A 72,089-nucleotide genomic window follows, 5' to 3' on the forward strand; every position below is an offset into this window, starting at 1 on the left:
TTCGTTTGCTCTGCTGTTTGCGTGCGCATATGAGCAGATATGAGTCGTTGAGAGAAGGACTGTTGCCGAACTCTTCTGTTACCGGAGGGAGAGGCTCCAATAGAGCCCCTCAGTTTACCACACATAATAAGGGCCATAGCTCAGTGCCAGAGCATTGGGGGTGTGGATTTCTAATGAACAAACTTCTCTCTTTAAGGTTCAATGTCCCAGGTTCAATATAACCATTGCATAATGGCAGCGCAAGATATTCGGAATAACTTTTAAACTGATGTTACAGGAATTTATAATACAGTGGTACCTCGGGTTAAATATTCAATTCGTTCTGGAGGTCCGTTCTTAACCTGAAACTGTTCTTAACCTGAAGCACCACTTTAGCTAATGGAGCCTCCCACTGCCACTGCACGATTTCTGTTCTCATCCTGAAGCAAAGTTCTTAACCCACAGTACTATTTCTGGGCTAGCGGAGTCTGTAACCTGAATCGTCTGTAACCTGAAGTGTATTTAACCTGAGTTAACACTGTCTATGTACAGGGGCGGCCCATACTGCTTCACCACCTGAGGCAAAAAGGGAAGGTGGCATCCCGTGCTGTGCGCCCCCACCAAAGCCTAGCTAGCCTGGGTTGTGCAGTTGTGGCTTCCATAAGCCAGTGAGATCTCAAGGGGCTCCTATGAGATCTCTATGGAAACCAGAAGCCTCCTCAGCCATTTGTGCTCGCTTCTCCATTGGCACAGGAGGCAACTGTGGAGGTGCCCACAGAGGAGCCCCTTGAATTAGGCCACCTGAGGCACCTACCTCAGCCTGCCTCATGGAGGGGACCAGGAGTAGTACATGCTTCCAGCCCTATTTTTTTTCTTTTGCCATTTATGTCCAAATGCTTTTAATTTCAGTATATGTTTTACCTGCGGAAAACGTGATCATCCCAGAAAACAGAAGGGCAACCATGAAGAGCCAGCGCAATTGCATTGTTGAAGCTTGACTTGGATCTCAAGTTGAGCAGCAAGAGCAGAATCTTGAGGCAGAATGAAACATGTGATGACAAAATCTATTCACCAAGAGGAACCCCAAAAAGTTAATTACCGTATATGTTGCACATTATTCTTCAGAAAGCCATAATATTCAAAGATCAGAAAGTAAAATTCATGTCGTTAAGCATGATGTGCACTCATAGCTCAGTGGTTCTATAGCACTTATTGTTTTAAAAGTTTCTGTCTATATATTATTTCTTGCTTTGGGTATTGTGGTCCAACCACTCAAGAAGACACATTGTACCAAAGCAAGGAAATACCGAACAGTGCATTAACCTGATGAAATCTTCGGGATTCAGTGGGCTGTCTGGAGGAGGTCAACGGCTTTGGAGGAGCCAGCCACTGAAGTTGAGCCATGCGGTATGGTCATTAAGGTTTGAACTTGAGAAAAGATTTCATTCGGTGCAAAAGATGGTGTGGGGGGAGGGGAGCCTATGGTTTCTTTATAGAAAGTTTTCTTCTCTACATTTATGATTTGCCAACCCTCCCTTTGAATATTACTTCAAAATTATGTTTCTACAGGTGAGGAGGGAAGAATTTGGATTACAGATATGGAATATGACATTAAACAGAACTGTGTGTGTGAAAAACAGAAAAAGGAAGGGAAGCTCTATATTGCCAAAGGTTTACGGTGGAAACTTAGAGCTGACTCTTCCCCATCCTTTATATTATTCATGGAGTGAACTGAATAATGCTGAAAGGACTTTGAATTTCATTTAATTGGAAGTATAATACAGTGGTATCTCGGGACACGAACAGGATCCATTCTGGAGCCCTGTTCGCATCCTGAACATAACGTAAGATGCGACAGTGCGTCTGCGCATGCTCGGGTTGCATTTTGCCGCTTCTGCGCATGCACGTTTTGCTGCTTCTGCACATGCGCATTTAGCCACTTCCGCACGTGCACGGGTGATGTCATTTTGACCATCTGCTCATGCACGAGCGCGAAACCCAGAAGTTTGGGACGCTTTATTCACTTTTGTATGGTTTAAGGCAGTGTTTCCCAACCTTGTGCCTCCAGATGTTTTTGGCCTACAACTCCCATCATCCCTGACCACTGGTCTTGCTAGCTAGGGATGATGGGAGTTGTAGGCCAAAAACATCTGGAGGCACAAGGTTGGGAAACACTGGTTTAAGGTATCCAAATGTTTCTTGTACCTATGTAGAAAATATAATCCACTCAACAGAAGGCGCAGCCATACCTAGTAAAGCCCCTCGCCCCAGTACGGTCAAGTCCAGTGAGAGGCGTCTATGGGGTTTTGGTGCTCAGCTTGCTTTCAGGCTAAGGGAGCCTTTGTTTGTCCACAGGGAGCTTTCTGGGTCATGTGGCCAGCTTGACTAAACGGCTTCTGGCGCAACAGGACACCGTGAAGAGTGCCAGAGTGCACAGAAACGCCATTTACCTTCCCGCCGCAGTGGCACCTATTTATCTATTTGCATTGGTGTGCTTTTAAACTGCAGAAGCTGGGACAGAGCAATGGGAGCTCACCCCGTTGCATGGATTCAAACTGCCGACCTTCCGATTGGCAAGTCCAAGAAACTCAGTGGTTTAGACCACAGCGCTACCCGCTCCATTGCTGAATGGGGGCCTAAGTAGCTGGATTAGATGCAAAGTCCCCCTGCGATTAATCTAATCTTCATTCTCAGGCATGAATGTGGATATGCATAGCTGTATTCTGCCTTTGAAATGGGGGCATCTGCCATTATAAAGTTTGGTTATAAATTGTGTCATGAAGAATAATGCATTCTCCTCCCACCTCCTTTTAACCCAAAGAGAAACGTGATCTATTGTTTAGATGACTGCAATGCTTTTATTGAGCAAAGAGCACTAAAGCAAACAAAGTCCAATTATCTTATCATTCTTTTGTTGACAAGAAGTTCAGCAGGTCAGGAGACGATTCTTTTAGCAGAACTGAGGCATCGATTAGATCCGCTCCAATCAGTTATTTCCTAGTGAGAGAAGGAATATGATAATCTGGGTTAGTGTCCACAAACACAATTTGACAATTCAATTGTCCTGCCATTGTTCCAAAGCTTTGTACACCTGATGATAGACATATCATCCCAGTTCATCTCCACACATCTATTAACAAAATCCTTTACTGCAAACTCCAGGTCTCTGCTATTCCATTGAGTTAAAACCACCTGCTCATCAGTATTCACCAAGTTGCTCAGTTGCCCACATTCAATTCCATCCATGAGTTCATGGACATGTTGAACCTGCACAATCATGTCTGATGTGGTTACATCCAAGGCTACCTAATTTGGCCTTCACATGTCACCCCCCAGGTCCAAACTTTAGAGAAGCAATGCAAAATCTAAAAAGGAAGCATTGTGCTCCAGTGATGTAAACATGGTATCATACAGCCTTGGGGTGGGGGCTTATTTGAGTTACACAGTTCGGAACATAATGCTTCTTCTGTATGGGCACTTGGGACAGAAGCTTTGCAGAGCTAATGGTAACACAGTAGACATTCATTTCCATGAGCATCACATACTTATGGGTGATCAAACAGGTTTTGTGGGGGGCTTCTGGAGCACCACAAAAGCCTGTTGCACCTAAGAGGAGCTCTACTGGATGAGGCCGATGGCCCATCAAGTCCAGCATCCTGTTCTCACAGTGGCCAACCAGATGCCTGGGGAAAGTTCACACACAAGATTTGAGCACAAGAACAATCTCCCCTCCTGTGGTTTTCAGCAACTGCTATTCAGAAGCATTGCTGCCTCAAAGTGTCATGGTGTCATGTTGTGGCGTGTGCACACTGCTTACTCTCCCTCTACCATCACCACTCTTTGGCACCACAGAGGCCTTGGACCGTCCAAGGCTCAACTTCAAGGCTTCCACCAAGGCCCAGCGCAGACACAAGCGTACCCTGGAAGCACGTCTGTGGCCAGAGTGTGCTCCAACATAGGCCCCTTGGCAGAGGCCCAGTCACCACTGTGGTGCTGGAGAGTCAGAAGAAAGGCAGTGGCTGGCAGCAGCGGCTGGCAGCTGGGAACCTACAGGGAAAATTTGGTGGGTGCTAGGGCCCCCAGGGGCCCCTGGAAATGGCTCCAGTGTTCCAACTTATACATTGATTTCTGGGTTCTGTGCTCTCCCCCTTGCTTTTTAACATGTACATGCAGTCGCAGGGAAAGATTATCAGGGGGTTTGGGCTGGGTGTCCATCAATATGCGGATGATACCCAGCTCTACTTCTCTTTCAGATCAGAACAAGTGAAGGCGGTGAAGGTCCTGTGTGAGTGTCTGGAGGTGGTTGGAGGATGGATGGTGGCTAACAGATTGAATCCTGACAAGACAGAAGTATTGTTTTTGAGGGACAGGAGGCAGGTGGGTGGGTGTGGAGGACTCCCTGGTCCTGAATGGGGAAACTGTGCCCCTGAAGAACCAGGTGCGCAGCCTGGGACTCACAGATCAATTCTGTGTCCAGGGCAGCTGCTTACCAGCTCCATCTGGTATCCAGGCTGAGACCCTATCTGCGTGCGGACTGTCTCACCAGACTGGTGCATGCTCTAGTTATCCCTCGCTTGGATTACTACAATGTGTTCTACGTGGGGCTACCTTTGAAGGTGACCTGGAAACTACAACTAATCCAGAATGTGGCAGCTAGACTGGTGACTGGGAGCAGCCGCCGAGACCACATAACACAGGGTCTTGAAAGATTTGCATCGGCTCCCAGTACGTTTCTGAGCACAATTCCAAGTGTTGGTGCTGACCTTTAAAGCCCTAGACGGCCTTGGTCCAGTATACCTGAAGAAGCGTCTCCACCCTCCTCGTTCTGCCTGGACACTGAAGTCCAGTGCCGAGGGCCTTCGCTCACTGCAAGAAGCCAAGTTACAGGGAACCAGGCAGAGGGCCTTCTTGGTAGTGGCACCCGCCCTGTGGAACGCCCTCTCACCAGATGTAAAAGAGAAGAACAACTACCAGACTTTTAGAAGCCATCTGAAGGCAGCCCTCTTTAGGGAAGCTTTTAATGTTTAACAGACCACTGTATTTTAAAACTTTGTTGGAGGCCGCCCAGAGTGGCTGGGGAAACCCAGCCAGATGGGCGGGGTATAAATAAATTATTATTATTATTATTATTATTATTATTATTATTATTATTATTATTATTTAGAAGGAAATGTATACTTGCCATTTAAGTAGTTCACTTTTTGCAACAATGGGTGTTCTTATCACATTTCCCAATGGGTTTGTAAGGTGATAGACATTGTTTAAAACGCATGCAGTTCCCCTTTTTTTTTGAACACTGCCAACCGTTTTCTATTTTTTGAGAGGATGCTGCATACAGACAAAACAAAAGGAAGAAGAACTGGTCAGATAACAGCGTTGTCAACATTGCCATTAACCAACATATCTAATTCCTTTAGAGTTAGCTAAGTGTAATGTACTTCATAAAATTTATATTCCACATGATTGTAAAAACAAACAAACCCTCAAAGTGATTTACAAAACGCACCCAGTAAAACTAAGAAAAAATTATGACCGTACTTTAAGACATACGTACGTTAAAGCGCTAACAGAAATTAAAATTACTTCAACTTTCTAAGCATTTGTGCAGGCTAGTCAAAACAAGAATGTTTTTAGCAGGCGCTGAAAGAGGGACTGCTTGCTTTCAATAGGAAGCGAGTTTCAAAATGCAGGTTCTGCCCCACTAAACAATTGATGTGGAGCAAGGCAATCTCGCAAGTAAGTGGCCCCAAGCTCTTAAGGGCTTTATATGCTAAGCAGAGCAATATTATCCCTCATACCAGGCCTTTGACTCACCTGGAGAAATGAAGAGTAGAAGGAGGGAAAGCAGGAAGAGGCTGCAGAAGGCCTTCATGGTTTCCACAAATGGTCTTGTGTGCCTTAAGATCTTCCCAAAGGAGATGACAGGAGGTGAGACTGGAGAAATCTGCAGTCACTCTGTATTTATTGGAGAGTTTGTCAATAGTAGACGATGTGACGTTTGAGATGCTTGAGAAACCTGTCAGTAAAATATTTCATGAAGCTGATTGTAGCAAGGGACTGCTGTTTTTTTTAAAAAAATAAAAAAAATCTTCATACTTTGCATAGTGTGAGCTATGGCTTCAAGATAGGCCAAGTTCTTATTTTATTTTACAAGAAGAAACTGAGGGTAGGAGAAAAGAAATGTGCTGAAAGAAACCCCCACCAACAATACAATATTTATTAAAACTAGTAGTATTTATGCTATTTACCTCACTTGAGTCTCCTAGGTATTCAAAGGAACTCAGCATGAGACAATCTTTTTCACTCCTCACCATCAATCTAATCTTCCTTGGGGGGGGTATTATGAGGTGAGTGATGTGAAAAATCATAAAGAAATGTGAGCCCTGAAAGTACTGTAAAAATTGTGACAAGTCACATTTCCTAGGCACGCAAAATTCAGATACACTGGTACTCCTAGTTGCGGACACGATCCGTTCCAGGGTGTCATTTGCACCCCAAAAAGTCCGCAACTAGTGTGGCACTTCTGTGTGCAAGTGTGGAATATGATAGAGCGCTTCTGCGCATGTGTGAAGCGTGCAGAACTCCTGCGCACGTGAACGTGGCGAAGCCCGGAAGTAAACACTTCAGGGTTTGCAGCGTTCACAAGCCGAAAAGACACAACATGAGCCTAACGCAACACGAGTTATGACTGTACAGGTTTTCATTCTCTGCCTCCCAAGGGCTTTTCTGTAGCTAGATTGACAGCTCTAAAGATGCTTTGTGGTGCGGTCTTAAATGGAACCATTGTCAAATGCTACTGCACTCTACTTGTTGTTGTTTAGTCGTTTAGTCGTTTCCGACTCTTCATGACCCCATGGACCAGAGCACGCCAGGTACTTCTGTTTTCACCTTCATGGATCACTGCCCCTTCATGGATCATTGCCTTGCCGTGGCAAAGGGGCTTGAATAACTCAGAGAAGCTATGAACTATGCCGAGCAGGGCACCCAAGATGAACAGGTCATAGTGGAGAGTTTTGACCAAACGTGATCCACCTGGAGGAGGAACCGGCAAGCCACTCCAGTATCCCTGCCAAGAAAACTCCATGGACAAAGACAACAGGCACTCTACTTAATTCTACCCAATATAATTTGCCAAAATTAAGTACAGTGGTACCTTGGGTTACATACGCTTCAGGTTACAGACTCTGCTAACCCAGAAATAGTACCTCGGGTTAAGAACTTTGCTTCAGGATGAGAACTGAAATCGTGCTCCGGCGGCGCAGCAGCAGCAAGAGGCCCCATAGCTAAAGTGGTGCTTCAGGTTAAGAACAGGTTCAGGTTAAGAACGGACCTCCAGAACGAATTAAGTACTTAACCCGAGGTACCACTGATCACTGATGAATGCAGCAAGCAATAGAATGGACTCCCACTGGAGGTTGTAGACTCTCCTTCCTTGGAGGTTTTTAAGCAGTCATGGATGCTTTAGCTGAGATTCCTGCTTCGCAGAGGGTTGGACTAGATGACCCTTGGGTCCCTTCCAACTCTTTATGATGGAAATTGAAGACCGTGGTATCATAATGTATAGTGTGAATGTAGCCCAGGCCTGCTGCTACCTGCCTTGAGGTTGCTATGACTTTGTTGAATTGTATTAATCATGTTGATGAATGATTTCTGATCCTTTGAATTACTATGATTTTATTGAATCGCATGAATCATTTTGCTGAATTTATTATTTGCCTCATTTATGTGCCGTTGTGTTTGATAGTGTTGTGATTGCAATGTTTATTGCTTTTTAATGCTACTGTGAATGTTGTGAGCTGCTTTGAGCTTGGCATTTGTTGCTGGAAAAGTGGGACACAAATATTAAACCCCGAGGCCCAAAATTTGAATTAAAATGAAGAAATGCACCCTTCTTCCACTCTGCAGTTGGGGAAATGTTATTTGAAACAGACATGGACTCAGTAGACTTTGCCCACACAAAACGAGTGTTTGGCTCAGAAATAGGAAGCTAGACGAGCCTGCTTTCTCAAAATATAGTGCTGCGCCTCTCTTTCTCAACAAAAACCAATATCGCAGTGCATTTTTCAGTGAAATAAATAAATTGACCCATGACTCTCATCCACCTAAGCAGCATATCTGAAATTCATTGCCCCCTGCTTCTTTGCTCTTCAGATTTGGGTTGTAAATTTAAAGTCACCAGGTCAGCTTTGAGGTCTATAAAACCAATTTCTCATGCAGCATTGGTTTTGAAATAGAGGTGTGCACAGGGCAATGAGAAGATTCCGGTTCTACAGGTTCACCTGTATTTTAGATAAATATTAGTTCTCAGTTGGATGTGGGATGCAGAGTGCATTGTGTATATAGGACATTTTTTAAAAAAAGGTTTATCTTTTTATAATTATATAATAGGCAAAAATAAAGATTGATAAATCTTAATCTCAGGGTTGTGGGTTTGAGGCCCATGTTGGGCAAAATATTCCTGCATTGCTGTCAAGAATGTATAACTTGTTGCTGAAATGGAATACACAAGATGAAACAGTTAAATCAGCTATGATCAAGTGGGCACAAGACATTGGTCATAATATTATGTTTGCTGACTGGGAACAGTTATGGACCACCGGTATAAAGTTTACGGCATGTAATGCCGTAAGAGAGAATATCATGAAAATGATTTACAGGTGGTACATGACCCCAGTCAAGCTTGCAAAAATTTATCACTTGCCCAATAACAAATGTTGGAAATGTAATGAAACTGAAGGTACCTTCTATCACCTCTGGTGGACATGCTCGAGGATTAAGGCCTTCTGGGAAATGATCTATAATGAAATGAAGAAGGTACTTAAATGTACCTTTCATAAGAAACCAGAGGCTTTTCTCCTGGGCATGGTCGGCCAATTGGTGTTAAAGAGAGATAGGACTTTTTTTATGTATGCTACTACAGCAGCAAGGGTACTTATAGCAAAGTACTGGAAGACTCAAGAACTACCCACTTTGGAAGAATGGCAGACGAAGGTGATTGACTATATGGGACTGGCTGAGATGACTGGCAGAATCTGTAACCAAGGAAAAGAGACGGTGGAGGAAGATTGGAAGAAGTTTAAAGTTTATCTTAAGAATGATTATAAAATTAATGAGTGCTAAAATGTCAAAGTTAAGATAAAAAGAGGATTACAGCTGTAAATGATAAATTAAGTGAGGATTTGCTGAAAGAAATTTGGAAATAGGGATGCAGAAAGGAGAGGTACGAGGAAGTCGGAGAAGTAATATTTATGAAAAGAAGGTTGTGAAATTATATCTGTGTGTGTTTATGGGTGTTTATGGAATGTAAGAACCATGAACCTGGGTAAGTTGGATGTGGTCAAAAGTGAGATGGCAAGAATAAATATTGACATCCTGGGCATCAGTGAACTAAAATGGACGGGAATGAGTGAATTCAGTTCGGATGACCATCATATCTACTACTGTGGGCAAGAAACCCGTAAAAGAAATGGAGTGGCCCTCATAGTCAACAAAAGAGTGGTGAAAGCTGTACTGGGATGCAATCTCAAAAATGATAGAATGATCTCGATACGAATCCAAGGCAGACCTTTTAACATTACAGTAATCCAAGTTTATGCACCAACTACTTGTGCTGAAGAAACTGAAATTGACCAATTCTATGAAGACTTACAAGACCTTATAGAAGTGACACCAAAGAAGGATGTTCTTCTCATTATAGGGGATTGGAATGCTAAAGTAGGGAGTCAAGAGATAAAAGGAACAACTGGCAAGTTTGGCCTTGGAGATCAAAACGAAGCAGGGCAAAGGCTAATAGAGTTCTGTCAAGAGAACAAGCTGGTCATCACAAACACGCTTTTCCAACAACACAAGAGACGACTCTACACATGGACATCACCAGATGGGCAGCATCGAAATCAGATTGATTATATTCTCTGCAGCCAAAGATGGAGAAGCTCTATACAGTCAGCAAAAACAAGACCTGGAGCTGACTGTGGCTCAGATCATCAGCTTCTTATAGCAAAATTCAAGCTTAAACTGAAGAAAGTAGGAAAAACCACTGGGCCGGTAAGATACAATCTAAGTCAAATCCCTTATGAATACACAGTGGAAGTGAGGAACAGGTTTAAGGATTTAGATTTGGTGGACAGAATGCCTGAAGAACTATGGATGGAGGCTCGTAACATTATACAGGAGGCAGCAACGAAAACCATCCCAATGAAAAGGAAATGCAAGAAAGCAAAGTGGCTGTCCAATGAGGCCTTACAAATAGCGGGGGAGAGAAGGCAAGCAAAATGCGAGGGAGATGGTGAAAGATACAGGAAATTGAATGCAGATTTCCAAAGAATAGCAAGGAGAGACAAGAAGAGCTTCTTAAACGAGCAATGCAAAGAAATAGAGGAAAGCAATAGAATGGGAAGAACCAGAGATCTGTTCAAGAAAATTGGAGATATGAAAGGAACATTTCGTACAAAGATTTCCATAATAAAGGACAAAAGTGGAAAGGACCTAACAGAAGCAGAAGACATCAAGAAGAGGTGGCAAGAATACACAGAGGAATTATACCAGAAAGAAATGGATGTCTCGTATACCCCAGGTAGTGTGGTTGCTGACCTTGAGCCAGACATCCTGGAGAGTGAAGTCAAATGGGCCTTAGAAAGCACTGCAAATAACAAGGCCAGTGGAAGTGATGGTATTCCAGCTGAACTATTTAAAATTTTAAAAGATGATGCTCTTAAGGTGCTACACTCAATATGCCAGCAAGTTTGGAAAACTCAGCAGTGGCCAGAAGATTGGAGAAGATCAGTCTACATCCCAATCCCAAAGAAGGGCAGTGCCAAAGAATGCTCCAACTACCGCACAATTGCACTCATTTCACACGCCAGTAAGGTTATGCTTAAAATTCTACAAGGAAGGCTCAAGCAGTATGTGGACCGAGAACTCCCAGAAGTGCAAGCTGGATTTAGAAGAGGCAGAGGAACCAGAGACCAAATTGCAAACATGCGCTGGATTATGGAGAAAGCTAGAGAGTTCCAGAAAGACATCTACTTCTGCTTCATTGACTATGCAAAAGCCTTTGACTGTGTCGACCACGGCAAACTATGGCAAGTTCTTAAAGAAATGGGAGTGCCAGATCACCTCATCTGTCTCCTGAGAAATCTCTATGTGGGACAAGAAGCTACAGTTAGAACTGGATATGGAACAACTGATTGGTTCAAAATTGGGAAAGGAGTACGACAAGGCTGTATTTTGTCTCCCTGCTTATTTAACTTATATGCAGAATTCATCATGCGAAAGGCTGGGCTGGATGAATCCCTAGCCGGAATTAAGATTGCCGGAAGAAATATCAAGAACCTCAGATATGCAGATGACACAACCTTGATGGCAGAAAGTGAGGAGGAATTAAAGAACCTTTTAATGAGGGTGAAAGAGGAGAGCGCAAAATATGGTCTGAAGCTCAACATCAAAAAAACGAAGATCATGGCCACTGGTCCCATCACCTCCTGGCAAATAGAAGGGGAAGAAATGGAGGTAGTGAGAGATTTTACTTTCTTGGGCTCAATGATCACTGCAGATGGTGACAGCAGCCACAAAATTAAAAGACGCCTGCTTCTTGGGAGAAGGGCAATGACAGGCCTAGACAGCATCTTGAGAAGTAGAGACATCACCTTGCCAACAAAGGTTCGTATAGTTAAAGCTATGGTTTTCCCACTAGTGATGTATGGAAGTGAGAGCTGGACCATAAAGGAGGCTGATCGCCGAAGAATTGATGCTTTTGAATTATGGTGCTGGAGGAGACTCTTAAGAGTCCCATGGACTGCAAGAAGATCAAACCTCTCCGTACTGAAGGAAATCAACCCTGAGTGCTCACTGGAAGGACAGATTGTGAAGCTGAGGCTCCAGTACTCTGGCCACCTCTTGAGAAGAGAAGACTCCCTGGAGAAGACCCTGATGCTGGGAAAGATGGAGGGCACAAGGAGAAGGGGACGGCAGAGGACGAGATGGTTGGATAGTGTTTTCGAGGTTACCAGCATGAGTTTGACCAAACTGCGGGAGGCAGTGGAGGACAGAGGTGCCTGGCGTTCTCTGGTCCATGGGGTCACGAAGAGTCGGACACGACTAAACGACTAAACAACAACAACAACGTGTTTATGTGTATGTTTGTCTTCGTATAGTGTTTTGTATTATATGTGTTGGAAAATCAATAAAATTTTTTTTTTTTTTAAAAAAAGATTCCTGCATTGCAGGGGGATGGACTAGATCAGTGTTTCCCAACCTTGTGCCTCCAGATGTTTTTGGCCTACAACTCCCATCATCCCTAGCTAGCAAGACCAGTGGTCAGGGATGATGGGAGTTGTAGGCCAAAAACATCTGGAGGCACAAGGTTGGGAAACACTGGACTAGATGACCCTTGTGGTCCTTTTTAACTCTATGATTCTATGATTATTTGGGCTTATTTCTAACTTTACAATTCTGATTATTTGGGTTTCATCTTTGCACACAAATTATTCGGCCAGCAAATGTCAACATAAAACATGTTCAAACTATTGCAATTGTCTGTGCTGCTTATCAATCTGGCATAACTGTTGAATTTGCTGAAAGATAAATATTCTTGGGGCCGTCCAATGCAGGATTCAGAACAGACAAAAGAAAAGCATCTCAGCACATACATAAAAAATGGGAATCGCTCCTATAATATGTGGAGACGGCTGCCAAATTGAAAGGGTTTCAAAGAGTATAAAGAGTATAAAGGGTTTCAAAGAGTGTAAATCCTAGTCTCCAAAAACAGATTTAGAGGCAGAATTGGGTAGGACTACAATGCAAAGTGCTGCTAAGATATCTACAGGAAGAGAATGAATCTACAGAACACTTTGAATTGTGCTCAGAAACGTAATGGGAGCCAATGTAGGTCTTTCAGGACCAGTGTTATATGGTCTTGGTGGCCACTCCCAATCACCAGTCTAGCTGCTGCATTCTGGATTAGTTGCAGTTTCCAGGTCACCTTGAAAGGTAGCCCCACGTAGAGTGCGTTGCAGTAGTCCAAGTTGGAGATAACCAGAGCAGGCACCACTCTGGTGAGACAGTCTGCGAGCAGGTAGGGTCTCGGCCTGTGTACCAGATGGAGCTGGTAGATAGGTGCCCTGGACATCAAATTGACCTGTGCCTCCATGGACACCTGTAAGTCCAAAATGTCTCCCAGGCTGTGCACCTGCTCCTTCAGGGGCACAGTGACCCCATTCAGGACCAGGGAGTCCTCCACACCCACCCTGCACCATTCCCACAAAAACAGTACTTCTGTCTTATCAGGATTCAACCTTAAACTGTTAGCCGCCATCCATCCTCCAACTGCCTCCAGGCACTCACACAGAACCTTCACCGCCTTCACTGGTTCCGATTTTAAAGACAGATAGAGCTGGGTATCATCCGCATACTGATGAACACCCAGCCCAAATCTGCTGATGATCTCTCCCAGTGGCTTCATATAGATGTTAAAAATCATGGGGGAGAGGATGGAACCCTGAGGTACCCCACAAGTGAGAGCACTCCACTATTGGGAGACAATATGGCTCTGAATACTTGTCCGAAATTGCAAATGGAGAGAGTGCTGTCACACTTGTGAACTTCCCTTAGGTCGGCCATTGCAAGAACAGGGTGCTGCAGTAGATGAGCCTTGTCCAACATGACTTTTCTTATGTTCAAATCCCCCCCTCTAATTTAATGTCGCCAAAGACTCTGCATTTTATCTGAGTACTTTATTTACACCTGCCAATGTAGCATTTCAATTAACCCACCATTTACATTGTGTTTTTTATTTCTGCATTGTTACCAGTTGGTTATGAACAATAGCCTCAATTTGTTTGTTTGGGGGGCAAAAAGATGAGGTCACTCACAGAGCAAATCTCTGATCCATCTGCAAAGCAAATGAGCAGGAGGCAATGAATGTAAAACATTCTGCTCACGTGGGGTTTTCCTTGGTGAGTTAATTTTTTCCATATATAAGGAATGCAATGAAATCTTTATCTTCGGCTGAAGATAACAGACCATCGTAAAGGGAGAAAATACTTCTCTTGAGTTAACATTTTAAAAGTTGCAAAACACTGGTTAAAATGTAAATGTTATAAATCGGCCCAGTTCAGCTGGAAGAGCAAACTGGATATGTGTGTTTAGGCCTCATCAGAAGATGCACCACCTTAGAGCAGGAAGAAAAGGGAAATTACCTGTATATCCAGGCTCCTCTGAACTCTCCCAAAATGACATTGTGACATTGACAGTTTTTTTTTTTTTAATTTTGCATTCCTTCCAAATGATATATAGCATGGAATTTTCCTTTTTCACAGCTGCTGCAAGTTCTCGTTCCTGAGCAATCACTGCCAGTTCAGACTCCATGAGTGTATATGTGAAATCAATATATATATATTTGAAGGCTAACATACACTTGTTCCCCTTGAATTGCATTTGCCATTCGCTCAGAATGGAGAGCTCCTTTTTCAGCTCTTCGCAATCTCTTTTTGCGTTATACGTAGAGCTGCCTCTGAAGACGGTTTGGAAACTTCAGCTAGTGCGGAATTCAGCGGCCAGGTTGCTCACTGGAACAAGACGGTCTGAGCATATTACACCTATCCTGGTCCAACTGCACTGGCTACCAATGAGTTTCCGGGCCCAATTCAAAGTGCTGGTTTTGATCTATAAACCTTAATCGGCTCAGAATCACAATACCTCAAGGCCCGCCTCTTTCCAGATGAACCAACCCGGACCCTGAGATCACCTTCTGAGGCTCTCCTTCGTGTGCCTCCTCCTCGAGAGGTCCAAATAGTGGCAACACGAGAACAGGGCCTTCTCTGCAGTGGCTCCCCTTCTGTGGCATATTCTCCCCAGGGAAGTTTGTCTGGCACCTTCATTATGCACCTTTAGGCACCAGGCAAAAAAGTTCCTTTTTAACCAGGCCTTTGGCTGATGTGTTTGACATTCTATACCATTTTAAAATGTGGTTGTTTTCTGGAGGGGTGTTACTGGGTTGTTGTTTTTGTTCTGATTATATATGTTGTAATCTTTTCTGTGAACTGCCCTGAGAATCTGGGTATACGGTGGTATATAAACTCAGTAAACAACAACAACAACAACAACAACAACAATTTATTACCAAAACTCAGTAAATAACAACAAGAAGAAGAATTTATTACCAGCAATCTTGGCCACCTTACTGTTCACTTCTAACTCAAGATCATTTATGAACAAGTTTAAAACAACAGGCCCTAATACTGATCCTTGAAGGACTCCATTTTCTATACCTGTCTATTGATAGAATTATCTATTTGTTCCTAGTCTATGCTTCCTGATGCCAAACCAGTTTATGATGCACAGAAGGCCCTCTCCTCTTATTCCATGTCCTCTTATTCAGAGTCTGTGATGAGATACCTTGCTGAAAGTTTTTTGGAAGTCCAAGTACACTATGTCAACCAAATCATCTCACAATATATACTTGTCAATCTATATTTTCATGTAGGCCTGGGAATGTTCTCTGCCTGAAACCCAGGAGAGCTGCTGCCAGCCAGTGTAGACAATACTGAACCAGATGGTCTCTCTCCATTGTTCTAATCTTGCAATCCATGAAATAATGTTTATTTGATTTTACAAATATAGAATTATAACAATACAAAATACATATCCATATTTGGAGGTTTCTCTGAATCACTTCCCACCTTCCCCTCTATGGATCCTATTGTCAACTTTTCCAACTGCATATTTTTTCATAATCCATATTTTATGTCTCCCCAATTTGGTCCATAATACTTGCTACATTACAAGTGTTATTGCAATCCTGCTAATGTTCTCATCTACTTACAGCGGTCTTCCAAATAAATTGTAATTTTTTCCTATTTTTATTGAAGTTTTGGTCTTCTGGGTTCCTGAGCTTTCCGGTCAATTTTGCTATTTTGGCATAATCCAACAGCTTAGTGTCTTCTTTTAGTAACATCCGTGTGGCTGTTGTCGCCTACATAAAAAGTATTTTCTGCTCCTTTTGAATATTGGTACCTACAATTCCTAGTAAAAAAGCTTCTGGTTTTGTTTTGTTTTGTTTTATGTTATTTTAAACATTTTTTTCCTAATTCATTATATATCATTTTCCAGAACGCTATTATCACCTTACACATCTACCACATATAGTAGAAGGTGCCTTCTTTTTCTTTACATTCCCAGCAAATATTTGTACTTGTTTTATACATTTTTGCTAACTTAATAGGGGTCAAATACCACTAGAACATCATTTTCATATAATTTTCTTTCAGCTTACAACATGCTGAGAATTTCAAATCAGTTTTCCATAACCCTTCCCAATCTGAAAGTTGTATATTATGCATATTATATTAATCAGTTTGGGCTCAAGTGCTGGTCTGATATAGAATACAATTCCTCTCTTTTTTGTATCATTGGATGAGATAAATTCTAAACCTAATTTCTTATTTTTAGGAACTCTTTGGTGTTTTTTTGCTATATGGGTTTCTTGAAGACAAATTATATCTAAATTTTGTTTTTCAATCACATGCTGTACTCTGTTCCTCTTGGTTTTTTAGTTTAATCTGTTCACATTCCAGCTCAAGATCTTTATTTTTTTTTTTATAAACATTTTTTATTGCTTTTTAAAAATACAGAAAAAAGAATAAAGGGTGGTTATAAGAAGATAGGGTATAAGTAACAAGTTTCCATATTCTTTTTCCATCTATTCTATAGGACTTCCCCACACCCTCCGAACCCTGCGTTCTCTGTCTTATAAAGCATCAGCAATTTGTTAACTTATTTCAAAACTTATTGTAACTTCCATTTTATCATGTTCCCTATTATCAATTTTACTGTAGCTCAATTCTTATATATTTTATATTAAACACAATAAAGTTGTTTCATTATTTTACCTCTGAATTCTTGTGTCTTAATTTTCATATCATTAACTTACATTTGCTGAAGCTAGAATTTCCTGAAAGGTGCATTTTTTAACATTCATACAGCTTATAATGTTTTTTCAAATAGTCCTTAAACTTTTCCCAGTCCTCCTCAGTTGTTTCTTCTCCCGCGTCTCGGATTCTGCCAGTCATTTCAGCCAGTTCCATATAGTCCATCAACTGCGATTGCCATTCCTCCAGCGTGGGTAAATCTTGTGTCTTCCAATATTTTGCAATCAGGATCCTTGCTGCTGTGGTAGCATACATAAAAAAGATTCTATCCTTCTTAAACACTCTCTGGTCCACCATGCCCAGCTCAAGATCTTTAAATTAGCCATTAGTGTCATAGTAGGATAGGTGAGCCCACTGCAGCTTTTTCAAAATTCTCCTTTAGTTTCTCCGTTGCCAACTTTTGCTGCCCCAGTGGGCTATTCCCATGCCTATCTGAGTGACCTCTCTGTAAGTCTTTGCCCTCTTTCTCTAAGAATTTGTATGCTTGGGCCTCTGTCACTATTTTGAATCTTCTCGCCAAAAACGTGAAGGAGAGGCCTTCAGGGTACTCCCATTTGCTTTTATCAGTGTTGTTATTAGAGCTCTATATCTCTGTTTCCGAATTCTAATTTTATGTGGAATCTCCCTGAAGACCTTGTCCCTACCACCAAGCCATCATTAAACCATTTCTGTAAAACAATATCTTTTACTCTTTTGGTAAGAAAGGTCTCCTGGGCAAGACTTCTTCCTTCCTTTTTTGTTCTTCACATGAAAACAACTCTATATTACTTAATTTACCCATCTAATCATCATCATCAAACCTTTATTGGCATCACTTACAAACATTCAGAATAAATAAGCCAGTGCGATCTTATCGCCATTTCAACAGTACAGTCATTTGCCAAAGGGAAGAAGAGGCGAGCAATCTATTTCATCTGTGTGGGTCTCCAGCAAGGGCAGGATCCTGTAGCGTACTTTGGCGACAAAAAAATCACACAACTTAGCTACTATCTAATCCAGAATGTGGCAGCTAGACTGGTGACTGGGAGCGGCCGCCGAGACCACATAACACCGGTCTTGAAAGATCTGCATTGGCTCCCAGTACGTTTCCGAGCACAATTCAAACTGTTGGTGCTGACCTTTAAAGCCCTAAATGGCCTTGGTCCAGTATACCTGAAGCAGTGTCTCCACACCCATCGTTCTGCCAAGACACTGAGGTCCAGCGCCGAGGGCCTTCTGGCAGTTCCCTCACTGTGAGAAGCCAAGTTATAGGGAACCAGGCAGAGGGCCTTCTCAGTAGTGGCACCTGCCCTGTGGAACGCCCTCCCACCAGATGTCAAAGAGAAGAACAACTACCAGACTTTTAGAAGACTTCTGAAGGCAGCCCTGTTTAGGGAAGCTTTTCATGTTTAACAGACCACTGTATTTTAATATTTTGTTGGAAGCCGCCCAGAGTGGCTGGGGAAACCCAGCCAGATGGGCGGGGTATAAATAATAAATTATTATTATTATTATCTTTCATCTTCCCCTAAGCTTTCTGCCAATATTTTTGATAAGTATTTTTCAAGGTTAATATTTGCTCCTGCTCCTGCTCCTGCTCCGGTATGTTCCTAAATCTCACCGTCCTCTCTGATTTTTTTAGTTGCATCATCAAAACAGCATCACTCAAAACTGTTCACTGTATCCAAAACTCATCCCACTGCTCCCTTAGATTCCTCATGCTCCTGTTTCAACTTTGTCACCTCCTCGGATAGCTTTTCAAAAGAATTTGTTTTCGATTCTAGCTCTCTTATTTTGGTGTCCAAGTTGGTGATTTGCCAAGACAGGGTATCTTTACTGTCTGAGATTTTATCAAACTGATTCTTATATATTTCTTCATCTGATAACCCAGTTCTTTTCGCTGTTGAGCAAATTGTATAATCAAAAATTCAGTTATATCAGGCTTCCCTCCCTCCCTCTGGGCCTTCCACTTTCTCCAAATCTTGTTTCGAACCCCTTCTTGCTTCTGTCTTCCCTATTTTTTTCCTTTGTGCCTGTATCAGTCATTCTCAAAACAAAGTTTTACAAAGTTTCACACTCAAGGTTACAGTACTTCACCGAAATACAATATGCAGCTGTTACTAGAGTTTTTCTCTTTTCCCTCTCCCCCTCCCTCTTTCCCAAAGATATTCTAAATAATGTAACAAAAAGAAAAGACAATTTAATTGGTATGTGGGAAGAGAGTAGAAGATAGGAAAAAAAGATATTACAAGATTTGGTGGGTCTTTATGCTGCAATGTAATCCAGTATGTCCCAGGTCTTTCCAAACTAGATTTAAATTCAAATATAGAGGCAAATATTGTATGCAAATTGTAATCCAAAACTTCCAATAAATCCAATTGTTGTATTCTGTAAATACGAAACTAAATTTCAACTCTTTGTCTCTTTTCACAACGGATGCTAGGACTATGCTGAGAATTTTGGCTCCAATCACAGAAGGACTTGGACATTTTGTTCTAAGGAGGAGTCAGTGTTTTGTTCTAATTGCCCATGGGCTGAACGTACTGAAACAGATTTGTCTTCTTGTTTGTCCAGTCCAAATGCAACTCAGACCGAGAACAAAGGCAGTCAATGGAAACAGCGTTCCACAAAGGTAAAAATGTTCCTCATAGTTTCAACTTGTCTGGTATTGGAAAATCTTACAAGCAGAGGGGACAGCAAAACTAACTTTACCGGGAGAGACTCATAAATAATCAGGTTATGGCGATTGCAACATGCCCTGGTCATCGTAGGAATGTTCTGGGATACATTGATTTCCTAACAGCCATTGCAATTCGTTATTCTAGTGAAGGGAATTGAAATATACTCGGAGTCGAGAGTGGATTTCATGCTCTTTATTCAGCTCATAGTGGTGAGGAGGAATGGAAGTTCCCCCATAATGTCTGCTTTATATACATTATTTACACAATGGGCTCCACATGATTGGCTAATTCTGGGATTCTGCTGTAGGCCAATCAGGTTGTGGATTCACTTCCATCTGGAGCTGGATTGGGTGGCTCCTGCGGACCAATCATACTGCTGCATTCTGGGTTCTATTGTTCTAGGACCAATCAGACTGCTGCATTTTGGATCCTATTCAACTCAGTACATAACAGCAATAATGGTTATTGAAACAACCCTGTAAGATGGACCACTTTATTCGCTTTTTTAAATGAATGGAGCTTAAAGGTCAGGTTGCAGTCATGGGCCATCGGGGTGGCCACTTTAGTGCTGCTAACACAGTGGTGGTTGGGATTAACCCCCAGAGGCACACTCCATTGTCTTTCAAGACAGATGGATGCCAGCCACAATGTCACTGCACGATTTAATTTGTATGCCCGTCCTTTTTAAATAATTGCTAAGGCCCGATCCATGCCCCCATAGCATGTCATTCCGCCACAGCCCACCAAAAGGACCACCAGAATGGGACAGAAGGACCTACAAATGTAGGGTTGTTTTTGGGGGGGAGCTACATTTGGAAGTGAGAGTTAATACACACAGGGCCATCTAAAGTGGGAAGGTGCATTAAAGCCATTAAGCTCAGAGAAAGTTTGTTTTATTGCACAAGAGTGTAAAAAAGGAGACTTTGTTCCACTTGTTCTCTTTTGTCTCCCCCAGTTCTCTTCTAAGGGTGTTGAGAAACAATATAAGTTTCAGCTATGAGGCCTTTCTTCTGCACCCTCATTTTTTTGGTACTCCTGACTATTACAGGTATGCTGGTCCCGTTCCCACACCACCCCCCAGTTTTTATCTTTACAGAAATGTGCTGTTACTTCTCTTTGTGGGAGGCAGTCCAACCCATGGATTGTTAAGTCACTCTCGGAATTTCCCAGTAGGGCTAGGAAAGGCCTCTGTCTGAAACACTGGGTTCGTTAATAGAGATGGAGGAGAAATTCAGTTTGGTCCATATTGCAATGTGGAGCTCCCTAATTCTCACTTTCCGAATCAATGCTTGAACCAAAACACATCTCTCTTTTGAAATTTGAAGATTTCCAAACAAATAATATGCATAGAAATGAATATATTAGCAAAAATATCTTAAGATATTGTAATGCTAATGCAAAACTGCATAACAGCAAGGGAAATAACTTGCAAAATATGTATATTACATACTACTAGTAGTACTAATACATTTAGGGACGCAGGTGGCGCTGTGGTCTAAACCACTGAACCTCTTTGGGCTTGCTGATCGGAAGGTTGGCACTTCGAATACCCACCACGGAGTGAGCTCCTGTTGCTCTGTCCCAACTCCTGCCAACCTAGGAGTTCAAAAGCATATCAGCACAAGTAGATAAATAGGTACCGCTGCAGCGTGAAGGTAAACGGCATTTCCGTGTGCTCTTGCTTCTGTCATGGTGTTTCATTGTGCCACAAGCGGTTTAGCCATGCTGGTCACATGGCCCGGAAAGCTGTCTGCAGACAAATGCCATTTCCCTTGGCCTGAAAGCGAGATGCGTGTCGCAACCCCATAGTTGCCTTTGACTGGACTTAACCGTCCAGGGGTCCTTTACCTTTTTCACCTTACTAATACATTTATTTATACCCCTCCTTTCTCCCAGACAGGGACTCAAGGCTGCTGATAGATAAAATAAGAACAGTTAAAAGCATAAGGGGAAGACCAAATCATTACAAAAACAATTAAACATTAATATAATTAATACTGGGCTGAGAAAGGTCCCCCAACCCTAACAGAAGACTTTAAAGCTGGGCTGAAAACCCTCTGACATTCTCTTTCTTCTTTGCTTGCACAGGATTGTGTACTGACATTCGGAAGGCGAAGGATTGCAAAATGGCCCACGGTAAATGCAGGCATGCCATGTGTTTGCATGACCCCTGGCAGCGGATTGGGAAATGCGACTTCAAACGTTTTTGCTGTGTCAAGTAAGCTCGAAAGCCCAAGAGACAACAGGAGCATATTGGCAGTCAATGCATTTAAAAATGCAGGATTGGGGTGGGGGAGGGGTGTGTGCTTATTTGTGATCTGAACTGACCCTTCCCTGCAAAATTTAGAGGTTTTGCATTTTGTGCAAGCTGCATTCCTGAACAACCGCAGGAAGGGAGAGTGCAATTGTATTTGAATCCCGCTTGCGGGTTTCCCACAGGCATCTGGTTGGCTGCTGTAAGAGTCTAGATGGGTCACTGGCCTGATTCAGCAGGATCTTCTTATGATCTTAGTCCCCCACCCCCCAAAATCTGGTGATTTGTGTGTGACTGAGGATGATCTTGGCTGCCACGTATGAAACATTTATGACGGAGTGCTTAAAACCAACTGAAAGTATTGGGAAGAGGAGGAGGAGGAGGAGGAGGAGGAGGAGGAGGAGGAGGAGTTTGGATTTGATATCCCGCTTTATCACTACCCAAAGGAGTCTCAAAGTGGCTAACATTCTCCTTTCCCTTCCTCCCCCACAACAAACACTCTGTGAGGTGAGTGGGGCTGAGAGACTTCAGAGAAGTGTGACTGGCCCAAGGTCACCCAGCAGCTGCATGCGGAGGAGCGGAGACGCGAACCCGGTTCACCAGATTACGACTCTACCGCTCTTAACCACTACACCACACTGGCTCACACTGGAAGACCACCTCTTCATTTCTGATCTGAGCAATATTTCGCAGTAGGGGCGGCTGAATCATTTTTGGTCCCCTTAATATTTTTGGGGTAGGGGCTGTTATTCTAAAGCAGCAATGCAGCAGCAAGCAAAGGCTCTAGCAGCTCAGTCAGCTGCTTGTGGCAGCAAAGCCAAACAGGACTGTTGCCATGGAAACAAAGGGGCAGTCCATTCTGTACTGAGCACCGGATGTTAGCTCAGTGTGTGTGTCATATGACCCGTACTGGAAGTACATGGGTGGAGTTTATTCTTACTGCTATGGAGTGCAGACATGTTTCTCTGTACTGATGTAAGAGACAGAAATAAAAGATGTAAATAGATTTCTGTCTGCTTCTTTCCCCTCCCTGGGGGACACCAAAGGGGAGAGAGGAAGAACGGTGTGTTCCTCTCACACATCTGAGAAGAATCGCCGAGACCTCGGCTGCTTATCAGCAGAGTGGAGCAGCGGGGAGGTCGCCAAGGAATATCTGCCGGTGCCTGGAAGACTGGCACATCCCTCTGACCGAGGCAGAATTCCAACAGGGGCTGCCCCCCCCAATATCCCCTGAGTGTGGAGGTGAAGCTCAAAGCCCAGTGTGGTGTGGCCCCATGGCCGGCTCCTTCTCTCCTCCTCCTGCCATGGAGGGGCAGGAGGGTCGAAGCAGCCTCCTTATGATGGCAGCACCAGGAGGACGTGGAGGAGGAGCCACGGGTCATTGAAGCTGCACTGCTGCTGGATATATCTCTGCCCCTTGCTCCTCCCAACATCTTGACATCATGCCCTGGACATCAAGATGTCATTTGATGTCATGTGTGTGACGTTGTTCCTCCCAATCGCCCTCGCAAGCTGGCGCCTCTGGTTTGCAGATATTGGTGGGAGACAGGGAGGGAAGGAATTGCCTAGTCAGGAGAAATGACTAAGGATTTTAAATTAAGTACTACCAGCTTCATTGAGTAGGTGGTTGAGATCTTCCTGGCAGCAGTGGACATGTTGAGCAATTTCAGGTTCCCCCTGCCTGTTGGCTTTTCAGAAATGCTGAGCAGAACAACACACTGTCTGGATGCCAAATAAGAGGTCCAATAATGGAGCAGCAGTTCTGACTGCTGGATCCATGTATTGATGGGAGTTACCACATCTGGAAGGCCACTATGATTTTATAGGGTTGAAGCCAATGTTCCCCAATGCTCAGATTGGACCCCTTGAAAATAGAAGACGTTGCTCTTTTCTTTTGGCTGTTCTGAACCTTCCAACATTCAATTTCATTGAATGGACCTGAGTTCCAGTATTAGGAGGAAGTAGATGTTTCTCCATCTACTTTTATTCCAAACCCCTTAGTTGTATTTCCTCTAAACTAAAAAGCTCCTAATGTTGGAACCTTTCCTTATAGCGGAGGTGCACTATTGCCTTGAAAATTTGCACTATTGCCTTGAAAATCATGCTGCATGCATGAACACTTTTATAAGGGGGTAGGAATAAACAAATGATGAAGATATGTTACACTGTAGTAATTTCTCCATGCCCAAACTGTTTAATCCTGGAGGAATCGTGTACTTGTCGTAACCTGGACAAGTAATTTCAGTGGAAAGACAGTACTTATAAACATTTGATTATCTCCTGGAATCCATGCTCTTAATATCCTCTCAGTCACCTTCCATGTGGGGATGCCTCAGCACAGTAAGCCTTGGGTTGGTGGTAACAGAATTGTTTTCCCAAAACAGTGAACTCTCACAGTCTCTCTTGTCTTTGTAGGAAAACAACCAAGTAGCCTCCTGAATGATAACTTGCCGTGGATCATATCTCTTGCCTTGAAATGTTTAAGATCTGCTTAAGCACTCTGGCCTCTGAGCAAATGTTGGCGGTGAGAGAAGATGGAGAAAACAATGCTCAAGGAATGCATTCTCTAAATATCCTCTAAAATAAAGCTGCTGTGCAATTTGTGTGTGTCTAAATGTCTGGGTGAATGAAGCTTGTCTTAGTCCCTCTTGCATCTTTATTGAAATCGTTTTATTTTTACTTGGGTTGTGTCAGGGAACTGACATCAGAGCCAGAAGTGGAGGCAGGGCTCCCAAGCGATGCCGGAGAAGGGCCAAACAGGGAGAGAGGGGACTCATCAGTTGGGGAAGGAAATCAGCGTAACACCAGGGATAAAGGGGGGCGGATGGGGGAATCGGAGAGAGAGCTCCAGGACTCTTCGCTGGAGACCAGCGGGGAGAGCACAGGTCCTCCGCTACCCACACCCACCCTGCACAGAAGACTTCTGCGCAGGGAAAGTAGGCGTAGACTTGGCGTCAAAGAACTTCTTTGCTGGAAGAAGTTCAAGAAACGCCCACTGACAGATTCTGCTAGCGACTGAACAGCCACGAAGTGAAGGGCTGTCCAGCCAGGAAAGGTTTAACCAGGCTATCTAGCCAGGAGTGGCGGCAACTTACGCACAAGCAACCCCATATAACCATTACAGGTTGTAAATTGCTTCTGGACTTAGGAAGCTACCTTAGACTCTCATTCTTCTTGGTCACAGGGGAGCTGTCATGCAGTGAAAATTGCAGTGGGTTAAGAGCAGTTACTTTTTACCCAATATCTCCAATATATGTTGTCTGCAGAGCACTGAAGAGGTCTGGGTTTTGTTCCACGTTATTTTTTTTAAAAAAAACTTAACAGCTTAATTTAAGTTTTTAGAAAAATTCTACAAGGCACTGCTTTAGCATAATGAACTCAGGGCTCCTCAGAGCTCCTTGGATAGCAGTTTAGATAGCCTCATGTCATTTAGCCTATTAGAAGTCTACCTCAGAGGACACAAATAAACACATGTTGTGGGACTACACAAGTTAACTATTGTTCTAAATTTTTAAATTTTATTTTACTAATATATTTTCACCAAAGACTGGCTGCAAAAGGGGAAAAAAAGTTTATGTCTAATGTGATAGATTGCTGTACAGTGGTACCTCAGGTTACATACACTTCAGGTTACATACACTTCAGGTTACAGACTCTGCTAACCCAGAAATAGTACCTCGGGTTAAGAACTTTGCTTCAGGATGAGAACAGAAATCATGTTCTGGTGGCGCGGTGGCAGCAGGAGGCCCCATTAGCTAAAGTGGTGTTTCGGGTTAAGAACAGTTTCAGGTTAAGAATGGACCTCCAGAACGAATTACCGTATATTTTGCTCTATAAGACACACTTTTCCCCTCCTAAAAAGTAAGGGGAAATGTGTGTGCGTCTTATGGAGCGAATGCAGGCTGTGCGGCAGAAAAGCAAGAGGCGATCCCAGAAGCCAGATCCCTCTTGCTGTTCTGGCTTCTGGGATTCAGAATTTTTTCTCTCTTGTTTTCCTCCTCCAAAAACTAGGCACATCTTATCGTCTGGTGCATCTTATAGAGCAAAAAATACGGTAAGTACTTAACCCAAGGTACCACTGTAATTCTTTTAGTAAAATCGCTCACTAGCTTTCGTTGACCCATCCAGTTGGGATGTACTTAAGGTAGGGCAAGCAGAAATTCTAACAAGGGTCAAACCAAGAATTGCAACTGGTCACATTTACATTTTGGCAATAAATACTCTTGAAAAGTGTCTGGTCTAAAGTATAAATAATGGAAGAATAGAAGTTTTCAGTTTTCTTAATTGTTGTTGTTGCAGCTCTGATTCCCCCCCCCCCCCAAAAAAAAGATTAAGAACTTTTCAGGTGATCACCCCCAAATAACAACAACTTTTTACCTCTTGAAATATGGCAACCCTAATGATGATGATGGGAGACCCAATTTGTGAAACCCTGCCCTCGAGAATGCACTGCTTGCAGTTATGCTTCACCTTGTCCCAAATGGTTTCCTGGGAATTAACTTTCTTATGTGGATACTAGGGTACTAGGGATTTGTGTGGAAGTCACTGCCATGTGCACTTTTTGGTACATTGTATTTGTGTTTTTACTTGGATATAGGATAAATCTTGCTCTGGAGGGCTGGGGAGATCACTAAAAATTGTTTCCTTTCTTGGTGCCAGGAGCCTTTTCAGAAGATGAATATTGCTATGGTAATAGTGGTGGGTGAATCTGTCGCTTCTGGTTAGTCTCAGTTTCTCATTTTTCCAATCTTAAGTTTGGTTTTCCATATTTCCACATCATTCTGAATTTTTTTTATTTAATAATTATTCATGTTCCCCCCCCCATAATGTACACATTTTCCCAGGCAATTTGCACTGTCCTGCTCAAAGTGAACCCCACTAATATAATGCATTTTTTAGTTATTTTAACAACAACAACAACAATATTTATACACGGCCCATCTGGCTGGGTTTCCCCAGCCACTCTGGGTGGTTTCCAACAAAATATTAAAAATACATTAAAACATCAGTCATTAAAAACCTCCCTAACAGGGCTGCCTTCAGATTTCTTCTAAAAGTCAGATAGTTGTTTATTTCCTTGACATCTGATGGGAGGGTGTTCCACAGGGTGGGTGCCACTACTGAGAAGCCCCTCTGCCTTGTTCTCTGTGTACATTTTTATGCACACTTTACCCAAACACATGCAATTTTTTTGCACACATAACTTAGTTGGAAAACTACATTTCAAAATTCAGAGGAGTTAAAATTGCAAATGCTAGCTGTGTTTTGGTTGGCCCCAATAGTGTTTCAGAATCTTCAGATTAGATAGGTTCACCATTAAATGCAAATGGAATCAAATTTCTCCCTCATCCCTTGAATAGAATCAAGGGATTAAGAAATGTTCCAGGGCATTCAAGCCAATAATTACTTTAGTAATGAGACTGAGTTTTCATTTTGTACACTGTGAACTCAGTAGGTCTTTGAATGATAGCAAGTGCCCTGTACTCTGTGTGATCAGGGATAAAATATACAGTAATCATTCTTCTTATCTTCTTCCATCATAAAAAGCTACCCCTGCCCGTACGGGCCAGTCGTGTCCAACTCTAGGGTTGTGCGCCCATCTCACTTAAGAGGCCAAGGGCCAGCACTGTCCGGAGACACTTCTGGGTCACGTGGCCAGCGTGATGAAGCTGCTCTGGCAACCCGGTACCAGCGCAGCGCACAGAAACACCGTTTACCTTCCCGCTATAAAGCGGTACCTATTTATCTACTTGCACTTAGGGGTGCTTTCGAACTGCTAGGTGGGCAGGAGCTGGGACCGAACGACGGGAGCTCACCCCGCTGTGAGGATTTGAACCGCCAACCATGCGATTGGCAAGCCCTAGGCGCTGAGGTTTTACACACAGCGCCACCCGCATCCCTTTTTCTTCCATCATACCTTTCATCTAAGAAGCTGAAGGCGGTGCATGCACTTCTCTCCCTCCCTACGTTTGCTCACAAGAACCCTGCGAGGTATGTTTTGCTGAGAGATGGCAACTGACCCAAGATAACCCTGTTGCATAACATAGGCACTCCTTTTCACATTTCCTGCAGGGACAGAGGTTACACAGCAATATTGGTGATGGAGTCAGAAGCACATTGCCTGTGACCTCTGTGAAGGTATCTTCAGAGATGGTTCAAGACCTTGATTACACTTTCTCTACTTCTGAATTTTATAAGGATCAAGTCAAAATATAAACATCATCATTTTTGCAAAATCTGCCCCCATGTTTGTTGTTGTTTAGACGTTTAGTCGTGTCCTACTCTATGTGACCCCATGGACCAGAGCACGCCAGGCACTCCTGTCTTGCCCTGCCTCCCGCAGTTTAGTCAAACTCATGCTGGTAGCTTTGAGAACACTGTCAAACCATCTCGTCCTCTGTCGTCCCCTTCTCCTTGTGCCCTCCATCTTTCCCAACATCAGGGTCTTTTCCAGGGAGTCTTCTCTTCTCATGAGGTGGCCAAAGTCTTGGAGCCTCAGCTTCAGGATCTGTCCTTCCAGTGAGCACTCCAGGCTGATTTCCTTAAGAATGGAGAGGTTTGATCTTCTTGCAGTCCATGGGACTCTCAAGAGTCTCCTCCAGCACCATAATTCAAAAACATGAATTCTCCGGCGATCAGCCTTCTTTATGGTCCCCATGTTTAGGTAGTCCTAACCAAACTGGTGCATTTAGAAATAGGGTCAACACTGGGTAACGACTTAGCTAGTGTTCCCCGCCTTTCTAAAACAAGGAAAGTTGCAAAAGCCTTACCTTAGGAATGCCCCATGACCATTCATAAAAGGTCTTGGAGGGCCCCGTTCTTATTTTGTTCTGATCCTTCCCCTCCTCTTGTTGGGAGGGATATAACCAAGGCTTTTTTCTAGTCCAAACTCGCTGGAACTCAAGCACCTCTCACGTGGGCGCCATTGCCATTATAAGAGAACAAGGGAGGCATTCATGGTGAGTTCCAGCACCTCTTTTTCTATAAAAATAGCACTCAGTCAAAAAAAAATCTGTTTTGTATGCATGTAGGACACCACAACTTCTATTGATGGCATCTCCAGGTAGGAAAAACCCTGGAGAGTCGCTTCCAGCTGGTTACACAATACTGAGCTAGATGGATGAATGGTATGATAAGGCAGCTTCCTACATCACTAACACTCTTCTCTAATGATTGTATTATTCCTTTTCTTTCATTGGTTTCTTTGGGGGAAAGGTTGGCTCGGAATTGAGTAGTACTTTGGGAAGCAAAACAACGAAACCTCAACTGAGATGCATGGAAACAATAAATGGTTTTTGGTGTGAGCTAGTGGAAGCTCATTAACCACAACCAGAAAGAGAGGTAAGAAGTAAAGACAGTCACATGTCAAAGAAAAGACAGAGACACAGCTTTCTGGGGTTTTAGGAAAGAGCCATTCCCAGTCACACCTGGAAACGCCTGGGATTGAACCTGGTCTGATGCTCTGTAATGGCAGAGCAGTTTCCATAACGGCTTTCCCAGTTTGGGGGAAACAAGGCTTCACCAGTCATAGTTTATGAAAGGGAAGGAGACTGGCTGAGCCTTGCTCATGCATTTCCATTTGCAGAGCAACTCACAACAGTATTTTCCAAGCACAATGTGTGTGAGGGGGTGGGGGAAGAGTTCTCCCACAGGAAGGAATGTTAATCACTCTCATAGTCGGTAATATTTAAATCAGCTGATCTACCTGCTCCATTAGAACTAGAAGTGCACATTGGCATTCATATCTTATAATCTCTCTTTCTCTTTTTCTCTCAGCATTGAGGTGCCATGAGGAACTCATACCTGGCTCCGATACTTCTTTTTTGGGGTTTCTTTCTTGCTGCAGGTAAGTCATACACAGACATACAGTGGTACCTTGGGTTAAGAACTTAATTCATTCTGGAGGTTGATTCTGAACCTGAAACTGTTCTTAACCTGAGGTACCACTTTAGCTAATGCTGCCACCGCGCCGCCAGAGCATGATTTCTGTTCTCATCCTGAAGCAAAGTTCTTAACCCGAGGTAGTATTTCTGGGTTAGCAGAGTCTGTAACCTGAAGCGTCTGTAACCTGAAGTGTCTGTAACCTGAGGCACCACTATACAAGCTTCATAAACAATAAGTATGATAGGGATAAAGAACTGGAGACTAGTGGTGCTGGCGAGGCTAATCTGAACTCTCAAGGCTTCCCTTCTCAATCCCATCATAGAACTGAACCCCTCTCCCCTGCTAAGCACCTCTTATTTTGTTCTCCTGTGCTTTATGAAAGCAAAGACACAGTCCCCGGTTCAAGACTCATTGCCTGTTGGGAGGGCTATATGAAAGTATGGCTGCTCACCCTATGGAAAAGAAGGTAAGAGAAGTCTTTTTGCCTGGGACTTGGTTCAGGAGTGAGCCTTTGGGTGGGGTAAGTTGTATTCCTTCTTCATGGAGACAAAATTCTGCTTAAAATTAGCTGCAGACCAGGAGTTTAGGACGCTGTGGAGAAATTCTCCGGCACAACAGATTCAGCATCACCCACGAGCAACAATTCCACCTTGCTTTACTTCTCTTCCCATGTCAGCAATTGCTTGTAGGATGCCGGTGATGTTCAATATCATTTATTTTGCACTGGGGGTGGTGGTATTGTTTAATCATAAGGCGTGGGCTTTAGGTACGGACACATATTTAAAACAGGAGATTCTGTGAACTGAACTGGCAGCTTTTTACTCATGCAAGCCATAGACAATTTTTACCATTGAAATTATCTGAAGTAACATGAAGGTGTGATTCACCTTGTTTGTTCTGCATTGTCCTTTTTGCACACACTAATACCATCATTCCCATTGTCTGCCAAAGATTGTGTGCATGTGTGAACCAGCCCCAAGTGGAATATTTGAGTCGGCACTATTGAACTTATTTACAAGTGAAAATCAGGACTTTACTGACAAACCTTTAACTGGATTTCTTCTCGTGGTAGCAAATATGATCATCAAGAGCTTCTGGAAAGTTCTTAAAAGGGCTACTTTAATTTTTTTATTTTATTTGTTTGTATTGATGAGTATGGCATACAGCCCTCACGGAAAAGCTCACACACATTATGATTGGCAAGATGAATAAAACACAAGGACACTTTTGCTGAAGGGTAGTGAAAGTCTACTGTCTTTATAAATATGCCACCAAGTGGAAGACATGTGGATTTCATGATAACCAAATAACAGTAGTAGTTTTATATTTCCTATTTATAGAAATCTTTGCCATTATTCCGCGGGAACTATTATTATCGCAAGGGTGAAGTTATCTCCAGAGTATGGAGTTGTAGTTTTTTTGTTTGTTGATAACAAGTTGGATTATGTAGCACAACTGCGGAATGACAATAAAAGGTTAGCCCCCCCCCCAAAAAAAGGAGAGTGAAATTGTTGGGTTCTACTTATTAAAGTATGCTTGAAGTAGCCCTGATTAGTTACGCAAAAAGGCTTAATTTTAACTTGTTTTCTCTTTTCTTTTGCTGTTCCGCAGGACTCACAATTGATAGGAACCTCATAAAGAAAGAATGCATTTGGACAAGGACTTATGTTGGAAGCAGTCTAAGAGGTTTATATTGCTGCTATGAAACAGGTGAATATTACTGAACTTGCTTTTTTGTTACATTGCAAGTGTGGCTAAAATCCTGCTAATGTTTTCATCTGCTTATAATGGTCTCCTAAAATTATTATAAATTTTCCTCATTCTTTTCTGAAGTTCTTGTCCTCTTTGTTTCTGAGCTTCCCATTTAATTTTGCCATTTCAGCCTAGTCCATCAATTTTGTTTGCCATTCTTCCTTGGTTGGAATTGTTTCTCCCTTCTATCTCTGAGCTAGCAACATCTGTGCGGCTGTTGTCACGTACATAAAAAATATTTGCTGGTCCCTTGGAATCTTGGTACCTGTTGTTGTTCAGTTGTTTAGTCATGCCCGACTCTTCGTGACCCCATGGACCAGAGCACGCCAGGCATTACTGTCTTCCACTGACTCCTGCAGTCTGGTCAAACTCATGTTAGTAGATGGGATTTGGAAAGATGGGAAACTCATCTTTCCCAACATCAGGGAGTCTTCTCTTCTCATGAGGTGACCAAAGTATTGGAGCCTCAGCTTCAGGATCTGTCCTTCCAGTGAGCGCTCAGGGCTGATTTCCTTCAGAATGGACAGGTTTGATCTTCTTGCAGTCCATGGGACTCTCAAGAGTCTCCTCCAGCACCATAATTCAAAAGTATCAATTTTTTGGCGATCAGCCTTCCTTATGGTCCAGCTCTCACTTCTATACATCACTACTGGGAAAACCATAGGTTTAACTATACGGACCTTTGTTGGCAAGGTGATGTCTCTGCTTTTTAAGATGTTGTTTGTCATCGCTTTTCTCCCAAGAAGCAGGCGTCTTTTAATTTTGTGACTGCTATCACCATCTGCAGCAATCATGGAGCCCAAGAAAGTAAAATCTCTCACTGCCTCCATTTCTTCCCCTTTTATTTGCCAGGAGGTGATGGGACTAGTGGCCATTATCTTAGTTCTTTTTTATGTTAAGCTTCAGATCATATTTTGCGCTCTCCTCTTTCACCCTCATTAAAAGGTTATTTAATTCCTCCTCAATTTCAGCCATTAAAGTTGTGTCATCTGCATATCTAAGGCTGTTGATATTTGGTACCTATAATTCATAATAAAAAAGCTTCTGGTTTTTAAAGAAAGGTGATTTTAAACATCTTTTTCATTTCATTATATATCATTTTCCAAAAGATTTTGAAAAAACAAACAAAAAAAAATTCCTTCCAGTAGCACCTTAAAGACCAACTAAGTCAGTTCTTGGTATGAGCTTTCGTGTGCATGCACACTTCTTCAGATACACTGAAACAGAAGTTTCCAGACCCTTCTATATAGTGAGAAGGTGGGGAGGGGTATTACTCAGAAGGGTGGTGGGAATGGGTGGTTGGCAGATAGCTGTGATGAGCCTGTTGACGACTCTTAACGACTGCAATAGGTCTTACAGGGAGAAGCAAGGGGTGAAAAGGTGAAAAATGGCTTTGTCATGTATAATGAGATAAGAATCCAAGGTCTTTGTTCAGGCCAGGTTTCTCCATGGTTTTAAGTTTGGTGATAAGTTGTAATTCAGCAGCTTCTCTTTCCAGTCTATTTCTGAAATTCCTTTGTAGTAAAACAGCTACTTTGAGATCTTGTATAGAATGTCCTGGGAGATTGAAGTGTTCTCCTACTGGTTTCTCTGTCTTGTGATTCCTGATGTCCGATTTATGTCAACAGGCTCATCACAGCTATCTGCCAACCACCCATTCCCACCACCCTTCTGAGTAATACCCCTCCCCACCTTCTCACTATATAGAAGGGTCTGGAAACTTCTGTTTCAGTGTATCTGAAGAAGTGTGCATGCACACAAAAGCTCATACCAAGAACTGACTTAGTTGGTCTCTAAGGTGCTACTGGAAGGAATTTTTTTTTTTTTTTTTACTATGGCAGACCAACACGGCTACCTATCTGTAACTGTGTCAAAAGATTTTGATTACCTTACACTCCCACCACATTACCAAACTTACTTATAAATCAAAATCAGGACCTTTAATTGGATTTCTTCTGGTAGTAGCATATATGGTTGTCAAGAACTTCTGGAAAGTTCTTAAAAGGGCTACTTTAAAATCTTGGAATAGATTAGTATGGTATACAGGCCTCACTGAAAAGCTAACACACATGTTGCAACTGGCAGGAAGAATAAAGCACATGAAGGGCAGTGGGGCTTTATTGTCCTTACAAATATGCCAGAAAGTTGAAGACATGGATTTCATAGTATAATAGTATCATAGAATTGGGAGGGACCCAAGGGTCATCTAGTCCAATCCCCTGCAATGCAGGAATCTCAGCTAAAGACAAATGGCCACCCGACCTTTGCTTAAAAACCTCCAAGGAAGGAGAGTCCACAACCTCCCAAGGGAGTTTGTTCCACTGCTGAACACTTACTTTCAGAAAGATTTTCCTGCTGTGTATTCGAAACTCCTTTCTTGTAACATGAAGCCTTTGGTTCAATTCCTACCCTCCAGAGCAGGAGAAAACAAGCTTTCCCCCTCTACCGTTTGACAGCCCTTGAGTCATTTGAAGATGGTTAACATAACTCCTCTAGGTCTTCTCTTCTCCAAGCTAAACATACCCAGCTCCCCTGATCATCTTGGTTGCCCTCCTCCACACGTTTCAGATGATACTCAAATAATATTAATAATTTTGTATTTCCTCTTTATAGAAATGTTCGCCATTTTTGTGTGGGAAGTGTTATTATCACAAGGGTGAAGTTATCTCCAGAGTGGAAAGTTGTAATTTTTTTGCTTGTTGAATATGATTTTGCTTATGTAACACAACTGCAAAATGGGTATAAAAACTTAGGAGGGAGAGAGAGAGAGAGAGAGAGAGAGAGAGAGAGAGAGAGAGAAGAGATTTGGGTTTTACTTATAATGTATGCTTTAAGTAGACCTAATCAGGTATACAAAATGGCTTTAAAATAAATAAATTCATTTTGCTGTTCCATAGGACCCAAAACTCAGACCAACTCTATATGCAATAATTATGGTTGCAACTCCATAAAGATGATGTGTTTTTGGACAAGGGAGTTTGTCCGAAGCAATTTGAATGGTGTATATTGCTGCAGAAAAGTGTAAGTCCAAATATTGTGGAAAACTCCATAAGATCAGAAGCCTAACAATGCAGTCCATGATGATGATGCTTCTACCTGTATTCTCCTGACCATAATTTGAAGCTCTGTTCAGGATTCCAAACTAAATGCATGCAAGTTTTCTATGCAGACTGTGATCTAGGTTGCAGGAATTGAATGTGTGACCTCACTATTCTTTTCACACATTTGCTTCAAAGGCCTGAAGAAGATTAAATAATTTTGGAGAGGCTATCATTTCCTCTTTTTGGTTGATATAATTATTAGCAAATCTTTGATGTTAGAGCCAATAGTTTCTTTCTTTCTTTCCTTCCTTCCTTCCTTCCTTCCTTCCTTCCTTCCTTCGTTCCTTCCTTCCTTCATCTAGATCAAGGGAAGTAATAGTGCCACTGTATTCTGCTCTGGTCAGACCTCACCTGGAGTACTGTGTCCAGTTCTGGGCACCACAGTTCAAGAAGGACACTGACAAACTGGAACGTGTCCAGAGGAGGGCAACCAAAATGGTCAAAGGCCTGGAAATGATGCCTTATGAGGAACGGCTAAGGGAGCTGGGCATGTTTAGGCTGGAGAAGAGGAGGTTAAGGGGTGATATGATAGCCATGTTCAAATATATAAAAAGATGTCACATAGAGGAGGGAGAAAGGTTGTTTTCTGCTGCTCCAGAGAAGCTGACACAGAGCAATGGATCCAAACTACAAGAAAGAAGATTCCACCTAAACATTAGGAAGAACTTCCTGACAGTAAGAGCTGTTCGACAGTGGAAATTGCTGCCAAGGAGTGTGGTGGAGTCTCCTTCTTTGGAGGTCTTTAAGCAGAGGCTTGACAACCATCTCTCTCTCTCTCTCTCTCTCTCTCTCTCTCTCTCTCTCTCTCTCTCTCATCTCTCTCTCTATCTATCATCTATCTATCTCATCTCTCATCTATCTATATCTATCTATCTATCTATCTATCTATCTATCTATCTATCTAATAATAATCCAGAGTTATATGTTACACCTAAGGTCTGTTTCTCGGGTGTCAAAGGTCAGGATAAAGAGGTGCATCTTTAGCTTGGGTCACGTTTATTTTCCATTTCAGAATGGAAATAGTATAACCTCCTCATCCAATGTCTCCTTGGTCAATATGTCCTCAGCTGGAACCTCCTCGACCAAAACTTCCCCAGCCAATACCTCCTCCCATAGTAGACTCTCATCCTGTGAAAACAATTACAGAGTTACCATGGCCATATTACGAGTTTTTGGTAACTCCCCTTTCATGTTTTAAAACATTAAAACAACTTGCATGTTTTCATGTGGGAGTGGGTGAATGTTCAAGGATGCAGAAGCAAGCCCATTCACCAGGGTCCCAATTCCACATGCACTAAGCTGACTTTGCAACATTAAAGGAAAAGTTCATAAAGGGGCTTCTAAGCATGTTCAGAAGAGTGCACTTAGAAACCTCCACATCATCCGGAACCCTGATAATGCTGGGTTCCTGACTACATGGAGGTTTCTAGCTGTATATAATCTGAAGCGCCATTCAAGCTTTTACACTATGAAAGTCTGCTTTGTGGGCTGGGATACTATGGTCGGGCTTTTATGTGCAAACCCTCTGCTCTCTTCACACATTCTCTCTGAAAGCCAAAAACTCTTGACATTCAGACGGACAATTGTGCAATTGCGTGGTCTTCTGTTGTTCCGCATGATATTTTACAGGAAATATCTTGGGTTCCACCTTTAATAGCTCTACAGATATCAGTGGTGCCTCTTGCAATGTTCTGGTGTTATTATTTTACTTACTTAGAATTTCAAAAGAAATTTAAAGTTCACTCCACATTGTTACTCACAGGCCCTCCAAGTGTCCTTATTTTCCTGGGATGTCCCTGATTTAGAGAAGCTACACCGGTTTCTTTTTTTATTATATATATATATATAATTTTTATTTATTTTCCATTTAATATTATGCATTCACATCACCATTATCCACTTTACTGCCCTTGACCTCCTTCCCTCCTGCCTCATGACTTTTGAAATTAACCTTTATATCATTGCAATTTATACGTTTTCCAATTCTAATTACACTCATTACAGAATGGCTCAAAATTAAAATAAACAGAAGTAGAAGCAGCCGCAGCCACAGCCGCAGAAGAAGAAGAAGTACAATCCTAAGACTATATAATAAAACTGTAATTAGAAACAGAAATGGCTATGAAATAATGAACATGGAATGTTAATGGACTAAATAATAACGTTAAAAGAAATAAAAATTGAACAAATTTTATTGAAGAGAAAATTGAACATTATTTGTTTACAAGAAACATGTGGCAAGGAAACACAGAAAAAAAATTAGTTAACAAAAAATAGGAAATGAATTTATATCTTGATATAAAAAAAGAGGTGTGGGTTTGTGTATTAGAGATAGATATGAAGCATGGCAGATCTTCAAGGATGAGGAGGGAAGGCAAAAAATTAATAATAGTTGGAATTTATGCATCAAATGGCTCAAAGCCTGAATTTAATAAATCATTGAACAAGAAACTTTTAGATTATATGGATAAAAAAATATCATAATGGGGGCTTAAATGGGGTGGTTTCATTGGAAATGGACAGATCAAAAAGAAAAGCAGAATCTAAGGAGGAGAAACTACCTAAGACTTTCTTCTCTTTGGTAGAAAGCTGCAATCTAATAGACATTTGGAGATTAAGACACCCATTGGACAAGCAATTCCCATTCTTCTCAGAGCCTAATCAATCAGCTGGAAGGACAGACTACTTTTGGATATCCAGCAAATTAGCAATAAGGATTACAAAAGTAGAAATTCAACCAAAAACTTTATTGGAGCATAATTCTTTTTTTTTTTTAATTAAGAGGAATAGATAAATCAACTTTTCGATGGAGATTGAATGGTAGATTGAATGGTAGATCAGGAAATAAATGAAAAGGCACAAAAAACCTTAAAAGACTTTCAAAATTAATCTGAATGAAGAGACAAAAAATTAGTACTATATGGGATGCAAGCAAAGGTGTAATGAGAGGTTTTTCCATATAGCAAAATAGTTTTAAGAAAAAATAAGAGAAAAGAAGAATTCAGAATTATTAAATCATATTATGGAAAATGAAAAGATTTTAATCAGTAAACCTAGTGCTACAAAAGGTAAACAAAATAATAAGATGTTACAAACACAATTCTCAATGATTACAAATCAGGAGATTGAATGGAAAATAAAGAGGATGAGACAGAAAGAAATTGAATTAGAGAATAAACCAGGAAAATTGTTAGCATGGCAATTAAAGAAAAGATAGTGCCAAAACACAATTAATAAGATTAAAATCAAAGACAAGTTAATTGAAAATCTGAAAGAGATTAGAAAGAATTTTTAAAATGTCTATACACAATTATATAAAGCTGGAAAAGAAAACGTAGTTGGAATCAAAGAATAATTTAAAAAGGAAAATGTGCGAAAAAATTCTGAAAGAGAAAAAAGACTGAATGAATGAACCAATAACACTAGAAGAGATACAAACAGCAATTAAAGACTTAAAAATTGGAAAGGCAGCAGGACCTGATGGATTTACTGCAAAATGTTATTAAATGTTATTAAAAATAAGTCAAATTATGCTGTTACCGTTGAAAGAGGTCGTGGATAACATTTTAGAAAAGGGAGATATCCCAGGGACATGGAAAGAGGCATTCATTAACATTGATCCCAAAACAAATCTGGCAGGGAGAAACCTCCTCTTTCTTTAACAGCTGTAAGTAATTTAAATTTTATTCTTGGTTTTTTCCCTTGCCAGATAAATTTTGTAATTACTTTTTTTAAAATAAATTTTTATTCAAGTTTTCACCAATTTATAACATTTCCACACAACACAATAATCAACAGAAAGAGAAAAAGAAAAAAGACATTATAGTAGAAAAATACAAACATAAAACACGTATAAATTCGAATTTTTCTTTCTTATAACTTACTTTCCCGACTTCCTCATACCTCCCCTTTCTGTATTCTAATTTCTGATTAAGTTATCAGCAAATTCTTCCCTTACTTATAACTTAATTTTAGTATTTATTTACTTTCTTTAAATTATCCCTTGCTGCAATTAACCCCTTAATTTATGATCCAGCGTCTTTCTAACATTCATTAATTTTACAGTATTTCTTTAGATATTCTTTAAATTTTTCCCAGTCCTCTTCCGCCGTAGCTCTTCTCTGGTCCCGGATTCTGCTCGTCATCTCTGCCAGTCCCATATAGTCTATCACCTTCATCTGCCATTCTTCCACAGTGCGTAGATCTTGCGTCTTCCAGTACTTTGCGATGAGTATTCTTGCTGTTGTTGTAGCATACATAAAGAAAGTTCTATCCTTCTTTGACACCAATTGGCCAACTATGCCCAGCAAAAAGGCCTCTGGTTTCTTAGGGAAAGTGTACTTAAGTACCTTTTTCAATTCGTTATAGATCATTTCCCAGAAAGCCTTAATCCTTGGACACGTCCACCAAAGGTGAAAGAATGTTCCTTCATTTTCTTTACATTTCCAACATTTATTATCGGGCAAATGATAAATTTTTGCAAGCTTGACTGGGGTCATGTACCACCTATAAATCATTTTCATAATATTCTCTCTTAAGGCATTACATGCCGTAAATTTCATACCGGTGGTCCACAACCTTTCACAGTCAGCAAACAAAATATTATGACCAATGTCCTGTGCCCACTTAATCATTGCAGATTTAACCATTTCATCTTTTGTATTCCATTCCAACAGCAAACTATACATTCTTGACAAATTCTTAGTACTGGGTTCTAACAGTTCAGTCTCCAATTTTGATTTTTCCACCTGGAAGCCAATTTTTCTGTCCATTTTGAAAACTTCCATTATTTGATAGTAATGAAGCCAATCTCTCACTTTCCCTTTTAATTTCTCGAAACTTTGCAGTTTCAATTTGTCCCCCTCTTGTTCCAAAATTTCTCCATATCTCGGCCATTTGGCCTCAATATTAAGTTTTTTAGGAGCCTTTGCCTCCATTGGCGACAACCACCTTGGAGTTTTGCTTTCAAGCAAGTCTTTATATCTAATCCAGACATTGTATAATGCTTTTCTGACAATATGGTTTTTAAAACCTTTATGGGCTTTGACCTTGTCGTACCATAAATATGCATGCCATCCAAAGATATTGTTAAATCCTTCTAAGTCCAAAACGTCAGTGTTTTCAAGAAGTAGCCAATCTTTCAACCAGCAGAAAGCTGCTGATTCATAGTAAAGTTTAAGGTCTGGCAGGGCAAATCCGCCCCTTTCTTTTGTATCAGTTAATATCTTAAATTTTATTCTCGGCTTTTTGCCCTGCCAGACAAATTTAGAAATATCTTTCTGCCACTTCTTGAAACAATCCATCCTGTCCAATATTTGCAGTGTCTGAAACAAAAACAACATTCTAGGCAACACATTCATCTTTATAACCGCTATTCGACCCAACAAGGAAAGCTTCATATTTGACCAAATTTCTAGATCTTTTAATTTTGTAATTACTTTTTGCCACCCTTTGAAATTAGCTACACCATTTATAATTGGGCTTGTTCGAAATAAAAATAGCATTTTGGGTAACACATTCATTTTGATCACTGAAATTCTACCCCACAGGGATAGCTTCATTCTTCGCCACACTTCTAAGCCTCTTTTGATTCCATTCCATATAGGTGTGTAGTTATCTTTAAACAAATACATATAGGTGTGTAGTTATCTTTAAACAAATACATATATTTTTGGTTTTGACTAGACTCCTAAATATTTAACTTTTTTACCACTTCAATACCTATGTTTTGTTGCAGTTCATCCTTTAAATGTTGGTCCATATTTTTAACTAGAATTTTCATTTTCTTTTTATTTAATTTAAAATCTGTCACCTGTCCAAATTCTTCTATTCTTTCTAGTGCTTCCATTGCACTGGTTAATGGGTCCTCTACTGTTATAACTAAATCATCCGCAAAGGCTTTCAATTTATACATTTTTTATACATTTTTCGACTGACACAAATTCCTTTAATATTATCAGTTTTTCTCATATCTCTTAGAAGGACTTCCAGGACAGTAATGAACAATAATGGTGATAACAGATAACCTTGTCTGGTGCCCTTCGTAATTTCAAAATTATCAGTTAACACACTGTTTACAATAAATCTAGCTTTTTGATCTGAATAGATTGCTTTGATCCCTTTTTATAAAAAACTGTCCCATTTCCATTAATTCCAGGTTTTCTATAATAAATTCCCAATAAATATTGTCAAAGAGCTTCTCAGCATCTATAAATATTAATGCTGCTTGCTTGTTAAACCAGCTTTAACATTCAACCCTTAATTGAATCCTAACATTTGCTTGATCTGGAATCTAGGGTGTCTTGCACCCACAGGGCTGCCAGAGCCTGTATTTCCCAGCTCAATCACTGAGAGCATTGAGAGCAGTGCTCTTAGTTGTCCTCCATGTCTGACTGGCTTCAAATAAAAGTATTTAGTGTCACCAGTCCTGTTCTGTGGAACACTTCCAAGGGTAGATTTCGCAGGCATCCTTGCTATTGACTTTCAGGCATCTCCTGAGAAGCTTTTTATGTCAAGATGGTGGCATATAAATACTTCTATAAATAAATGCATTTCCAAGAAATGCATTTCCAAGAAACTCCACAAAATTCTGCAATAAACTGTCAGAACATTTCAGTCACCCTGCAAGTACCTACAACAATTAATCATTTGTTCTAAATTGCTGAGACTATAAAGTCCAAACACAAGAGGAGGGGAGAGACCTAAATGTAATTGAGCTTCTCCTTGATTTAAAATGTCTGAGACCATAAAATCCTAAAATGAAAAATGAGACAGAAATGTAATTTCAGATCATTTCTAATTTAAGTGTTGTCTGTAGCTACTCACCCAATCCAGGCAGACCCTGTTACTCTCCAGTTCAGATCCCCTTCTTATATCCTTCCATCATAATAAAGCTGTATGACCTTTTTCTGTGACATGGTTTATGATAATGTGACAAACTTACTGGCTTTTCTGTATGGTTCCTGGATGTGCTTCTCTAACGCAGCAGCCAATGACACCCACATCCAATTTGAGGCCATGGCATCCCTGTGAGAGTTGTTATCATTCATGGTTCTGAAACAGTCCTCCAACTCAGTTACTCTACGCTTTCCTTGATGAGATAAAAGAAACTTTTCCTACCGCCTTAAAAAGGGGAGTTAAAAGTAGATCAATAAAAAGCTCTATTCATATAACCCAACGGAATAAAATGGCCACATAACCCACACGTTAAACCAAGGGTGGTGAAACTTTTTCAGTCCAAGGAATACATTTCCTCGGAAACCAACTTTCTGTTGGAAACCCAACTTTTCAGGGGATACCTGCTAGTAGTGTTTGAGAACAGAAGCAAAAATGGGTGTAGCAGGGGATGTTGATTTAGTATCATATTATTTATTCCCCATCTAGATAAGCTAAAAGCATTATCATAATTCTAGAACACGTTTTAACCAGGCAAAAGCACTACGGTAAAGGTAAAGGACCCCTGGATGGTAAAGTCCAGTCAAAGGCGACTACGGGATTGTGGTGCTCATCTCGCTTTCAGGCTGAGGGATCCAGAATTTGTCCACAGAAAGCTTTCTGGGTCATGTGGCCAGCATGACTAAACCACTTCTGGCACAATGGTATACTGTGATGGAAACCAGAGCACACAGAAGCACCATTTACCTTTCCGTCGCAGCGGTACCTATTTATCTACTTGCACTGGTGTGCTTTCGAACTGCTAGGTGTCTAAACAACTCATTTATCAGTCACAAGGCTGCGGCCTTGTGATATGGAAGAAACCTCCATCAGGTTATATATGTGTGTAAATAAACCATAAATCATAAAGACACCAGTCTCTGCTATGCCTCATTTCCCAGAAGGAAACATAAGTAGTGCGCCTGGAACTCCCTGGAAAACTGAACTGCTCTGAGATCAGAGGTGGTGTGTAAATTATCCTGGATATAAGTTGTCCAGGGCTTTGTATAGCAACACACAAGCTTTGAAGCTAGCCTAGTAGCATATAGACAGGCAGTGCAGGTTGTCACATGCTGTTGGCTGTCTGCCCCCACCAGCAGTCCAGCTGCTACATTCTGTAATTAAGCATCTCATGATGCTGTTCTATTGAGTTCTGTGGGACTCAGCCTCCAATGTTTTGGCAGCTTGCTTGTGAACCAGTCCCACTCAATGCAAAGGTATTTGCTTCGGAATATATGTATAAGGCTGTGTTATTAGGCAGCAATTCTAGAAACACTTACTTGGGAGAAGGTATTCAGGAGTTCCACATACCCTTACATGATCTCCATGCATGTTTATTATTCATTCATTTAGCAAGATATATAAACTGCTCAAAGAGCTTTAAGTGGTGTCCATAAGGGAATTATTATTGACTGAAGGTGAAAAATAAGAGTGTGTGTCTCACTTTAGCTTCTTGTTCCCTCCTCTCTTTTAAGATACAACATCCTGCCATGAAGATCTTGTCTATTATTTCTGTGGTTTTCATTCTGTCATTTCTGTTTGTTCCAGGTACATTGTATTTAAACTTGCAAAGGGATTCTTTTGTGGCAAGGCAGGTGACTCCACAATGAACAGAAGAGATTTGAGGTTCCTACTGTTCTTCCCACCTGGAAACTATTTTTAAACTGACCTCTAACATCTCTGAAAAATCAGGAAAATTCTGCATGGATCCATGACCTTTTGCACCTTGCCCTGGTGAATATTCCAAATATTATGTAGATTAAATTGCTTGTGAGATGACAGCATAGTTAAATTTAGCAGTTAACAAATGGAGTATTTTTCTCTCTGTCTGTCTGTTTCTTTAAGTAGTCAGAGTGAGAGTGAGAGAAGGAGAGACCAGTAGTCCAGAACTCCAAGATCTGGGGTGAAATTTGCAAGTATCCCTAATTCTGACCAACTCTTTCTATCTATACAGGATTCACACACATAGGAATTACCAGTCGCAAACAATGTGAATATTTTTAAGGCAAATGCCTTCTATTCCAATGTGAAGAAAACTGGAGAAAAGTTGGGAAATGTGCTGCAGATGTGTATTGTTGCAGTCAAGAGTAAGTGCAAAAAATCAAGATTCCCAGTTATTAATGCAGCTTTGTTTACTCCACTAGCAACTTGGGGGCCATAGACTCCCCATTTCTGGCTCACACTAAAAGATGTTTGATCTTGAGATATAAATAGATGCTGCATGTGCCCAGTGACTGACTCTGCCAGGAATGGAGAGAATGGTGTTTGCCTTGTCTTAAGCAGCTATTCCGTAGACCAGAGGGAACTTCGCCTCCCAGCATTACTGACCTCACTCATCTTGGTCCCCATGTTCTTCTTCCCACAGCCCTAGTATTCCAGAAATGGAAGAAGAAAGCCTGATTTGCCAGCAAGATCCGCCAGTGAATGAATGCGCTGTTGTTGCCCTTGCGGCTGCTAAGCCCATCACTTCCACCGAATATGACCCAAACACTTCAGCAGTTCAGCTTTCCTTCTTTTCTTCTCCATGTGTTGTGTGAATTTTAGTAATAAAATGGATGCAACAGCTTCCTGGATTTTATATTTTCAAACACAAGGGACTTGTCATTCTGTGTTTCCCAGCATTGCTCTCACACACCTGAAAGAAAGAGTTGGGACACAAGTACTTGGATAATTAACACTATAATTCAGTGCTTCCCCCCCCCCCCAAAAAAAAAGTTTAGGGGTGTTGGCAGCCTCTCTATGGGCTGGCTGATAGCAGCACCTCCTCTGACCCTCAGAAGACTCCTCCGGTAATGGGAACACCAAACGCAGCATTCTTGAGGAGCGGGTCCTGGTGCTATGGACTCACAGCTGCTCATGTGAGCACCCAAATTCAGCAGAGTAAAACAGAAGTGGAGCTGTGGAGGTTTTGCAGCATACCTAATTTATTTCTACTAATTAGCCAAATTAAAGAGCATAACAAACATGTACGAGAGGAGCAGCTCTCATACAGACATCCTGTCTCTTCGCAAGACAGAACAAAGAGTACAAAAAAACACACAAAAAAACAGTAACGGAAGTCTCACAGACTGGCTTTCGTCTCTTCGTTTCCCACAGAACACAAAGTAAACAATAGGATCACGTGATCCTTGCAATGGGAAGAATGAAAATACTGACAAAGGGTACTCTCATTTTCCTACTATTGAAATACTGCCCCTCAATGAGGCCAAACTTTGATTCACAAAATGTTTAGGGGTATGCGTACCCCAGGGGAAAAAAGAAGCACTGCTATAACTGTAATCCTCTTTTAAAGCAATCCAAGTTGGTCATCATGACTACCTCTTATGGCAACTAATGTCGTAGTTTAATTATGAGTTGTGCAGGGGTGCCAACTTGAATAAAATATTCTGGGGGCCCCACATATTCAATCACATGATTCAGTGCACACATACCATTTGAATGGGAATGACCATCAACTTTGGGGGGCCCAGCCCCCTCAAATATTTTACTGTGGTGGCCGAAGCCCTCACAGCCCCTAGAAGTTGACTCCTATGGAGCTGTGTGAGGAAGTACTTTGTTGTGTATGTCCTGAATCTTCCATTGTTCATCTTCATTGGACATCCTTGACTTTTGGTATTATGAGAGAGAAAAACAATTTCCCACAACTTGAACTATTTTATAAACCTCTGTCATCAAGACCTCTCTAGTTCCTCTTTTCTCTAAACAAAAAAGCCTCAGATGTTGCAACATTTCCTCATGAGGGACTTGCTCCTATTGCATATATTAATATTGTGCAGCTTGAAGCAGTTGGATGCATAAAAACTGACTGCTTTTGGAATAAAACATTGTCCAGACCCATAAGTTTAATTCAAAGCTTTAGTTGCAGAAGTTTTTTCAGAACAGAACAAAAAACACTAATTGATACATCCAAACAGTTCTATAAGACCTAGTGCATGTCCAGCACTGGCTCAACATTGTATAAGGAAAAAAAATTCCTTCCAGTAGCACCTTAAAGACCAACTAAGTCAGTTCTTGGTATGAGCTTTCGTGTGCATGCACACTTCTTCAGATACCAAATATCTGAAGAATATACCAGATATCTGAAGAAGTGTGCATGCACACGAAAGCTCATACCAAGAACTGACTTAGTTGGTCTTTAAGGTGCAACTGGAAGGAATTTTTTTTGTTTTGACTATGGCAGACCAACACGGCTACCTATCTGTAATTGTATAAGGAATTACTGTTCTTGTTCCAGAAATCAAAACTCTTTCTTTCTCCTATTCCAGCCTGCTATAGCGCACATCCTGCCTAGGGCTATGCAGTTCCCTGGAAAGCTTCATTATCACATCTTACTGGCTGGGAACTAAAGACCCAAATGATGATTTGCAAATGAATACCATAATCACCTGATCTAAGATTAAACCCCACATGTTAGCTAGCAGAGAACAATAACAGTTAATTTATCAACACATCTAGGTGCTCAGAAAGCTCTTCTTGATCTTCTTTAGCTTCAAGGGAATCTTCCAGTTAAACCCTTTCAGCAATACATGCCAGCATTCTCTATGGCGCTGTGGGTTAAACCACAGAGCCTAGGACTTGCTGATCAGAAGGTTGGTGGTTCGAATCCCCGCTCCGGGGTGAGCTCCCGTTTCTCGGTCCCTGCTCCTGCCAACCTAGCAATTTGAAAGCACGCCAAAGTGCAAGTAGATAAATAGCTACCGCTCCAGCGGGAAGGTAAACGGCGTTTCCGTGCGCTGCCCTGGTTCGCCAGAAGTGACTTAGTCATGCTGGCCACATGATCCGGAAGCTGTACACCAGCTCCCTCGGCCCATAGAGCGAGATGAGCGCCACAACCCCAGAGTCGGTCATGACTGGACCTAATGGTCAGGGGTACCTTTACCTTTAATACTAAATTATATGTAACAGCTCCACCCCTTGATCATTCTGGTTGCCATTTTCCAAACATTTCCCACCTCTACAATACCCTTTTTGAGGTGAAGAACTGTACACTGTATTCCAATTGTGGTCTCACTATAGATTTGTATGCCAGCATTATGATATTGATGGCTTTATTTTCAGACCATTTCCTAATGATCCCTGGCATGGAAATCTCTCTCTGCCCAGCTTCCATATGTCTTCATGAGCTACAAACTGGGTAACCAACTTCCCACTTCCTTCCACAATTTCCATTAAATGGGCAAGCCTACCTTTCTTTTTTCTTTTTAAATATATTTATTGAAGATTTTTTAATACAATAGATAAAAACCGACCAATAAAACATATTTCTCAACATAGTTTCATCACTTCTTTGGACTTCCTCACATCTCCCGCACCTACTTCCATGCCATTAAAATTTTGCCAGCAATTTATCAACTTAATTAACCAAATCTTAATAATTTAAATATAGTCTAGTAGTTGTTCAAAAAATTTTAGGTTCTTCTTAAATAGCTTATCCTCATTACTCCATCTAATTTAGTGGTGCCAAATTATTTATAATGATCTAGCATCCTTCTTAACATTCAACCAAATTACAATACTTTTGCAAATAAATCTTAAATTTCTTCCAGTCTTCTTCCATCCTTTCCTGTCCCAGGTCTCGGATTCTGCCAGTCATCTCAGCCAGTTCCATGTAGCCTATCAGTTGCATCTGCCATTCTTCCAGTGTGGGTAAATCTTGGGTCTTCCAGTACTTAGCGATAAGTATCCTTGCTGCCGTTGTTGCATACAGAAAAAAGATTCGGTCTTTCTTTATCACCCTCTGACCGACAATGCCCAAGAGGAATGCCTCTGGTTTCTTAAGAAAGGTATACTTAAATACCTTTTTCAGCTCATTGTATATCATTTCCCAGACGGCCTTCACTTTAGGACAGGTCCACCAGAGGTGAAAGAATGTTCCTTCATTCTCTTTACATTTCCAGCATTTATTATCAGACAAATGGTATATTTTTGCAAGTTTGACTGGGTTCATGTACCATCTATATATCATTTTCATAACATTTTCTTTCAAAGCATTACATGCAGTGAAATTCAACCCAGTGGTCCACAACCTTTCCCAGTCCTCAAACATAATATTATGCCCGATATCCTGTGCCCATTTTATCATAGCCGATTTGACCGTTTCCTCTTGTGTGTTCCATTTTAACAGCAAGTTATACATTCTTGAGAGTACCTTAGACCTAGGTTCTAACAGTTCTGTTTCCAGTTTCGATTTATCCACCTGGAACCCTAACTTTTTATCATTTTTGAAAACTTCTTTAATCTGAGCGTAATGTAACCAGTCTCGCACTTTATCCTTCATTTTCTCCAGACTCTGCAATTTCCAATTGTCTCCGTTTTTTTCTAATATCTCCCAATATTTTGGCCATTTGGCCTCCATATTGAGTCTTTTTCGGGCCTTAGCTTCCAAAGGTGAAAGCCACCTTGGAGTTTTGTTTTCCAGTAAGTCTTTATATTTTGTCCAGACATTAAACACTGCTTTTCTGACAATATGGTTCTTAAAGGCCTTATTGATCTTAACCTTGTCATACCATAAATATGCATGCCAACCAAAAGCATTGTTAAAACCTTCTAAATCCAATACGTCAGTGTCTTCGAGAAGTAGCCAGTCTTTTAGCCAGCAGAAAGCTGCTGACTCATAATACAACCTTAAGTCTGGCAGGGCAAAGCCCCCTCTTTCTTTCGCATCAGTTAATATCTTAAACTTAATTCTGGGCTTTTTGCCCTGCCAGACAAACTTAGAAATATCTCTCTGCCACTTCCGGAAGCACTCTGTTTTGTCCACAATCTGTAGTGTTTGAAATAAAAACAGCATTTTTGGCAATACATTCATCTTGATAGCAGCAATTCGGCCTAACAAAGAAAGTTTACCTTTCAAGTATTAAATCCCAGCTTTGTACCTGCAACTGCTCCCCCTCAATATATATATCGGGAGAAGTAAAGTATCCCCATGTAAGAGAATCCCTCCACCTGTTGTTGGCAGGTTTCGTCCCCTCAGAAACTCCATCCACTTTTGGCAGAAAATTAGAGACTTTGCCTTCTCCTCCTTGGTTAATCTCCACAAATACCCTGTGAGGCCAGTTAGGATGAGAGACAGTGACAGGCCCAAGATCACCCAGTAAGTTTGATTGCCAAGAGAGGCCATCAATCCTTGTCACCCAGGTCCCAGTCCAATTCTCGAACCACTACATGAAACCGGCTCATATTTATTTATTTGTTTACATCTTTAGTAACAGGGATGGTGGAAAATGCTGCAGCAATGGAGGAAGCTAACAGTGATCACAAGGGAGAGGAGGAGTCTGTAAGGGCTTAGTGATGAGTCTCATTCTTATTCTTGTCTCAGAAGAAAGTGTCCAGAGCTTCAGGAAATCATAGTGGTCCTTTTATCTGTAACTGACAGATGGAAACAGACATTAGAGAGCTCAACAAAACCCAGGGAACTATGGTAGGAATGGTCTGGAGGTGGAGATGACTGTGTTCCTTTAACATTTCCTTCCTTGTCCGAGTCCAAGGTAATGACTACTGTGAAAGGAGTTCAGCTCTTTCTTTGTAACTGAAGCAATGACTGTGGTGAGAATACACCTGTCAGGAGGCTGTGGCTTCTGGCTGGTTGCCCAGGAAATTATAAAGACAAGGAAAAGTTTCTTACTGTCCTTTTTTATTTCAATCTTTACAGAGAGGCTATAGAACCCAGCCTCTTGCATAATGCCATTGTCCCAAGTGAATCTCCACCCCGTCTCTCCCACTTCCTCATTCATCACTCTCATCATCTCTCCTATGGGTGCTGCTACATGCCCTCTGCCTTTGAACTTTTTGCTCTCTTACTTTTAAGGCTTGCCAGGTTCTGGGAAATGGAGGGTCTGGAATGCTTTCTAGTGACAATGTGTCAGCCAGGTGTTGCTCTGGCTCTCCCATGATTTCCCAACTTTCCCCCTCACCTTCCTCTGAGCTGCGACCTCCCTCAAACCCCTGTTGTAAATCTATAGTGTCTTCCTCTTCCTCCTCCCTGGAAGGGTCAGGCTGGGGAGGCACTCTCCACCATTCCTCCTCTGCCCAGTCCCTGACAATACTATAGGGTAGAAGAAGACGAAGACTTTGGATTAGATATCCCACTTTATCACTACCCTAAGGAGTCTCAAAGCAGCTAACAATCTCCTTTCCCTTCCTCCCCCACAACGAACACTCTGTGAGGTGAGTGAGGCTGAGAGACTTCAGAGAAGGGTGACTAGCCCAAGGTCACCCAGCAGCTGCATGTGGAGGAGCAGGGACGCAAACCCGGTTCACCAGATTACGAGTTCACTGCTCTTAACCACTACACCACACTGGCTCCTGTGTGAACATATATGACCACCACTGTTGGCTTATAAAGATTCAGATCGCCAGTGTTTTTGTGTGGCTGCAGCATGTCCTCAAAGTGTCTTGGTTGTTGGGATGGGGAACAGAAATGGGGTGGTGTGATCGTGTGTAGGTAGTGAGAGAAAGTAAAAAATGCATTCACTGTTCCACCCACTTTTGCCTTTGGCATCACCCAATACTGGTTTGTCTCCATAGGATGGTTGCACAGAAGGGAAGGTTGGTTTTGGGCTGAGGAAGCTTCCCCAGGCCTGATCTAATGGTCAGGCCAGCTCTAGATGATCACTCCCCCACACACAGATACATCATTTTGGAGAAATGAGGGAGCGAAAGATCACTTCCCTGCAAAAAAAGAAAGGGCTAACATTTGCATGGTGCTCTCTGCCTCCGGAGATTGAAGGCAGCTAGAGGGAAATATCTTTATGCAAACTTCACATAGGTAGTGAAGGGTCTGGGGATTATTCTGATCACCCAGTATTTTTTTTCCCAAGGGCGATGTTTTCACTCTGTACATGGTAAACAGAAAAGGGATGGTAAAGGTAAAGGGACCCCTGACCATTAGGTCCAGTCATGGCCGACTCTGGGGTTGCGGCGCTCATCTCACTTTATTGGCAGAGGGAGCTTCCGGGTCATGTGGCCAGCATAACTAAGCCGCTTCTGGCGAACCAGAGCAGCGCATGGAAATGCCATTTACCTTCCCGCCGGAGCGGTACCTATTTATCTACTTGCACTTTGACATGCTTTTGAACTGCTAGGTTGGCAGGAGCAGGGACCGAACAACGGGAGCTCACCCCATCGCGGGGATTTGAACCACCGACCTTCTGATTGGCAAGCCCTAGGCTCTGTGGTTTAACCCACAGTGCCAGCAGTGTCCCTGAAAAGGGGTGAAGCAGGGGCAAACAATAGGGTGGGTGGGTGCGCATTTGATCCCAAGAATTCCCTACCCTTGTTTCAAGTGAAAAACATCATTGCTGAATCTAGTTTAAGAGAGTTTCAGAGCCATCTTCTTTCTGCTTCACCAGTTTGCAACCAGCCTTAGCAAAGCATTCAAGTCAAGGGACAAACTTCCTTATTTCATTACATACTCTTTGCAGCAGTAAGTGTCCAGTAAACAGTGGCCGATCTTTTTGCCATAGGGCTGACAAGGCAAATGTCTGCATATCCCCCGAGCGACCATACACTCTGTGTCCCCATGAAGATACCTGGTGAGTCCTGCACAACCAGAAGAGGACAATAACTGATCAGTCTGAAAAAGAAAGAGGCACTTCAAACAGGAACTAGTTATAGAATCATAGAATTGTAGACTTGGAAAGGATCCCAAGGGTCATCTAGTCCAACCCCCTACAATGCAGGAATCTCAGCTGAAGCATCCCTGACAGATAGCCATCCAACCTCTGTTTAGAAACCTCCAAGGAAGGGGAGTCCACATCCTCCCGAGGGGGTCTGTTGAACTGTTGAACAGTTCTTCATGATGTTTAGTGGGAAGCTCCATTCTTGTAACTTGAAGCTGCTGGAGGGCAAAAGGAGAAGGGGATGACAGGACAAGATGGTTGGACGGTGTTCTAGAAGCTACCAGCATGAGTTTGACCAAACTGGGGGAGGCAGTGGAAGACAGGAGAGCCTGGCGTGCTCTGGTCCATGGGGTCACGAAGAGTCGGACATGACTAAACGACTAAACAACAACGACAAATTATACTGTGCACATAACACTGTACAGTTTCACAATCTGAAGGGTCCATGTTCTGGCTTCAGAAAAGTATCAATGCTTCCATGAAAGTGTGCATTAACTGCAGGAAACAGTATGCTGCTGGTTCAAGTCCTACCCTCCAGAGCAAGAAAAAAGCTTGTTTCCTCTTCCATCATTTCCCTAGTCCATCATTTCTCTAGCAAACCTGCAGAGGATTTCATTCTCTTCTCCCCTAGCCTGCCTGGGGAATAAAGGGTGGAAAAGTAAATGTTGTCCTCCACTGGGCCTCTCTGTTCAAGTTCTTTATGTTTCTGGCTACCTGTATTGGATTTAATTTATAGTCCAATATGACTCTCCTCAGCTCCAGAAAGCACAAACAATGGTGAGGGGTGATGAGAGCCACAGCTCAGCAATTTTTGGTTCCCCACACCTGCTGTAGAGCACAGTCTGATGGACGCCACTATTAAACAAAACAAATATTTTATTGACTCTACTCCCTATCACATGGGGTTATTTTCTGTTCCTTTGCACACCATGGAGAATGCTCCAGCAGCCTGTAAATCATATCAACAGCACAGGATCTATGACATCTTTAAAGGTAAAGGTAAAGGGATCCCTGACCATTAGGTCCAGTCGTGACCGACTCTGGGGTTGCGGCACTCATCTTGCTTTACTGGCCGAGGGAGCTGGCGTACAGCTCCCAGGTCATGTGACCAACATGACTAAGTTGCTTCTGACGAACCAGAGCAGCACACAGAAACGCCATTTACCTTCCCGCTGGAGTGGTCCCTATTTATCTACTTGCACTTGGACATGCTTTCGAACTGCTAGGTTGGCAGGAGCAGGGACCGAGCAACGGGAGCTCACCCCGTCGCAGGGATTCGAACCGCCAACCTTCTGATCGGCAAGTCCTAGGCTCTGTGGTTTAACCCACAGTGCCACCCGCGTCCCATGACATCTTTACTCTCCCACAAACATTATTTTAATTTTTTTCCATTAAGTTTCCACATGGCCTACCTGGAGCAACCCAGAAAGCAATGTATAAGTTGGAACACTGGAGCCATTTCCAGGGGCCCTTGGGGGCCAAAGCACCCACCAAATTTTCCCTGTAGGTTCCCAGCTGCCAGCCGCTGCTGCCAGCCACTGCCTTCCTTCTGGCTCTCCAGCACCACAGTGGTGACTGGGCCTCTGCCAAGGGGCCTATGTTGGAGCACACTCTGGCCACAGACGTGCTTCCAGGGTACGCCTGTGTCCGCGCTGGGCCTTGGTGGAAGCCTTGAAGTTGAGCCTTGGACGGTCCAAGGCCTCTGTGGTGCCAAAGAGTGGTGATGGTAGAGGGAGAGTAAGCAGTGTGCACACGCCACAACGTGACACCATGACACTTTGAGGCAGCAATGCTTCTGAATAGCAGTTGCTGAAAACCACAGGAGGGGAGATTGTTCTTGTGCTCAAATCTTGTGTGTGAACTTTCCCCAGGCATCTGGTTGGCCACTGTGAGAACAGGATGCTGGACTTGATGGGCCATCGGCCTCATCCAGTAGAGCTCCTCTTAGGTGCAACAGGCTTTTGTGGTGCTCCAGAAGCCCCCCACAAAACCTGTTTGATCACCCATAAGTATGTGATGCTCATGGAAATGAATGTCTACTGTGTTACCATTAGCTCTGCAAAGCTTCTGTCCCAAGTGCCCATACAGAAGAAGCATTATGTTCCGAACTGTGTAACTCAAATAAGCCCCCATCCCAAGGCTGTATGATACCATGTTTACATCACTGGAGCACAATGCTTCCTTTTTAGATTTTGCATTGCTTCTCTAAAGTTTGGACCTGGGGGGTGACATGTGAAGGCCAAATTAGGTAGCCTTGGATGCAACCACATCAGACATGATTGTGCAGGTTCAACATGTCCATGAACTCATGGATAGAATTAAATGTGGGCAACTGAGCAACTTGGTGAATACTGATGAGCAGGTGGTTTTAACTCAATGGAATAGCAGAGACCTGGAGTTTGCAGTAAAGGATTTTGTTAATAGATGTGTGGAGATGAACTGGGATGATATGTCTATCATCAGGTGTACAGAGCTTTGGAACAATGGCAGGACAATTGAATTGTCAAATTGTGTTTGTGGAAACTAACCCAGATTATCATATTCCTTCTCTCACCAGGAAATAACTGATTGCAGTGGATCTAATCGATGCCTCAGTTCTGCTAAAAGAATCATCTCCTGACCTGCTGAATTTCTTGCCAGCAAAATAATGAGAAGATAATTGGACTTTGTCTGCGTTAGTACTCAATAAAAGCATTGCAGTCATCTAAACAATTGATCATGTTTCTCTTTGGGTTAAAAGGAGGTGGGAGGAGAATGCATTATTCTTCATGACACAATTTATAACCAAACTTTATAATGGCAGATGCCCCCATTTCAAAGGCAGAATACAGCTATGCATATCCACATTCATGCATGAGAATGAAGATTGGATTAATCGCAGGGTGACTTTGCATCTAATCCAGCTATTTAGTCCCCCATTCAGCAAGGGAGCAGGAAGCGCTGTGGTCTAAACCACCGAGTTTCTTAGACTTGCCAATCGGAAGGTCGGCAGTTTGAATCTGTGCAATGGGGTGAACTCCCATTGCTCTGTCCCAGCTTCTGAAGTTTAAAAGCACACCAGTGCAAATAGATAAATAGGTGCCACTGCGGCGGGAAGGTAAATAGCGTTTCTGTGCACTCTGGCACGCTTCACAATGTTGCACCAGAAGCAGTTTAGTCATGCTGGCCACATGACCCAGAAAGCTCCCTGTGGACAAACAAAGGCTCCCTTAGCCTGAAAGCAAGCTGAGCGCCAAAACCCCATAGTCGCCTCTCACTGGATTTAACCGCACCGGGGGGGACGGACTTTACTAGGTGTGGCTGCGCCTTCTGTTGAGTGGATTATATTTTCTACATAGGTACAAGAAACATTTGGATACCTTAAACCATACAAAAGTGAATAAAGCATCCCAAACTTCCGGGTTTCGCACTTGTGCATGAGCAGATGGTCAAAATGACATCACCCACGCACGTGCGGAAGTGGCAAAACGCGCATGCGCAGAAACAGCAAAACGTGCATGCACAGTAGCGACAAAATGCAACCCGAGCACGGGCAGATGCTCTGTCGTATCTTATGTTGTGTTCAGGATGCGAACAGGGCTCCGGAATGGATCTCGTTCGCATCCCGAGATACCACTGTATTATACTTCCAATTAAATGAAATTCAAAGTCCTTTCAGCATTATTCAGTTCACTCCATGAATAATATAAAGGATGGGGAAGAGTCAGCTGTAAGTTTCCACCGTAAACTTCTGGCAATATAGAGCTTCCCTCCCTTTTTCTGTTTTTCACACACACAGTTCTGTTTAATGTCATATTCCATATCTGTAATCCAAGTTCTTCCCTCCTCACCTGTAGAAATATAATTCTAAAGTAATATTCAAAGGGAGGGCTGGCAAATCATAAATGTAGAGAAGAAAACTTTCCATAAAGAAACCATAGGCTTTCCCCGCGCACACCGTCTTTTGCACCGAATGAAGTCTTTTCTCAAGTTCAAACCTTAATGACCATACCGCATGGCTCAACTTCAGTGGCTGGCTCCTCCAAAGCCGTTGACCTCCTCCAGACAGCCCACTGAATCCCAAAGATTTCATCAGGTTAATGCACTGTTTGGTATTTCCTTGCTTTGGTACAATGTGTCTTCTTGAGTGGTTGCAGTCATGGACCACAATACCCAAAGCAGGAAATAATATATAGACATAAACTTTTAAAACAATAAGTGCTATAGAACCACTGAGCTATGAGTGCACATCATGCTTAACGACATGAATTTTACTTTCTGATCTTTGAATATTATGGCTTTCTGGAGAATAATGTGCAACATATACGGTAATTAACTTTTTTAGGTTCCTCTTGGTGAATAGATTTTGTCATCATGTCTTTCATGCCAGTTCATCCATGAAGAGGGCTTACGTGTCAGTATATCACGAATCCCTATAAATAGTTGGGCATTCAGAAGACACAGAACTCCCACCAGAGCATTCTGTTTCACTAATCTGCTCTTGCTGCTCAACTTCGGATTATATCAGTGATGTGGTCCATGTCTACTACTGCTCAAGGAGACACAGTATACAGCACCAATTCAAGGAAGTGCTGATCAGTGCATTAACATTCAGCATTCTGTGGGCTGTAAATTCAATTCCAGACCCTTTGCTTGGCAACTGAGTGGAATAATTAGGGAGGCTGCTGTCATATACAGGCCCACATGCCTTGGGTGCTGAAGTTCACTACTGAGGCAGAATACTTTGATTAATGTTATGTGTCTTCTGGAAGGCTGAATGCTGATCTATTGACAGGGTGTTGTAACGCACTGACATCTAAGCCCTATGAATGGATGATTCAAATGTACTGCTCGTGATGACATAAACTTAATCAAGGAGACAAAAAAAGAGTTAATCACCATATATTCTGTATTTTACTCAATGGGAAGCCATAATGTTCAAAGAGCAGACAGTAAAGTCCATGGCATTATCCATTATATTTATTCAGGGTTCTGGAGTTCAATAGCATCTATTGTTTAAAAAGTTTCTGCCTATATGTTATTTCCTGCAGTCCATGCCTAGTACCCCTCAAGGAGACACAGTGTACCAAAGCAAGGATATAATGGTTTGACTAAATGCAATGTAGTTTCTTCTTGTTGAGAAATCTCCCCCAGTTGCATTCAACCATATTGTGGATGCTCTCAGAGCACCAAAACAACATCTTTCCTACAGTCCCTTATGCAAACTGAGCACTTTTGCATTCAAGGCATTTGGTTCTGTGAAATCAGCCCTGAGTGCTCACTGGAAGGACAGATTCTGAAGCTGAGGCTCCAGTACTTTGGCCACCTCATGAGAAGAGAAGACTCCCTGGAAAAGACCCTGATGTTGGGAAAGATGGAGGGCACAAGGAGAAGGGGATGGTTGGACAGTGTTCTCTAAGCTACCAACATGAGTTTGACCAAACTGCGGGAGGCAGTGGAAGACAGGAGTGCCTGGCGTGCTCTGGTCCATGGGGTCACGAAGAGTCAGACATGACTAAACAACTAAACAACAATAACAATCACAACAGTTTTCTCAGATTAATAATAATAATAATAATAATAATAATAATAATAATAATAATTATTATTATTATTATTATTATTATTATTATTATTATTATTATTATTTTATCATGTATATCTTGCTCATCTGGCTCTAGTTCCCCAGCCACTCTGGGTGGCCGCCAGCAGAATAGCAATAGTGCTCTTAGTGTTCCACTCAGCTGTCATCCAAAGGGTTATAAAATCAAATTTACAATGCACCAACTCCAGAAAACTTCCTTAAGTTAATGCACACTGTTCAGTATTTCCTTGCTTTGGTACTCCATGTTTCCTTGAGGAGCAACAACCATGGACCACAATACTGAAAGCAGGAAACAGCAACTGTTAAAACAATAGATGCCATTGAATCCTTGAACTCTGAAAATATTTCACGGTTAATGTCATGAATTTCACTTTATGTTCCTCTTCTGTATCCTTGATGAATAGTTCCTGTCATCACGTGCATCACATCCGGATTACCAATGCGCAGATCTTACGTGTCAGTATATCACAAAACCCTACAAATAGGTGGCTATTAAGTGGTCCAGGAGGCACAGAACGATCACCAGAGTATTCTGCCTCAGTAGTCTGCTCTTGCTGCTCAACTTGAGATCTGAGTAAAGCTTCAGCAATGCGTTTGCGCTGGCTTTTCGTGGTTGCCCTTCTGTTTTCTGAGATGCTTCTGTTTTCTGCAAGTAAGACATGCATTGAAATTAAAAGCATTTGGACATAAATGACAAAAGAAAAAAAATGGGGCTGGAAGCATGTACTACTCCTGGTCCCCTCCAGTGTGGTGTAGTGGTTAAGAGTGGTAGTCTTGTAATCTGGGGAACCGGGTTCGCGTCTCCGTTCCCCCACATGCAGCTGCTGGGTGACCTTGGGCCAGTCACACTTCTTTGAAGTCTCTCAGCCCCACTCACCTCACAGAGTGTTTGTTGTGGGGGAGGAAGGGAAAGGAGAATGTTAGCTGCTTTGAGACTCCTTAAAGGGAGTGAAAGGTGGGATATCAAATCCAAACTCTTCTTCTTCTCTTCTTCTCCATGAGGCAGGCTCATGTAGGTGGCATAATTCAAGGGGCTCCTCTGTGGGCACCTCCACAGTTGCCTCCTGTGCCAATGGAGAAGTGAGCACAAATGGCTGAGGAGGCTTCTGGTTTCCATAGAGATCTCATGGGAGCCCCTTGAGATCTCACTGGCTTATGGAAGCCACAACTGCACAACCCAGGCTAGCTAGGCTTTGGTGGGGGCGCACAGCACGGGATGCCACCTTCCCTTTTTGCCTCAGGTGGTGAAGCAGTATGGGCCGCCCCTGTACATAGACATAGACAGTGTTAACTCAGGTTAAATACACTTCAGGTTACAGACGATTCAGGTTACAGACTCCGCTAGCCCAGAAATAGTACTGTGGGTTAAGAACTTTGCTTCAGGATGAGAACAGAAATCGTGCAGTGGCAGTGGGAGGCTCCATTAGCTAAAGTGGTGCTTCAGGTTAAGAACAGTTTCAGGTTAAGAACGGACCTCCAGAACGAATTATACCACTGTATTATAAATTCCTGTAACATCAGTTTAAAAGTTATTCCGAATATCTTGCGCTGCCATTATGCAATGGTTATATTGAACCTGGGACATTGAACCTTAAAGAGAGAAGTTTGTTCATTAGAAATCCACACCCCCAATGCTCTGGCACTGAGCGATGGCCCTTATTATGTGTGGTAAACTGAGGGGCTCTATTGGAGCCTCTCCCTCCGGTAACAGAAGAGTTCGACAACAGTCCTTCTCTCAACGACTCATATCTGCTCATATGCGCACGCAAACAGCAGAGTAAACGAAAGCCTGGCTGCGGAAGTATGTAGTATCACTAATTTTATTGCTTTACATCAAATCAAACCAAATTAAAGCAAACCATAGTAAAGAAAATAACAACATTGTGAGGAGAAGCTCACACAAACATCCTGTCTGTCCAGGAGACAGAACAAAGAGCCCCAAAACAAAAGCACATAGTATGGGAGTGTTGGGATGCAGCCAAGGAAACGGGGGCAATTTGCAAGCCCCCAGCTGGAGCCAGCCCACCGGCCGATGTGCCAGGCAATCTCCAGTCCTTGGTTCAGTGCCAGTGACCCCAGCTTTAGAAGCTGGAGCACGCTCTAATCAGCAGAGTAAATGCTACGCAACAGAAGTGGCAGGGAGAGGCTGTGATGAGCATATTTACAAGCAGTTTATTCAGCATAAAGTAAAGGGATCCCTGACCATTAGGTCCAGTCGTGACCAACTCTGGGGTTGCAGCGCTCATCTCGCTTTATTGGTCGAGGGAGCCGGCGAACAGCTTCCGGGTCATGTGGCCAGCATGACTAAGCCGCTTCTGGAGAACCAGAGCAGCGCACAGAAACGCCATTTACCTTCCTGCTGGAGCGGCACCTATTTATCTACTTGCACTTTGATGTGCTTTTGAACTGCTAGGTTGGCAGGAGCAGGGACCGAACAATGGGAGCTCACCCCATCGCGGGGATACGAACCGCCAACCTTCTGATCGGCAAGTCCTAGGCTCTGTGGTTTAACCCACAGCGCCACCCGCGTCCCATGACATCTTTACTCTCCCACAAACATTATTTTAATTTGTTTCCATTAAGTTTCCACATGGCCTACCTGGAGCAACCATGAGTGCTATAAACAGCATCAAGGAGAAGGCACAAAAAATCTTCATGGCAAAGTGCTGACTCTGGTATCACTATGAGAAAAGAGACAGCAATGGCATGAAGGGGTTAATACAACCTGGCTGATTGTAATCATGCTGGGCTTTGAGCTAAGTTATAGACCAGGATAGCAAGCCTGTGGCTGGATTGCAACTCCTATCAGCCCTGACCATTGTAGTGGATATAGATAAGAAGGCTTTTCCAGGAATACCTGCAGTTGCTTCACAACCTTAAATCAATAAATCCATACATAAATGGCAGATGTTCATATATAGTTAACTTCCATCAGAATTCTAGAATTAGACCATTAACTCTTATCCCTACAACATTGATGGAGTTGTTAAGAACATCTATCAGTTCCAAACTAACAAGGACATGGAGAAAAAGATGGTTAAAGATAAAATATGATTCTACAGGTACTTACCAAGATGTTTGAACACTATGTCACCTTCCAGCCCAGATGGCTTGTTTATATTCTTTGTCTTCACTTATATTCACATGTCCAATTAGACACATCCTACCCTTTCAGGACAGATTGATCAACTTAGGTTAATAAATTGGGGATTTAACTTTGTGGAGGGATGGAGAGGTAATGTTTATCCATGTTCCTGGACCAGCTTGTACCCATGTCCTTCCTGCTCTTCTGCTTGATGTTCAGTTTATTCAAATAAAGGAACACCCCTGATTTTGTCCTGTGTACACAAGGTACCAAGAGTGAGAGGGGAAATGAAAAATTGCTACTACTTGCGTGCCAAGCCCCCATGCCCTGTTGATTAAAAGCACACAGACACGAGTATTTAGGGTTATGGGCTAATACAGGCCACAACTTTATTGGTTACAGATGTGAGTAGTTTGGCTTAGGCATTGGGTGAAACCAGGCTATATATTGACTCCCGCCCGTCTGCAGGGAGTTGAACTAAGGGTAAAATACCAGAAGGGGAAGCCCTGTGACTTACATCAAATAGGGGCACCCCGAGGGGTTCCCACTGGGGTCATGGCATGGCCCTAGCTTAGAAACAGTACAACCCAATGGCACAGGGAAATAAGAAGGGAATAAGCAACAGGCATCAGAGAGCAGAGTAACTGATTATATAGGACAAAGAAAACCCAGACCAGGCAGCCGCAAGCGGCAAGTAAGGATCAGTGGATCACCCAAGCCAGATCACTGTGAGGGCATGGATGCCCAGCTACGACACTGCTCACTACGAAAGGTGAATGGTCTTGTCCCCACCTACACATGTCAGGCACTATAAAGCTTCTACAGAAGGTTTATATGCATCCTTAATACTTGTTTCCTGCCTTATTGTGAAACCCCCTTACTAGAAAATACTAGTCCAACATCCTGTTTTCACAGTGGACAACCAGATGCCCATGGGAAGCCCACAACTCAGACTTTAGTACAGTAGCACTATCCCCCCTTGTGGTTTCCAGGTGTATACTGACTCTGACCATGGAGGCAGAGTATAGCCATCGGGATTAGTAGCTACTGACATCCAAATACCTTCATGAGATTGTCTAATTCAATATGAGCTGAAGAAATTAACAGATTGAAGAACGGGGCTCCAGCTAACAAAATGATTTACAATAGGGAGGTTCTCCACTTAGGCAGGAAGAACCATTGTACATTGAAACCATAGTGTCATTCTTGTGGCTCTTACAATCAGACAGTTGCAACCCCTCTCTTATACAGTGGTACCTCGGGTTACATATGCTTCAGGTTACAGACTCCACTAACCCAGATATAGTACCTAGGGTTAAGAACTTTGCTCCAGGATGAGAACAGAAATCGTGCTCCAGCGGCACGGCAGCAGCAGGAGGCCTCATTAGCTAAAGTGGTACCTCGAGTTAAGAACACTTTCATGTTAAGAACAGACCTCCGGAACGAATTAAGTTCTTAACCCGAGATACCACTGTATATTTAAACAATTTTTATAGCACTTAACTACAATCTTCTTAGCTGTTTAGTCTATCCCACTCAACAGCCTTTTTGCACCAGCAGTGCTTTGCACCAAATGGAGATCTGTGATAGATAGCATGCTTGGCATGGATTTTCAGTTGTCAGTTTAATGTACTGTACAGAATTTCCTCTCTTTTGCCCACTGTGTCTTATTAAGCAGTAACACACAAACAGTTCTGGTTGTCATGCTAACTGCACCAGGATTGTTAGAACACAGGGCTTACGTGTCCTTCTATCACCAAGAAGGGAAAGAACAGTGCAGTCTTTCATAACACAGAATACCTTCACAGTGCTCTGCCTCAGTTTTGTCCAGCTGCTGTCCAGCTTGATCTCCTGGTCAGGCTTCAGCCATGAAGAAGGCCTGATTTTAACTGTTGTTATTTCACGGGTGCTTTTGTGTTCTGCGGATAAGGCATGCATCGAAAATTGAAAAAATCATTTTAAAATGATATAGCTATAGCATGCTAAGAAGAAGTTGGAGGCCATTTAGAAGAGAGATGTCAATGTGTCATCTATGTATAGGATGCATCCTCTAAATTGATGTCACCCATCTTTTTGCAGTCTTGCAAAATATAACAACAACAACAACAACAACAAGTGATAAAACATTAAACATTAAAAGCTTCCCTAAACGGGGCTGCCTTCAGGTATCTTCTAAAAGTCAGATAGTTGTTTATTTCCTTGACATCTGATGGGAGGGCGTTCCACAGGGTGGGCGCCACTACCAAGAAGGCTCTCTGCCTGGTTCCCTGTAGCTTCACTTCTTGCAGTGAAGGAACTGCCAGAAGGCTGGGGAAACCCAGCCAGATCACTCATGGTCGAGTAAGATTGTCTTCCATAAGCACAGTTTTAACAATGAGTTGGTAAATGACTGTGGAGGCCAATTCTGGATCCACACGTCCTTCCACAGTAGGGACATTGGTTTCCGGGTGGGAGTTGATCATGGTGTGGATCTGCCAAGCGTGCCTTCCTCTTAGCATGTTTCTCCCTTGTGTCCTGAGTTTGAGTGTCTTCAAAGCCCATGACACCTTTGGTAAAGGCTGTTCTCCAACTGGAGCACTTGCAGGCCAGTGTTTCCCAACTGTTGGTGTTTATTCTACATTTTTAAAGATTTGCCTTGAGAGAGTCTTTGATTTTCTTTTGTTGATCACCAGCATTACACTTTCCATTTTTAAGTTCGGAGTAGAGTAGTTGGTTTGGAGGATGATAACCAGGCATTCAAACAACATGACCAGTCCAATGAAGTTGACGTTGAAGAATAATTGCTTCAACACTGGTGATCTTTGCTACTTCTAGTACCCTGGTATTAGTTCGCCTGTCTTCCCAAGTGATGTGTAGAAATTTTCAGAGACACCGTTGATGGAATCTTTCGAGGAGTCGGAGATGGCTTTTATAAGTGGTCTATGTTTCACATGCATACCGTAAGGTTAGTAGTACGATAGCTCTGTAAACAAGCATTTTGGTTTCCCTGCGAATATTGACCCATTGATCCCAGCCTTTCATAGGATGAATCAACCATTAATTTACAGAGCAATATTAAGGCTCTCCAGAAGTCAGAGGCATAACCAAATGTTCCAGGAAATATTGCAAATTGGTACAATCATATCTGTGTTCAAAGGAGCATAACCATATGAATAATAAAAAGCCAACATAAGAAGATATTCCAGATTCAAAGGTGAGCTTTCACTGCTTCTTTGTAAGGAGGTAAGTTAAATCAAGTCTCTTCAGGCTTTGTCAGCAGCTTGGACTTTTGATGGTATATTCGGAACTTGTATTGTAAAGAATTACAGATCAGAATACAAATGATCTGTATGAGGACCTGTACGTAAATGCATTGTAACAGGCACAGTTGTGTGGGTGGTATTCAATGCTAGTCCTACTCAGGAGTAGACCCATTGTAGTCAATGGGCATGACTAACTTAGGTTTGTTAACATAAACGAGTCTACTTTGAGTAGGATTTAGCTGAATACAACCCTCAATATTTTATGACAAAAGTATGTGTAGATTTATCTCAATGCACACATTTCTAAACAGATGTTATCATAAAATATGCATTTTGCTTCATTTATTGAGCAAAATACAAATCATGTATGTATGTATGTATGTATGTATGTATGTATGTATGTAACCAACATAGTTTGTACATCACTTAATCATAAGACCCCCTCTAAGTAGTTAAAATTATTGAAACTAGAGTTAAAACAAGCTAAGCTTTCTCTCTATGTAAAATAAGCAGTTAAATAAATGTACATATTGAAATAAATTTCAACGTGATACATATTAGGCTGGAGTATATTAATTTGGACAGTTCATTTAAAAATATGGATCAAAACAAATTTATGTCCCTTTCCAAGAAACAATGAGCAACTGGTATTGCTGTTTTTACTTTTGTTCCCCCTGTGAACAATGCCATGGCCTTTGGCTAGCACAATAAAGTTTATGAATGAATGAACAAATATATATATAATAGAGTTTAGAAAATTGTTTGAGATTGCAATCCTCTTCCGATTTATTTGTGTATTTCCACACATTGGAAATTTTATCCAGTGTAGAAAATGAGAGAATTGCTCTAAGTCAACACTGGGCTGCTTACATTGGCAAACTTCTAAAAATAAATTTCCATTGTTTTGATGGAAAGGTTGTGCCTCTGCAGATCTAACTTTGATATACTAAACACACCCACCCACCCAAACATCATATGCATGCATACAAACATGCAATTTCCATGGAGTTCAACGGAACTTGCTCTCAAGTGTTTGGCATGACAGGTGTGAATTGTTTGGATCTGTACTAGTTTATAATTTACATGTCTTGGAGCCATATTCAATTAACTCAACACGCTAGCAGAAGGATTCCCGCTAGAGCTATGGGTCTTCCCCACCACTCTTCACCCCTTCTTGGGAGTGTTGGGAGAACCTCCAGAAGAGGACATGGAGCTAGAAGAAGGGAGATTATTCGGCTGGGCAAGCAGAAAAGTGATGTGTTGAATACAACACTTGGTACCCTTTCTCTCTTTCAGTGACTTCAATATATCGGACAACTTTTGCCATGGAAAAAGCTCACGGCTTTCTTTTTGTTCTTCTCTGCTTGGGAACCCTGAGAGAGTCAAGTAAGATCTGTTTAAAGATGTCAGCAGAATGATGTGGGAGAAAACTCCCTTGGGAAGTTTAGTATGGAGGCTTAAACTAATTCCCAGTTAGACTGTTAATTCAGTAATGCATTCAAAGACAGATTCCAAGAGAGTCTATGAGATGAGAGGATATCCATTATGAGACACACTCTGGACCATTCCATCATATAGCCAAACACTTCTGCTACTTTCCGTCATCCTAGCAGCTCACTGTCTCTTCCTCCAAGCAAAGACCTTAGAAACAGTTATTCAACCCATGCTTTTTTTTGCTGTGTGTAGAGGCCTCCTTGCATCTTATATGGAGCTATTCTTCTTTCCAGCACACAGTGTTGGGCTCCTCCTAAAACTTGTTCTTACTAGTTTTGTTGTCTGGTGCTGGCCTTAGGATTTTGAGACAGAGCTGCTCCGCCAGGCCTTTGGGCAGGATGCATTCTGACTTACTTTCCATTGTATAAAACAAGCCTGAAGGAGACCCCCAACCCACTCACAGGTCCTTGTATGATCAGTGGAAACAATTGGTCCTGGCAAGTATTAACTGCTCTCAATTCCAACCTGATAATTGCCACCTGCCCAGATTTTAACTTGTCTGAATTAATTTTAAGATGTATTTTAATTAATTGATGTCTGTTTTTATGTATATTGTGTTGTTTTTATGATGTTAGCCCCTCTGAGCCCAGCCTCGGCTGGGGAGGGCGGGATACAAATAAAAATTTATTATTATTACAGTGGTACCTCTGGTTACGAACAAAGGAAGGGAAGGAATCACAAAGAGAAGAGTAAAGTGTTTGGGGCAAAGCCATCTTATAAAGCCTGGCTTCTTCCCCATCCTGATTGGCCTGTCAGCTCACCTGACCCTTCCCCAACTCCTCTGCAGGGCTAAACCATTTTGAGTCTTCTTCCCAGGGGAGTTGAGATGTGGCAAATCCACTTGCGCTCAAGGGTGGGAGTGGCACTCCCAGAGCAGCTTAACAGTCAGTTTCTCTTTCCAAGAAACTCTGGTAATGGTAGCTCTGGGGGGGGGGGGATAGGTATGTAGGTGGCCCACAATTGAAATCCTCCCCCAATTAATTTTTATTGATTCTCAAAAAAATTAACAAATTAATGCCTAGCTAATTCGAATTTAACATAAAATCCTGTTGTTGTTTAGTTGTTTAGTCGTGTCCGACTCTTCGTGACCCCATGGACCAGAGCACGCCAGGCACTCCTGTCTTCCCCTGCCTCCCGCAGTTTAGTCAAACTTATGCTGGTAGCTTCGAGAACACTATCCAACCATCTTGTCCACTGTCGTCCCCTTCTCCTTGTGCCCTCAATCTTTCCCAGCATCAGGATCTTTTCCAGGGAGTCTTCTCTTCTCATGAGGTGGCCAAAGTATTGGAGCCTCAGCTTCAGGATCTGTCCTTCCAGTGAGCTCTCAGGGCTGATTTCCTTCAGAATGGATATGTTTGATCTTCTTGCAGTCCATGGGACTCTCAAGAGTCTCCTCCAGACCAGAATTCTTTCCTACTTGAAGCTTTCCTTAACTTGAAGCTTTCCTTGTTGGGTCGAATTGCAGCTATAAAGATGAATGTATTGCCAAAAATGTTATTTCTGTTTCAGTCATTGCAAATTTTGGACAAGATGGACTGTTTCAAGAAGTGGCAGAGAGATATTTCTAGATTTGTCTGGCAGGGCAAGAAGCCCAGAATAAAATTTAAAATACTAACTGATGCAAAGGAAAGAGGTGGATTTGCCCTGCCAGACCTTAAACTTTACTATGAATCAGCAGCATTCTGCTGGTTGAAAGATTGGCTGCTTCTTGAGAACACAGACATTTTGGACTTAGAAGGTTTCAATAATGTTTTTGGGTGGCATGCATATTTGTGGTACGACAAGGTTAAAGCACACAAAGCATTTAAAAACCATATTGTCAGGAAAGCATTGTTTAATGTCTGGATAAGATACAAAGACTTATTGGAAAATAAAACCCCAAGGTGGTTGTCACCAATGGAAGCAAAGGCTCAGAAAAAACTCAATATGGAGGCCAAATGGCCGAAATATTGGGAAATATTGGCACAAAAGGAGACAAATTGAAATTGCAGAGTTTTGAGAAATTAAAAGATAAAGTGCGAGACTGGTTTCATTATTATCAAATAAGAGAGGCCTATAATTTGGACAAAAAAAATTGGCTTCCAGGTGGAAAAATCAAAATTGGAAACAGAACTGCTAGATCCCAAAACTAAGATACTTTCAAGAATGTATAACTTGCTGTTAAAATGGAATACACAGGATGAAACGGTTAAATCAGCTATGATTAAATGGGCACAAGACATTGGTCATAATATTATGTTTGCTGACTGGAAACAGTTGTGGACCACCAGTATGAAATTTATGGCATGTAATGCCTTGAGAGAGAATATTATGAAAATGATATACAGGTAGTACATGACACCAGTCAAGCTTGCAAAAATATATCATTTGCCCGATAATAAATGTTGGAAATGTAAAGAAAATGAAGGTACATTCTTTCACCTTTGGTGGACGTGCCCAAAGATTAAGGCTTTCTGGGAGATGATCTATAATGAAATGAAAAAGGTATTTAAGTATACCTTTCTGAAGAAACCAGAGGCCTTCCTCCTGGGCATAGTCGGCCAATTGGTGCCAAAGAAGGACAGAGTTTTTTTCATGTATGCAACAACAGCAGCAAGAATACTTATTGCAAAGTATTGGAAGACACAAGATCTATCCACCCTGGAAGAGTGGCAGATGAAGGTGATGGACTACATGGAATTGGCGGAAATGACTGGCAGAATCCGAGGCCTGGGAGAAGAGTTGATGGAAGAAGACTGGAAGAAATTTAAAGACTATTTGCAGAAACACTGTAAAATTAATGAATGTTAAAATGATGTTGGATTGAAAATAAGTGGTATTAGCAACAAAGCTATTAAGAATATGCAAAAATGAATTGATAATGGATGGAAATATAGAGTTATAATATGTTAAGAATAGAGTTAAGATAAATGAAAGAGGGTAAAGATTTGCTGATTTGATTATGTAAATGGGAATACAAGAAGGGGAGGTGTGAGGAGGTCAAAGAAACAAGCAAATGAGTTTAAAGTTATGAAAAACGGATTTGTTTTTAAAATTGTTTTTATTATTATTATTGTCTTTTGTATGTTGTATTTTTATTTTATTTTTTCAGGTATTTTTGTATTCTTGTTTTTGTAAAACTTTAATAAATATTTCTCAAAAGCATCAATTTTTCGGCGATCAGCCTTCCTTATGGTCCAGCTCTCACTTCCATACATCACTACTGGGAAAACCATAGCTTTAACTATACGGACCTATTTCGGCCAGGTGATGTCTCTGCTTTTTAATATGCTGTCTAGGTTTGTCATTGCTTTTCTCCCAAGAAGCAGGAGTCTTTTAATTTCGTGACTGCTGTCACCATCTGCAGTGAATAAAATCCTATGCAGGTGTCTTCAACAGTAAGCCCCACCATGTTCTCTTATAAAGGGATGGGAATCTGACATTGCTCTAAACACTGGCAGAGGAATAGGGCTGCAGAGGGAGCGGACCACTCCCGGCACCACTATTCAGGTAGGGTGCCATTGCGGTGGCCCCTCCGGACATGCGCCATGCACACGTACGCACGCTGGGCGCCACACCCCCACAGGCACACTTCATGCCCCCCAGGGTGCATGCCATTCCCCCGCCTGCTCTCCACCCCCAGTAGCGGAGCATGCAGCTTCGCCACTGGCTCTACAAAAGAAAAGAACTAAGGTCCTCAGTTCCCTCACCTCCCCTGCCCCTGGTAAGCAGGGAGAATTTTAATAGGCAACTTTCAATTTGCCCTAAATAAAAACAAGGAGTAGCTAAAGTATAAGCCTTATGTTTATATTTAATGCAGACCGCCAGTTCAGAAACAAGTCTTAGAAAATTCACTAGCTTTTTTGAGGTATTATTTGCTCCTCTCAGATTTCCTCAAATGTCCAACCTGTTTGGGAAACTCAGCATTTGTTATAAAAAGGTAAAAAATAAAAAAATAAAAAGTAGCCGCTGTAGGAGATTCAAGAGGAATTGAATGAGAAAGTGTCCAGTTATTTGATTCTGGTATATTATGTTTCTTGAACAGGTTTCGTGTACAGTTATGTAAAGCCTACACACATCGATCACAAAGAATGTTTAAGAAAGGGTGGCCGATGCTTCGGAAGAAATACCTGTGAAGAACAGTTTGTTTTCTATGGACGCTGTCAGAATGGAAGCAGAGGCATATGCTGTAAAAGGTAAATCCATAATATTGCAGGTTACGTGGCAGAGTGGAGAGTATTATGGAGGTGAAATCAAAAATTTGTTGTTGTTTAGTCATTTAGTCATGTCTGACTCTTCGTGACCCCATGGACCAGAGCACGCCAGGCACTCCTGTCTTCCACTGACTCCCGCAGTTTGGTCAAACTCATGCTCGTAGCTTCGAGAACACTCTCCCACCATCTCGTCCTCTGTGGTCCCTTTCTCGTTGTGCCCTCAATCTTTCCCAACATCAGGGTCTTTTCCAGGGAGTTTTCTCTTCTCATGAGGTGGCCAAAGTATTGGAGCCTCAGCTTCAGGATCTGTCCTTCTAGTGAGCACTCAGGACTGATTTCCTTAAGAATGGATAGGTTTGATCTTCTTGCAGTCCATAGGACTCTCAAGCACCATAATTCAAAAGCATCAATTCTTCAGCGATCAGCCTTCTTTATGTTCCAGCTTCACTACGAGGAAAACCATAGCTTTAACTATATGGACCTTTGTCGGCCAGGTGATGTCTCTGCTTTTTAAGATGCTGTCTAGGTTTGTCATTGCTTTTCTCCCAAGAAGCAGGCGTCTTTTAATTTCGTGACTGCTGTCACCATCTGCAGTGATCATGGAACCCAAGAAAGTAAAATCTCTCCCTGCCTCCATTCCCCCCCCCCCTTCTATTTGCCAGGAGGTGATGGGCCCAGTGGCCATGATCTTCGGGGTTTTTTTATAATGTTGAGATTCAGACCATATTTTGCGCTCTCCTCTTTCACCCTCATTAATCCCTCCTCACTTTCTGCCATCAAGGTTGTGTCATATGCATATCTGAGGTTGTTGATATTTCTTCCAGCGATCTTAATTCCGGCTTGGGATTCATCCAGCCCAGCCTTTCATATGATGAATTCTGCATATAAGTTAAATAAGCAGGGGGACAATATACAGCCTTGCCGTACTCCTTTCCCAATTTTGAACCAATCAGTTGTTCCATATCCAGTTCTAACTGTAGCTTCTTGTCCCACATAGAGATTTCTCAGGAGACAGATGAGATGATCAGGCACTCCCATTTCTTTAAGAACTTGTCATAATTTGCTGTGGTCAACACAGTCCAATTAAAATTAAACATGTGTATTAACGTGTGCTGGCAAGATCGTAGGAGAATACATGTCAATGAAGGAAAGGAGCGTGAATAATGTATCCCTGCAGCATGGTGACATGCTTGGGCTGGCTTTCCTGAATTCAGAAATCACTTAAGAAACACGTGGATTTACAGAAGTTCAGGATATTACAAAGGTGCTGGTTCTGTGGTGATTTTAAAGGGAATGAAAAGGGAGTGGGGAGCTTTAATCAGGAAGATCCAAGTGTGTTGGGATGGAGAAATTTCTAAGACCTAGCAACTCAACAAATTCCTGAGCCCAGTGCTCCCCAGCCTGATGCATCTCAGATGCTTTGGACTAGAAGTTCTATGAGCCCCAGACAGCATGGCCGATAGCCAGAGATGGTGGGAATTGTAGTTCAAAACATCTGGAGCAAACTGGGTCGGGAAAGGCTGCTTTAAACTTTCAGAAGATTACTCTTGCAATTACTCTAGCAAGATGGGCTCCTGCTATATCATTGTCATGCCTTGTGCTGAGGTGAGGCAAGGCAAGGCAAGGTAGAAGCTAAACTGGGTGCAGAGGGTGGTACCAGGCAGGTTGAGGGACTAAGCACATAAAGGTCGTCAAAACAGGGGCACAGAGGTTTCTTTGGTAGGGAACATGTTGAGCCACAGTGCTATGCACAATAGTGAGGCCCACTCAAAGTGAAAGGCTTCTACAGCCTTCTCCATTAGTCTCTCACTGCAATGGAGAGGGGAGAATGCTTGCACTGATTCCCCCATGGAATGTCATATCTTCTGATTGAAGGGCCAATCGTCCTTCAGGCTAATAGGGTGGCAATGTTTCTGAGATGTGCCCTTCCCTTTCTGTTTTTGTACTCCTTCATCCCCCTAGACCTGAGTTTTGCTATAAAGTGGATTCATAAGTAGTAGTGGTAGTGGTGGTGGTGGTAGTAGTAGTAGTAGTAGTAATAATAATAATAATAATAATAATAATAATAATAATAATAATTATTTATTTATTCCCCAGCCACTCTGGGCAATTCCCATCAGAATTAAAAGAACAATAGAGCATCAAACATTAAAAACATTCCCTAAACAGGGCTGCCTTCAGATGTCATCTAAAAGTCAGATAGTTGTTTATTTCCTTGACATCTGATGGGAGGGTGTTCCACTACTGAGAAGGCCCTCTGCCTGGTTCCCTGTAATTTGGCTTCTCAAAGCGAGGGAGCCGCCAGAAGGCCCTCGGAGCTGGACCTCAGTGTCTGGGCTGAATGATGGGGGTGGAGTATACTGAGGGCCGAGGCCATTTAGGGATTTAAAGGTCAGCACCAGCACTTTGAATTGTGCTTGGAAAAGTACTGGGAGCCAATGTAGGTCTTTCAGGACCGGTGTTATATGGTCTCAGCAGCCACTCTCAGTCACCAGTCTAGCTGCTGCATTCTGGATTAGCTGTAGTTTCTGGGTCACCTTCATATGGGTAGCCCCATATGGAGCGCATTGCAGTAGTCCAAGCGGGAGATAACTAGAGCATGCACCATTCTGGCGAGACAGTCCGTGGGTAGATAGGGTCTGAGCCTGTGTACCAGATGGAGCTGATAGACAGCTGCCCTTGACACAGAATTGACCTGCATCTCCATGGACAGCTGTGAGTCAGGGGTACAGTTGCCCCATTCAGGACCAGGGAGTCCTCTACACCTGCCCTGCCCACCCCCTGTCCCCCCCAAACAATACTTCTGTCTTGCCAGGATTCAACCTCAATCTGTTAGCCGCCATCAATCCTCCAACTGCCTCCAGACACTCACACAGGACTTTCACCAGCTTCACTGGTTCTTATTTAAAAGAGAGGTAGATCTGGGTTTCCTCAGCATACTACCAGCCAACATACAATCAGCCAAAAACCCCTGCTGATCTCTCCCAGCGGTTTCATATAGATGTTAAAAGCATGGGGGAGAGGACAGAACCCTGAGGCACCCCACAAGTGAGAGCCCAGGGGTCTGAATACTTATCCTCCCCACACCACTTTCTGGACACGGCCCAGGAGGAAGGAGTGGAACTATTGTATAACAGTGCTCCCAGCTCCTCTAAATGGTCCAGAAGGATGTCATGGTCAATGGTATCAAAGGCTGCTGAGAGATCCAGCAGAACCAGGAAATAGATTTCACCTTTGTCCCTATTCCGCTGGAGATCATTGACCAGGGTGACCAAGGCAGTTTCAGTTCCATGTTGATGCCTGAATCCTAATTGGAAGGGATCCAAATGGTCCGCATCCTCCAGGCATGCCTGGAGTTGTTCAGTGACCACCTGCTCAATCAC

General features: G+C 42.3%; 3 long non-coding RNA genes across 4 annotated transcripts in view; all 3 read left to right on the top strand.

Moving 5' to 3' along the window:
* The first annotated feature begins 19,439 nt into the window (after positions 1-19,439).
* On the top strand, positions 19,440-24,419 carry LOC310841205. The gene is made up of 4 exons (XR_014562404.1): positions 19,440-19,515; positions 20,532-20,612; positions 21,653-21,782; positions 24,234-24,419. It is a non-coding gene; the product is annotated as an uncharacterized lncRNA (long non-coding RNA).
* A 5,649-nt stretch (positions 24,420-30,068) lies between these two features.
* Positions 30,069-44,007, top strand: LOC310842163. Its single transcript, XR_014562950.1, has 6 exons — positions 30,069-30,168; positions 31,314-31,412; positions 34,352-34,475; positions 42,964-43,036; positions 43,443-43,575; positions 43,854-44,007. It is a non-coding gene; the product is annotated as an uncharacterized lncRNA (long non-coding RNA).
* Positions 44,008-62,968: 18,961 nt separating this feature from the next.
* LOC310842108 overlaps positions 62,969-72,089 on the top strand; it is a 13,496-nt gene continuing 4,375 nt past the window's right edge. For both annotated transcript variants that reach the window (XR_014562870.1, XR_014562871.1), the window contains exons 1-3: positions 62,969-62,999; positions 64,316-64,405; positions 68,538-68,688. This is a non-coding gene — a long non-coding RNA (uncharacterized lncRNA). The remainder of the gene's footprint in view (positions 63,000-64,315; positions 64,406-68,537; positions 68,689-72,089) is intronic.

Source organism: Podarcis gaigeae, assembly GCF_964106915.1.
Source record: "Podarcis gaigeae genome assembly, chromosome: 3".
In the NCBI taxonomy this organism is placed as follows: domain Eukaryota; kingdom Metazoa; phylum Chordata; class Lepidosauria; order Squamata; family Lacertidae; genus Podarcis; species Podarcis gaigeae.